This window comes from Podarcis raffonei, chromosome 3 (assembly GCF_027172205.1).
Source record: "Podarcis raffonei isolate rPodRaf1 chromosome 3, rPodRaf1.pri, whole genome shotgun sequence".
Lineage (NCBI taxonomy): Eukaryota > Metazoa > Chordata > Lepidosauria > Squamata > Lacertidae > Podarcis > Podarcis raffonei.
This window is the reverse complement of record NC_070604.1, coordinates 63,316,099-63,388,187: the sequence shown is the minus strand read 5'-3', so window position 1 is coordinate 63,388,187 and position 72,089 is coordinate 63,316,099. Positions and strand designations below refer to the sequence as shown.

Sequence of the window (72,089 nt, the reverse complement as noted above, 5' to 3'; positions counted from 1 at the left end):
CTAATGGGGCCTCACGCTGCCTCTGCACCGCCAGAGCATGATTTCTGTTCTCATCCTGAAGCAAAGTTCTTAACCCGAGGTACTATTTCTGGGTTAGCGGAGTCTGTAACCTGAAGCGTCTGTAACCCGAGGTACCACTGTATTCTCCTTTTGCCCACAACACACACTTGCAACCTAAAATACTCAAATTAGCTGCAGTGGTAGGGTGGAGACCCACCACCAACCAACCAGCACCGGTGTCACTGTTGCTTACCTGTATGATGCTGGGGCATGGTGGGGGCAAGATCAGGACCTCAGTAGATTTACCAGTGGGACTGCATCTGGTCGCTCTGGTGGTTGCACTGATGTCACTGTGCAGCCCTGACCTCATTGCTGCCTCATCCAGTCAGCAAAAACATCCCAGTAAGCCTGGGAGAGTGGTGTTGGCCAACCGCAAGCCTTACCATTTTTATGCTATAGGAGTAACGTGGTTACTATACATAACTGTGTGAGTGTTTCATCTGTGAAAAGAGGGGACTCCATGTACACATATCACTTTTCTTTAGGCCAGGAATTCTTGCCTGGTGTAGTCTCCCCATCCACAATTACACATGGCTGAAAGCTCTTTTCTGCCTCCCATACACTTTCTGCATCTTGTATGTAGTAGCCTAGGGTCTGGTCTGGCTTCCAAAACAAGTGTGTGAATAAATGAACCAAAACATAAGAATGTTGAACAGATTATTTGGATTGTGAAGCTGAACGGATAGAAGGATAGAAGAGCTGCAATTCAAACCAACAAATCAACCTTTACTTTCTGGAAAGGAAGTTATTGGGGTAGCCTGGGGTGGAAGGATAGCTAATGGGCTCCCTGGAACACATATGCACACTATTTGGTTTTTAAAAGACCTCTCCAAATCCAAAATGGGAACAGTAATTTACCAGGAATTAAAAATCAAAATAAGTTTATACAATTAATATGCCACTACATGAATTCTGCCTGAGTTTGATTTAATATATTAATATATATTAAATGTCCAATAATCTGTTCCCTTCTCCCATCACTAGGTTTTTGATGCACACAAAGCAATTTCTGCTCAACATTAGAGATCCATCCTGTTCTGCCTTGCAGAAGAAAAGTCTTGAAAGGCATGGACAGGATAAGCAAATGGAGCTAGGAAGGCAGGCGTATCAAGGGGACCCAGCTCTGCTGGTTTCACACATCTAAAAATGCATGACTCAATTACACAAGAGTTAGCTAATGAGGAATGAGGAAGATGTTACAGATTGAAACAAATGGCAACTAAATGAATCGGTGCTGCTTTTCAGACTGTTGCCTTTCAACAAAACCCTGGCAAGACATTTTCTTAACAGGGTATGAATCACCCCGACTCAAAAAACAGCGAGACCAGGGCCACCTACATTCAGAGTTTGTACAGTATGACCTTAAGGCCCAACATCTACCAGAAGTTGAGTAGAAAAAGGACAAGCTTGGAAGAATAAAAGGGTTTACATCGGTATTAAATAATTCTCTCTTAGATATGCAAATTTCTAATTAGTTACTGTGGAAACTGTAGGGGCCTGGAAGTAAGCCCTGCACAATGAGAGTGAGCGTTTACTTTTTTGATTTACTACAGGGCTGTAGTAGCAGAGGGAGGGGAGAGCAAGAGAGGGGGAAATTAATTCATTGCTTTTAACATGACAACAGAATGAAGTGCAGGGAATGAAGTGACTTTGTTTTGTGTGCGGCTGTTGTTACAGACCCCAGAGGAACTTTATGTGACACAGTCTCACTTGTCATGTCTATCTAGAATTGTAGATTACTAGTTTACAACAGAGTCCAAATGAATATTCTCAGCAAGCTTTGCATTCGTAGGGATTTTTACAAAATTCACAGGGCATGAACTCAAATTCCAATGGATGTTTACCCATTCAAGAACTTTGCATTCAAATTTTTCTTTTTGTGTCCTTATGTGTGAATTTGTGAGTTGCGACTCAACATCCTTCTGGTAAAATTTAAATTTGTGCATCCCAGTTCATGTATTTTACCTTCCCCATTTGCCCTTAATGAATTTACCATGAAGAAAATGGAGAAAAATCATAATTCAATATTCATGAATTTGGAATTACTTAATTTATAGGAAGCAATCTTTGGAGAAGTTCCAAAGCACAGCATTTGGAAGTATTTAAGTTTAAAATATGGAAAGCTATTTAGATTAGGGATGTTAGTTGTGATGAAGTTCCACATTCTAAGTGGCTGATCATATAAAAATTACAAGAAAATGGTCAACATAGTATAAGCATGCAACTGAATTCCTTGCTCTTCTCCCTTCCTCCATAAATACTGTTTCTGATATGTGGCTTTTGTTAGATAGGGTTTTTTGAAGGAAAATACAAATCCCAATCTAAAGTCAATTTGCTCATGGAACAGACTTTGTCTCACTTTAGCTTAAGATGACCAGTTATCTAATGCAAATGCATTAAGCTGGTGGCAAAATATTGAATCAGGAGCTTTAGCTTTCATATTGGCTTACATTCATTTCTCCTAAGTATGTTGATGCTTTCGTGTCAATATTCAGTTATAAAGCCTTTCGATACATCTAACTTTGCAGTTTACATGAGAAAGCCAGCTTTCCCTAGAAATGGAAGGCAGTTTGTTTTCCTATTTTCCAAATAATTCCACTACTTCAAGACCGATGAATACTTGATCTGGCTCCTTACAAGGTGACTCTGTAACAGGTTGTTTATACACATGCCAAGCTTCTCAAACAGTTGCCACATGCTTGCATCTACAGCTCCTTTATACAGAGTAAGACCATTGGTCCATTTAACCAGTGCTGGAATAAACCTTGTGGAGGCCCCTAGACAGTCGAAATCTCGGAGGAGGGCCCTCACAAATTATTTCCTAATACAAGTGTCTTTCCCAGTCCTGCCTGGTGATGCCAGGGAGCGAATCTCAAACCTTTTGCATCAAAACATGTGCTCAGAAGCATCAGAAGCATGGTGGGCTAATGCTTTCTACACTGATGACACCCATTAAGTGAGCCTTGCAGAAACATGTAACTAGTAAAGGACTGGTGCAGATTAAGGCGAAGCAGGAATGTGAGGGAGCACCATTTAGAAATCAAATGTGACCACTGAATCATAATGGTGGTCTACCTGACAATGAATTGACTCAAACTTAGCTGATGCTGCATATTTAGTGTAATGGAGAAGGCTAAAAATTTACACTGAGGAAGGAGAGGAAAGAAAGAGTATTCTTTCTTGAGTTCTCTGTGTGCAGAAATATATTCTATAGCTCCACAGCAGGGCAATGATATACATCAAGTTAAGAGGAACAAATTCCATCTAGTTCATCTCTCACCCAAGCAGCCAATTCCCCACCCACTAGTCCTCCATACATGGGCAAGTACAATTGAGAAGCTCACCAGGGAAAAAAATGCAGTAGAAGCAAACATTTGTTTGTTTGTTTGCCTTATATACCACCCTTCATCATAAGATCTCAGAGAGGTTCTCAAGAACTAAAGTGGAAATTTACTACCAAGAAGAGGTCAACATGTTAAGAAATAGGAGGGTAGATGCTTTTAACCTGAGGATCCTTCTTTTCTCTCCTAGCCAATTTCAGTGTGGATTCTCCAATGGGGCAGCATCCAAAAAGAGAGGCTTTCAAACACTGCATGCACCACCAGGGAAATTAATTTAGAAGGACCTCCCCCAAGCCAGCTACTGTCGCTTTCAGATTGTTGGTTTCAGATCACCCATGACTAGCATTTGTCTCACTAATTCACAGATAACGAATGTTATTAACAATGGCATTTGCTTAGGTTCTAGTTCTAGATGCTGAGGGCACAAATCCGTTCATTGACAAAACTTTTCATTACTTTCTGTTTCGGTGAACTTTAATTGTCCCCTTTTCTGGGCAACTTCTGAGACTTGAAGGTCTGCTTGCAGTGGGTGAATGTTTTATTAGTTACTTCTACAACAGTAATAATAATAATTAGCAGGAACAGTAATGATTCATCTCACCACAAATATTGAGAATACAAATGCAGTGTCCATCTGCCTTGTGAAAATGTATTTATTTGAAATTGCTGCTAAAATGAGCATTTTTATGGCTTTTACCGTTTCATGTGTGATAGCTGGGGTAAGGGATAGGAGACACAGGCTCTTTTCACCATAAAACTCTAGGTGATAAAAAATAATGCAGTGTTTTCTCTGTTTCCCTAAGGAACCTTCATTGAAAGAACAGTAAACATTAAAGACACATTAAGACACTCATACAAAAACAAAAAAGGGACCGACTTGGCTTATAAATGCTAATACTCATTACAGATGGTCTGCATCCATCTTGTGTGAAGGGAGTGAAGAGGAAAGTAATTTGAGCAAACGAATCTGGACTGCTCCTCATGCTTTTGTCATTCACTGGGCTTGTTACCTTTTGAATTCCAGCAGTTGGGCTGCTTGTGTCCTGTTTTAGTGCCCTTCGTAAACCATCTCCCCCTGTTAACCTGGCCTGATGGCCCCAATGGAGTGGCCATGACAATGGATGTTCATTTTACTGCTATAAAAGGGCTTAATGATTAAAAGGCCGCATCATTGCACTCTGCCACAGAACTCATTCTTTTGCTCCCGTGAAGTCCCTTTGATTCAAAATGTTCTTTTGACAGGATCAAGAGTGGTTTTCATTCAGCTGGGCGGCAGAAACATCTGCATTTTCTATCCTCTACCTCCTACTCAGTGCACATAGTTAATGTGTAATTAATGAAACATCCCTTCATGGAGTGGCACACAATTGCCATGGGTCTCCCACCAACCTCGCTTCAGCTCCAATAAAGCAGGTCTGCTTTTATATCCTTGTACCCTCATTCAGCGATAGCAATAAACCGAGCTTCAAGCTTATCTAGCCAGCTTACATCTTAATCTTTTTTTCCATCCTCACTCTTCTTTCTCCTAAAAAAAGGGGGGTCTGGATAAAAAAAACCTATTCAATTTCTTTAGCGTTATTCAAGCACATTGGAAATGGGTAAACCCAATGCACAGTGATATTCAAAGCAGAATAGAGATGACAAGGTTGAAAAAGGTCTAAGGAAAGGTCTATAGTTTGAAGCAGAGATCTCATCTGGCAAGATGAAAAGACATTAGAGTTTTCACGGTATGTAGTTTAACGTATTAAAGAGCACACTAACACTTTGAGCTTCCTAATTGGATGCAGATAAAACCCTAAAGGTAAAGGTAAAGGGACAACTCTGGGGTTGCGGCACTCATCTCGTTTTATTGGCCAAGGGAGCCGGTGTACAGTTTCCGGGTCATGTGGCCAGCATGACTAAGCCGCTTCTGGTGAACCAGAGCAGCACACGGAAACACCGTTTACCTTCCCGCCAGAGCGGTACCTATTTATCTACTTGCAGTTTGACGTGCTTCCGAACTGCTAGGTTGGCAGGAGCAGGGACCAAGCAACGGGAGCTCACCCCATCGCGGGGATTCGAACCGCCAACCTTCTGATCGGCAAGCCCTAGGCTCTGTGGTTTAGACCGCAGCGCCACCCGCGTCCCAGATAAAACCCTACTATCTGTTAATATGGCACAGGGGTAGGGAAACTTTGCCCTCCCCCCAAGATGTTGTTGGACTCCAATTCCCGTCAGCCCCAACCATTTTTTTTGTCATGGATAATGATTGCTATTCTGCCACTTTCCATCCACACCAGTGAATGGCACCTGACTGGCTGTATGGGGGTGTGGTTGTGTCTCTCCTCTCTATACTCCACTACCTGTTTCTGTTCTGGTCCAATCAGAAGAAAGACTATACACGCCATTTTGCCTGGTGCCTTAAGCTCAAAGTGGGCCTCAAATTTAGACACTTCTGGGCGGTTTGTTTTTTTAATAAAAATATTTGAGAAATTTCACCTCTTGCCTTACGCACACTGGTTTAAAATGTGACAAACTCAGAGTAGAGCTGCAAATTTATGCAAATAAGATGTACCAGTGATGAAAAACATGCATTCATAAGCAGTACTAGTTCCAGAATGAGGTCCCATGTTTCAAAACAATATTCCACTTTGCTCTAACAACTTGATAGGATAGTTTCAGAAAACTGTGGTTCCCCTGCAAAAGAACATTGTGCTCTGTGAATTAGTAATCCTATGCATTCTCCATGGAAACCCACATTATCTGGAAAGGCCCATATTCAAAAGCACTGCAAATAGGTTTTGAAATATCAGGTCTTGAAACCAAAAATTTCAATGTTTCAATGTTTCAAACCTGAGTGACCTCAGGCCTGAACCGCTCCCAGGTGGTCAGCAGAGTCCCCAAGGCAAGTTGACATTGACTAGTGTCAATTGACAATTCCCACACATTCACTTTAGTTTGGTCATGTTGTTCAGATGCCTGATTATCGTCTTCCAAAACAACTACTCTATTCCAAACTTAAAAATGGAAAGCGTAATGCTGGTGGTCAACAAGAGGTTTTAAAGACTCTCTCAAGGCAAATCTTTAAAAATGTAGTATAAACACCGACAACTGGGAAACACTGGCCTGCGAGTGCTCCAGTTGGAGAACAGCCTTTACCAAAGGTGTCATGGACTTTGAAGATGCTTGAACTCAGGGCGCAAGGGAGAAACATGCTAAGAGGAAGGCACACTTGGCAAACCCTCACCATGATCAACTCCAGCCTGGAAACCTATGTCCCCACTGTGGAAGGATGTGTGGATCCAGAATTGGCCTCCACAGTGACTCTCTATTAAAACTGTGTTCATGGAAGACAATCTTACTTGGCCATGAGCGATTGCCAAAGAAGTAGAAAATTGTAGGCTAGAATGGGGAATGCCTTGCAAGAGTAGTTGCATGACTTGAAACTGTAGTGTCATAGCCAAGCCTAGTTTAGGAAATGGGATGGCAGGAATATTGCAAAAGTGAAAGAAATCACACTTGCTCTCAGCAAACAGTTTTTCAGTACATTTCAGGCTGTGGACAGTAATACTTAATTACTGGAATGGGCAGGTCTCTACTCTAGGGACAAAGGCTCTGTCTCTGGGGACTGAGCTTAGCAGATGTTTGAGAAAGCTATGTGCAATTTTTCTAAATGGGGGGCAAACATTTTATGATGTGTGTGTTTGTTTTTACAAAACGCTTTGCTACTGTAGGATGCTGCATGAGTCCATCTACATGGGTGAAAAAGAGAGACTAAACTAAAGTCTGATAGGTAGGACAGTAGCACAGAAGAAGAAGAGGAAGAGGAAGAGGAGGAGGAGGAGTTTGGATTTGATATCTACCTGAAGGAGTCTCAAAGCGGCTAGCAGTCTCCTTTCCCTTCCTCCTCACAACAAACACTCTGTGAGGTGAGTGGGGCTGAGAGACTTTAGAGAAGTGTGACTAGCCCAAGGTCACCCAGCAGCTGCATGTGGAGGAGTGGAGATGCGAACCCGTTTCCCCAGATTACGAGTCTACCGCTCTTAACCACTACACCACACTGGCAGGGGTGGGGAAACAAGCCATTCCCGTTGGATCTGTTAGACTTGGTGCTGGGATAGGACATGGGAGATGTTGCTTCAAATCCCCACTCATCCATAAAGCTCATTGGGTTACCTTGGGCCAGTCACTGTCTTTCAGCCTATTCTACCTATAGGATTGTGTGAGAAAATAGGGAGGAGATAAAGGTAAGATATAAATGCAAAAAATGCATGCAATACCTACATAAAAAGAAACTCAGGCATACATGTGTTATTATTTTCCTTTCTAAGCTCACTTTCCATTTCCAGATCATGTGTACTACCTTCAAAGGGATCAAATGAAGAAGAGGAGGAGGAGAATGCAGAGCTCTTGAGGAGCAGAGGGGGATAAATTTTATTTAGTTTTCACTTAAAGGTGAATTTATCAAATGCACACTTTCCGAAAAGAACATGAGACCCAAAACACTGTCATCCTTTGAAAATCACATTTACCTGAAGTTTGTGGTGCAGTTCTCCAACCAATCTGTATTTACAAAAATGAATGTATGACAAGAGAAAGTGCACATAAATGTTAGAAAAAATATCATGAAAAATGTTTTTTATTATTATGCATGTATTTATTGCATTTATATAAGGAGAAACTGCTCACAAAAAATATGTACGTTAGTCAAAACTGCTCAGTGGGAGAAATTTGCACAAAAATATTGAATATTTTAAAGCGGTTTTTTTAAAATAGCAGATCGCTGCAGAAATGTGGAGAATTGAATTTAAGATTGGAAAAATGAGAAACTGAGAGAACAGTGTTGTTTTGGGGGCTAGATTTTGTCTGTGTGTGTGTTTTTCTGTGCCCAAAGGCTAATTGTAATCAGGGTTCCTTCAGACTCACTATTCTACAGGAGGGATTCAAGTGCATACCAGAACTTTAGGTTTGTACAGTTAAAGTGGATTAGAGGGATCTGTCAGCTTAGTGCAATAATTCCGTGTAAAAATAAAAAAATGGACTTTTTTGCAGATTAGAAAGTCATAGGAAGTTGGGTGCATTGAAAAGTGTGGAATGGACAAATGATTAATGGGAAGATGAATAAACACCTCACAAGCAAATCAGGACAAATGTTCATTTTTTTATACAGTGGTACCTCAGGTTACAGACGCTTCAGGTTACAGACGCTTCGGGTTACAGACTCCACTAACCCAGAAATAGTGCCTCGGGTTAAGAACTTTGCTTCAGGATGAGAACAGAAATCTCATCCTGAAACTGCTTCGGCAGCAGCAGGAGGCCCCATTACCTAAAGTGGTACCTCAGGTTAAGAACAGTTTCAGGTTAAGAACGGACCTCCAGAACGAATTAAGTTCTTAACCCGAGGTACCACTGTACCATCCCCCTCCACACAAAAAACATACTCAATAAATACCAGATTAAATCCAACTTCTGCATATGCAAATCAAGATGAATGCTCAAGAAACATGTCATCTGGAGTACCCGCTGCAGCCTCTACACATGTGCAAAGTGTTTTCCCCTTTATTACTGAGAAAGCAGTCATTGCTTGAAAGCCTGGGATTCAGGGAGAAGCTTCTGTTCTGGCTTCAATCCCAGTGCCTCTTTTTTTAAAAAATAAAAATACATAAAATACAAATTAAGCACTGCCTACATCACATGAAGGCTGTGGTGGCTCAATTTCATTTCACTTATTGTGAAGCCTGGTTCAAAATGGAAAGCTCAAACCAGCTTGCCAACATATCCTTAGTGGAGGGAGGAAAAGGAAACTTCAAAGAGAGCTTCGGATTCCCCCACCCACCCCCACACTTAATTCAAAAGTATGAGTGAGTCAGGAAAAGGATATAATGTTTGTCATGGGGATTAGCCCCCTACTGTGTTTGTTACATATGAGCACATTGAAAATTGCTGGAATACAGCAGAAACTGTTCTGCATCTCTGTAGTTGAACCGAATTCCAGGCATCAATAGTGTGTGTGTGTGTGTGTGTGTGTGTGTGTGTGTGTGTGTGTGTGCGCACACACACACACACACAGTCTCATGGTGCAATGAGAGCAAAAGACAACTCAAGCCCAGGGTCTTAGAACAAGCCTTCTCCCCAATCAGATACCCAACAAAACTAAGCCCTATGCAAAGGCCATGGATAGATTATAATGAAAGTTCCATAATCATTTGCCAGGAGGTTTGTGGGTGTCTGGAGAGTGCTCAAAATACTCACAAAGCCACATAGAATCCTGTTTGTTTCTACTCAAAGCAAATGAAACAAATCTAACTTCAAGCACAGTAACAGATGAAGGATCTCATTTACTGGGGAGGAAAAAAATAGTCTCTGTTCTTTAAGGATAGCTCCCCCATAGAATATGACATGAATACTGCAATCTTGCTTAGCTGGTATCTCAGAGCTCAGTAGGGCATCCTCACAAACAAGTAGGTACACTAGGGAGGGGGATAAATCCCATTGAACGCAGAAGGACTTACTTCTGAGTAAGCATGCATAGGACCCAGTTGCACAACTGCTACCCCAAGAGTATTTACCAGAATGTGTTAATTGAGGAGTGAGTCTTGTTCTGTTCCATAGGATTTCTTTGGGGAGTAACATGCATAAGGGTGGATGTGAGACAAATTCTATTTCAGTTAAGCAAAAAACAAAACAAAACAACATTTCTTTGACCCAATCTCATCCCTCATTTACTTAAATTCACAGCTCTGTGCTGAGAAAGCGTGTCACAGTTTGTCCCTTTGTGCATTCTGTGTGTATTGTGGGTGGTACTGTTGTGAGTTCTTGGAGCAAAGTCATTTTATGGCACCCAGGGTGAGAAGCCAACAGTACTATAGAGCTGGCCCTCTCCCAGGTGAGAGGTGAAAGGAAAGTATCTGATAGTTCTTTGAGTGTGGGGCAGGAGCCCATTGGTATTGCAGAGATGAGCAGAGTCTGTTGTCTCTGTGTGCTTGGTAGTTATCACTTATAAAGAACATTTAAGTGTGTGGTATGTGGTATGTGAATATATGTGAGTTCTTGTTAAAGCATTTATTCATTATTTTATTTATATGAAGTGACGAATGGTTGCAGGGGTTGTGTAAATGGAAGTTGATAGTGATGGTGTGTGAGTAGTTGTGTGGATAGTGGTTGTATTTTATGTTGGCTTGGAGTGTGACTAGTGTATTTTACATTGTTTAGGTCATGATACCTTGTGTGTTGGTTTCTGATCTTTGTTATAAGGATGCGCCTATTCTGGATATGGATATTGTATATTTATGTATGCATTTTTCTTAATCCGTCCAAAATGGTGCTAAGTTTATTAAAAAATCTGTGTGTTTTGATTCTGTATTTTTATTTTCCTTACTGTGTGCTGCTTTGGGATCTATGGATAGTAAGCAATTTACAAATGGACTAAATAAAAATCAAGAAAGGATAAAATCCTTTCTGTCAATTCCCCCCTTCAAAAATAAAAAATAAAAGTTTTAATGATCCTAGCAAAAATGGGCAACAACTTCAGAAGCAGAAGGTAAGCTGATTTGGGAAAGACACAAAAAATATTCCAGAAAAGTCTTTCAGTTTTGCAGCATTCATATTAATAACTTTGGACCTTGCTTCTCAATCCTTTCTGCATGGAAATATTCCCCTTAGATGTTGGTAGGAGAGTTCCCAGTTGATTTTGCAGGAGTTACACCACTGTCTCTAAACTTTTCAGGTGTCTATGTTGCTACACTTTACATTATATTCAGTTGTCTGTCTTCCAGCATCAGTGAAGCAAAAATTATCTTTGCATGTTTCCGACTTGGTCCCGAAGAGTCCTGATGGTTCTGTGACTTCCGCAAAGATGCTGATTCTAGAATATAGTGGGTTTTTGTGTCCTCTGGGCAGCACAAGCTTGCTTTTGCAGCACTGGAGACACACTTAAGATCTGTGCTGCTGCATCTAATTAAAGAGACAGGGGGGGGGGATGGCTTCCCCTTAGTTACTGCAGCTTTAAAGACTTAACAAAGTGTGGGGGAGGGGGGAGGAAAAAGAGAAATAAAGCACTGTCCTCCTCATGAAGGTGCTGAAAGGCAAAGCAAGCTCTCAGCTCCTTTTCTCTCTCTTGGTGGCATTTGAAAGTGTAAAGCTTTGAATACCAATTGCTTGAACTGGACATATGTGAATCTCTTCTAATCCTACTAATCCTGTCCCCAAGTGCTTCTTTGTATGTGGAGGCAACACACATAGATCTAAGTTAAAGTGGCCATAATCCTGGAAATGTGGAAAAATGTCCCAGTGTGAGAGCTAGGAGAGGGAATGGCTATCTAACAGAGGGGACCTGTTGGAGGAACTATTGTCTTGGCCAAGGAGTTGGGGGGGAGAGATGTGTGGAAATGGGAGGGGGAGCCAGGGATGACATGAAGGAGCGCTCTCACCTTTTCTGAGCTGCTGGGAGAAAAGCAAACCCACCCAGCGGGAAAGCTCCCTTGCAAACAGCCATTGCACACTTGAGCAAACCCACAGAACTGAGACAAAGTTCCTGGATGCTGGGAAATTCACCCACTGGCTGCTTTCAGCTGTGTGAGCCCAGCAGGCCAGGCGCTAATGTGCTGCTTTCATTATATTTCACACACACGGACACACACAACCCCTCCATTTCTGAATGGCGGCAGAGACGTGGAGTTCTTCCCTAGTGTTCCGCTCTCCCCCCCCAGTCAAATATGCACAGTCAAGTTAGAAGCAGCACTTCACACAGCTTATGCCCCAACTGAGTGATTTTCTAGTGACTGCAAAAAATAAATGTTTTTCCTCCTATTCCCTTTTGCAGACATAGGATCATTCCCCTGATATGACATTTCTATGCCTGCATATATCACATATGATGAGGGCCTTCCCTACCATTGAGCAGAGTGATGGGGTTGCCTCAGGCAGTTGATTTTGGTGTCAAGAACAGGCAACTCATGGTTAGTTATCCAACTGGTTTTTCCAGTTTCGTTTTGTTGTTTGTTTTTCATACCAAGGAGTGCAAGAGGCAGTTGTGGGTGGTTTTGCTTCACCTCAGGTGTTGAAATAACTTGATAGGCCTTGGATGTTATGCACATTGACTTGAGGAAAGTATTTCCAGTCAGTTGTCATGGGTGAGGCCTCCAAATATATTGTATGGCTAATATAAGCTCATGGGGACTGAACTGGTGGTGACAGACCCTCCGACAAACCTAGGGGTCATAGTAGATAGCTCAATGAAGATATCAACAGAGTGTGTGGCAGCTGTGAAAAAGGCAAATTCCATGCTAGGGAATCATTCGGAAAGGAACAGAATTTAAAGCTCCTGATAGGATAATGCCATTATACAAATTTATGGCTTGAGACCTCATTCAGAGTAGTATGTACAGATCTGGTTGCCTCACCTCGAAAAGGATATTGTACAGTTGGAAAAGGTTCAGAAAAGGGCAACCAAAATTATCAAGGAAATGAAGTAATTTCCCTATGAAGAAAGGTTACAGTGTTTGGCACTTTTTAGTTTAGACAGAAAGGCGAGTAAGAGGTGACATGACAGAAGTTTGTAAAACTGTGCATGACACAGAGAAACTGGATAAAGAAAAGCTTTTTCTCCATCTCTCTTAGCGTTAGACCTCATGGACATCCAATGAAGCCGAATGTTGGAATATTCAAGACAGATGAAAGAAAGTTACTTCCTCACATCCCATGTAGGTAAACTATGGAACTTCCTTCCACAGAAGGCAGTGATAGCCAACAACTTGGATGGTTTTAAAAGAGTAGACAAATTCAAGAAAGCCATTGAAGGTTACTGGCCAGGATGGCCATGCTCAGCTCCAGGTTGGAGGCTGCATTCTACTGAATGCCATTTGGAAAACACAGGAGAAGAGAGTGCTCTTTTGCTCAAGTCTTGCTTGCAGGTTTCCCACAGGCATTCCACAGTGAGTGAGATGTTTGTAATGTAGCTCTCTTGCTTTTGGGAGTTAATGTATCTATGTGGGATTTATTGCCTATTGGTTTGGTCGCAAGTTGTTCTGGGTTGCTCTATGACTGACAAATTTAATAAATCAAATAAATATTAACCACAATCTGGTTGCCACTGTGAGAACAGAATGTTGGACTAGGTGGGCCATTGACCTGATCTAGCAGGCTCTTCTGACATTCCTATGTTCTTAATACATGAAGAAGAAGAGAACCCTAAGGAGTCTCAAAGCAGCTAACAATCTCCTTTCCCTTCACCCCCCACAACAAACACTCTGTGTGGTGAGTGGGGCTGAGAGACTTCAAAGAAGTGTGCTTGGCCCAAGGTCACCCAGCAGCTGCATGTGGAGGAGCAGGGACGCGAACCTGGTTCCCCAGATTACGAGTCCACCGCTCTTAACCACTACACCACACTGGCTCTCGAGACACATGAGACACATGGGGACCCCAGACATACCCATGAAATGCAAGACACTAAAACCTGGGCAGCAGTACGTGAGTTTGTCAAGGAACCAGTTGCACGTATTATTGCTCATCCCTACAAGATGTTGACATGTAGTCCAGTGTATTGAAGTCTTGTGCTTGGAATCTTGAAGAGTTGCATCTGGGCCAAAGTCTGGCTTTAGTCCCATTGAAATCCATAGGACTTAAAGTTAGTTATGACTAAGCTATTGAATTGATTGCAATGGGGCTAAAGCATGACTAGCTTAGATTTCGTCCATGCTTTGCTTGCCCTGTGCCTAGAAAGCACGAGTCTGAGCAGTTTTCCATTTGCTCTGCCACTTTCTCCAGGAAAACCTGTTCTTTAACACTGAATCGAAGCAAGAATCAATCCACGGAAAACCCAACTGGCATTTGATTCAGCATTAAAGAGTGGGTTTCTCTGGGGGAATCAATGAGAACAAGCAGTGTGGATGAGCCCTTAGTCTAGATTTAGTGCTAAGTTTGGAAGTTTTAGTCCCATTGGTTTAAAAAAAAAATACAAGGGTGTCATCTAAAACTATTTTTGAACCCCATCTTCAGCTCCATCTTTCTCACAGCTAATTTCAGCTCCATGATTTCAGACACCGCACCCAATTACATCCTGATGAGGTTTACTGTGCACCCAGAGCTTCATTTCAAAAAGCCTTTTGATAATGCCAAGGTTTCCTTGTGTTAATCCAAAAACAAAGTGGACCAAATAACTTTTTTAAAAAACGCATTGCTGTTTAATTAGGCACATGGCGACCCCAGGAAATCTAAAAAGCAGGTAATGATATTGATTCTTTATTATCACTTTAATTGTCTATTTTGATGTGTTAGAACTGAAACTATTTTCCAGCTGCAATGGCTAATGAACTCCAAGATCAAACAAGATCTTGCTAATTATTAAGTTAATGAGGACAAGTTCACAGGCACAGTTAAGTTAGTAATTACCCAGTTCCAAGTATCTAAAAACTGCATACAATCTTGATTTGGTTGCTATAATGGTTTATAGTTTCTATTCCTGATTTCTGAACGTAGTTATAGATGGGCACCCCATATAAAGTATACATAATGCTAATAATGTGGAAACATGGCAGAAGCCAGACTTCAGCAAATTCAGTAGGTTCCTCTTTTAGAAATTATTCAGTTAATATCTGAAATAAACCCAATGTCTATTTCTGTCTGTGCAAGTAATATATTTGTACAGTATTACTTTCCAGAAAAGGAGCTGGATCGCTTGCTTTTATCTGGCAGTAGCTTGGACCCCAGTTCTTTATATACCAGGACTACATTATAAACACTAGAAAGGAGAGTATGTTGGTGTGGCAAGTAGGAAGAGAACTCATGGGTGACCTGTTGCTGCCAGAATCCAAGGAGGAGGCTGGTCATTATCCAAGGCAACACACTGAGAGATAGCATGAGTCAGAATCCATCACACTGGGGTTAAGCAAGCAGCATCTCATGAGCACCATAGGCCCTGATGAAGCTTTACTCTCTAGTGGCATCCTTCTTCAATACTTCATGTCCTTATTGCCCAGCATCCCTCTAACCGCCTATTAAAACTCCAGATACAAGGACAGGTGCTGCTAACTTTTCAAACTCACATTAATGCCTCTGTCTGTTAAACCCATCTGGTCCAAAACCTGTCTGGTGTAGGGCTAGGTTGTTGCTCGTATTGGTAGGCATAGTGTTGCACTTTTAAGTGAAGAAAGACAGACCGGATATGGCAGTGGCATAGCGTGGGTTAGCGCCCGGGGCCATGTGCGAGGGGTGGAAGAGAGGGAAAAGGATGGAGTACGCATGCACATTCAACTGCCTAACGGCGTCCACGTCACCCAGGAGATCACAGCCACAGATATAAGAAAATAAGAGTCATTCCATTGTCTGGAGAGGTCACTTCCTGGTTCACATTTTCAACTGACCCCACCAATGGAAGCGTGCAGCTGTATTGAGGCAGTACCAGGTGTTGAAATTTTGCACCCATAACAATTTCGTGCCCAGGGCAACTGCCCCTATGCCCCCCCACGGTACGCCACTTGGATGTGGGGCGTAATATCCATCCTTGTACATGGTGGGAGGGAAAGGATTGCAGTTTGCCAACCCCAGCTGAAGTGGTTTCTTTCAGCCCCTGAGAATGCTGCTCTACAGCTTGTGCAATGCTGCCCACTCATACATTAAGTGCCCTTTAGCAGATGTGGGACGCGGGTGGCGCTGTGGGTAAAAGCCTCAGCGCCTAGGGCTTGCCGATTGAAAGGTCGGCGGTTCGAATCCCCACGGCGGGGTGCGCTCCCGTTGCTCGGTCCCAGCGCCTGCCAACCTAGCAGTTCGAAAGCACCTCCGGGTGCAAGTAGATAAATAGGGACCGCTTTCTAGCGGGAAGGTAAACGGCGTTTCCATGTGCGGCTCTGGCTCGCCAGAGCAGCGATGTCACGCTGGCCACGTGACCCAGAAGTGTCTCCGGACAGCGCTGGCCCCTGGCCTCTTAAGTGAGATGGGCGCACAACCCCAGAGTCTGTCAAGACTGGCCCGTACGGGCAGGGGTACCTTTACCTTTACCTTACATACTTCTGCCAAGCAAACACCCTTGCTTCATTCAGCATGCTTTAGAGTTGATTGGGTGAGGCTGGAGTTCACTGAAGAGCACGGTGTGGCTATTTCATTTCCTGCCAAGCCCAGAATGTAGCCCTCTGACCCAGCAGCAACAGAGTAACTGAAATATCATGAGAAGCTGGAAAACTCCCACACCAAAGTGTATTAAAGGGAGCACACTTTCACCGACATCAAGATGTAACACCTTATAAACATTCTTTTCCAGTGCAGTTGATACAGAAGCAGCATAGATGTTTTATTAATTGATAGTGGCTTCCTTTGCTACTAATTAGCCACCACTATTATTTATTTAAGTGCTGACTTTGTGGGTTGGTTATTTATAATACAAATAAAAGACACCTGCCTCCAAATTGCTTGAAGATCAAAACTCATTCTAGCAGTGGCTTTCCTGTCGTTTCCCCCTCTCTGCCTTCCCTCCAGAGTCTTGAATTGGATTATTTCGACAGTAATGGTGGCAGAACAGAATACGGCTACTATTATTACTTCTAAGCTTCCCAGTGCTGCTTTTACTGCTCCATCCTTTATAGTGCCTCTGCTTCTTAATAAATATCTAGTTACTCATTTAGTGGGAGACACCATTGCTCTGTTATAATAGAAACACAAGCTTTAAAGCCAAAGCCCACAGCACAAGACGAGAGGTGGGAGATCCATCCAAGGAAAAAGCAGATAAGGGGCTATAGGTCTTTATATATGAGGTGTGGATATGGCATTTGGGATATGCAGAATCCCCTTTGAGATCATTAACGGTCCCTTAGGGGTTGAAAAAAATAAAATCTCTATGTCAAAATTTTATCAGTTCCCAATCAGCATAACCTACCCCTGTTTCACTGCTTTATGAATGTCATTATCCCATTGAATACTTGGCCTGGACATTATTTCTCCCAAGTGCATTATCTTCCATTTGCCTAAATGCATTCAAATTAATAGAGAGCAATTTAAAGTACTGTATGCATGGTCTTAAAGTGCTATACATCTGAATTAAGACCAAGGCCAATAGTAAACCAGGTAAAGGCAGGGACAGGGTGTTAAATAGCTTTCTTGCCATTCTAATGCCAGCTGGCTGCCCCAAAAGGCACAGTCAGCTTACTAACACAGACACACCGCCAGCCTGTACATTTTTGGGATGGCTCACAGGTGCTTCGAGAGGAAGGGCAAGACATAAATTTAACCAATAAATAAGTATTTTAAAAAAATAAAATCCTAGCACACAATCTATACTATTTTGCACATGGGAAATGTGATTCTGCTGTGGTTTGTTATGGCTGTGTAGACTTTGGCAAAAAGAAAATGACAGGTTTTTAATTAGTGGCAAGTGATCAGGGATTCGTTTGGGTCAAGACTCACCAAGGCCAACCCTCCATCTCAGTTCAGAATACCAGAGTATTAACCCTGGAAGATACATGAATCATAGAATTGTAGAGATGGAAGGGACCACAAGGAAACCTCCACTCCATTTGGGTCTTGAACCCAAGACCCTGGCATTAAGAGCTTCCTGATCTACTGACAGTGCTATTAGATCAAGTGGAGAGTTGCAACAAAAGGTGGCAGTGTTCCCCAGCTCCTAAGAGGAGGCAGCTTAAAACAGGAGCCTTGTAACAGCGTTTAGGACCCATGGAGGCATGGGGAAGCAGAGGAGCACCTGCCCCACTGATCAAGTAAAAGAATAGAAATACTTAACTAACTGACCAGTCACATCAGTGAAACTTTCCCACCTATGTTATGTGGTGTTCTCAGGCTCAGGGCTGATTTCTGTTTGGAAGCCTATAACCTGACAGGTTCAAACCTGAGTCCTTTATTGCTATATAGGCTTTGCAGCCCATACCTATGATGTGGCCAGACGTTGCAAGAGGAGTCTCTCGCTGTGCAATGTTTCCTGTGGGCTGGTCTCAGCCTGGGAAGCTCAATAGCCTGATGAGGGGGATGAGATGCCCTTCTTGTTCCAAGGCCTGTTGCACAGCTATTCACCAAAATACAGTGATGGCATGCTTGACATTAAATACATTGCGTGGCATAGTGCATTAAACATATGTAAAAGGATGGGGAGGGGGTGAAGGAGTGCAGAAATCTTCCTAAGCTTCTTATGCAAACTGTTCCAGGTGTCAAGGGAAATCAAATCTTTCCTGGGATCAGAATGTCTGCCGCCACCAGTTCTCCACACACTAAGGATTGTGTGCCAGTCTTTTAAAGTTCACATGGCAAAAACAAACAGTGGAAGCGCATTACCAATGACAGCATGCAGCTACAAGCCCTTCAGAAATAAACTCTCTAATCAATGGATATAAACAAGTTGCATTTCCATCCAATCCAAAAAAGGATCACCTACCCCACTGCTAATTAATACCTCTGTATATTTAACGGCCTGAAAAGGCTCATGGACTCGCTTATTGTAATCCGTTCATTAAAAGTTAAACTTAGTATTCAGGTACTGCCTTGCCTTTAGTACAGCGAATCAAATGCACACCGCTGAATAAGTGATTTTGTTTGTTTATACAAACTAATTTCATGCTATTAGTAGCAAATGCCACTGAGGATTAGCAATTCATGAACAGTAAATAAAACTAATTACACTTTGCAAGCTGACTTCCAACACTGTCAGTCCAACTCGCCAAGCTTTATGATTAGTCGTTGGGGGAAGGCTTTCCTTTTTATTTCTTAAGTTCTTGCATTCGGTCCAGAAAAGAATGGCGTTTGACTCATCTTGTTCTAGGAATCAGTTGAATACATTATTGCTGTGCATCTACTCACATGGCTCACTAAATATACTGGGACTGATACTCCAAAACCATTAAATCCTTGGGAGTTGTACCATTAATTTCAGTGAGAGGCTCATTGCACCACCAGTGATAATTTGTTGGATTAATATTTTGGATAGGAGTGCAAAAATCAATCAAACACGAGAGTCTCAGAATTGTATTAACTATTGGAGTCAACTCCTAATAAAATATTTGAGTGGGCTACCACCCCCCCAAAGTTGATGGGCATTGCCATTCAAATGGTGTTCATGCACCACATCATCTGAACAGTTATGTGGGGCAGGGCTTACTCGGGGGCCCCAATATTTTATTCAAGTTGGCACCCCTGCTATTTCCAACACTAACACAGTCCCACATAAAACTTGTGGAATCAGCCTTGCAAAATGCCTTCTTCCTGAAGAAGTCGCTTTCGGTGACATAATCCAATGTTCAGTTAAGTTGGAAACAGTGGGACATGATGATGTAATCTGGCCAAAATTTACTACCATTGATTTCAGTGATATTTGTTCATGATGTGTTTAGACTTTCTGCTGAAATGGCCTTTAAAGTGTTTCACTCCAATGAAATTAACCCTTGATTTATAACTGCCATGTTGGTTTCATTTTATATGTTGCTTCTAAACATGCACCATGGGGTTCTAAGTATACCAGCCTTCCTCAGCCTTATAATGCCCAGTTGTAACTTCCCTGACCAATGGCCATGTTGACTTGGGCTGATAGGAGTTGTAGTCTAGAACATCTGGAAGCCACCAGTTTGGGGAAGGCATACAAGAAATATGCAGCTGAGTTCTGTGTCACTCGTGAAAGCAGAGGGCAGTGTGACATCATATCAGAGTGTACTTCTTACATAACTGACTGTTATCATTTAGGGAGTGCAGCATATGGTAAGATGATGTCATGTCACATGCTGTGTTTGACTACCTACCAGCAGGAGAGGGAGAATGAGTGCAAGGGCAGCTCATTTCTCCCATAATGTCTACCTGGACTCTGAAAAAGACTGAAGTCTGTGGATCTACCTCACAATACTGACACAGACTTTTTATATGCTCAATGTAAGGATAACATTCTGGGTTTTCAGCTAGAGCCAGACCCCTTGCTACTGCAAAATTGTACCTCCCTATTAAGCACAGAAGGTGAACCATATCAAACATATAAAAAACTAAGAACCAGGAGTCTGATATTAGAGACGTGTTTTCCAGCTGGAACAGAATCCCTTCGTAAAAATCAAGTCAGCAATTGCTGCCTATAGACGTTCACGTGTTTCACTCTCAAAGACTGCCAAAATGGAACTATATAATGAATCTTGCTGGTCCTAACCAGCCATGCTGTTTATGCATCATTAAAATTAAACTTCCACTTCTGCCAACAAATTACATTTCCTATATATTCTCATAATTAGCACTTCAGCAGCTTCTGCTATTCAGAGACACTCTCGCATCCTTGCATTCAAGGCTGTTTGAAAATGTTTCGAGCCAGTTCTGTCCTCGTCAGACATGATTTCTGCTCTTCATCAAACAGGCATTCTCCTTTGATGGAAAATGTGGTTCCAAAGGGGTGAGCGAACCAGCTGTGGTTTGGAAAAGAGCAACTTCTGTTTTCCAAATGCTGCATGGCCCCCTGTCCCTTCAACCCACCCCCACCCCTTGCCAGGGATCTCGCTTTCTTGAATCTGAAGCTCTCTCTCTTGCCAATCAAACTACTGGGGGGTTGATTCAAATGCAATGTTTACTTCCCCTCTAAATTATAATTCTGTTGAAAGGGTAAGAAGTGTGAGAGAGCTTTCCTTTGTGGTTGGAGCTTTCAGATCACTTGGTGGGAAATCTTACCAGTTTCCCAGTTCACTGGGGCTTCATAAACCTTGATTTCCCATTCGAACCAGACATCAGGTGAACATGAGTCATTGATACCTGATCCATTTGTTTATTTACAGTCAGTCTTCTTTAAAGATACTAAGATGGGTAAAAAAATATTTGCTACATCAGCTTTAGGAGACTAGGGTGAGCTGCAATCCTAATCATGTCTACTCAGAAGTAAATCCCATTAAATTAAATGGGCATCAACATGGATTGCAGCCTGAATGGATATCAAGTGTGAGGGATGAGAATACCCTTTCATCCTCTACCATTGGGAGGCTTCCTTTTGGCCCTCCACCTTCATGATTTTGCTGTTTTGCTTGCTGATGGATTTATGGCATTTTATTGTACTCCATTGCATATTTTATTTTAATATGCTGCCTGCCAGTTTGCGGACATTTGGGCTAAAATGTGGTATAGAAATAAATTGTAATAATAAAATAATAATAAAATTAATTGTGTGCAAATGTAGGCTTCATTCCCACTCCTTGTTACTCACTCATAAATGTTCCTGACATAAACAGGACTCTAACAAATAGCACTTGTATATTGTTAATTAACAAGACCTGTCCCATTAGGAAAAAATATTGCCATTTAAGATAATCTTATATAGATTATTCTGGGCTATTTAGGTTCATCCTCAGCCTATGTCCATGAAAGGTCTACTCCAAATCAATGTGACTTTTGTTTAAGAAATGCATTTCCAGCATGAGGAACAGATACAGGGGAAACTCTTCTCATTGTTAAATTGCTTGAACAGATTGTATGTACATGTACTCTGTTGTTGTTCTTTTAATTATAGGAGACTTAATCAACTTTCTGGGATTCTGGATGAATTCTGCACCATATTAACAGTTTATGTTAGCAAGGGACCATAATAATTTATATTAAATAATAGGTGTTCATTCTAATTTTTCTTTTTTTCCACCCATTTTCCATATTACATTTGCAAGGGTACATACAAAATGTATGGGGCACAATCCAGCTGAAGTCCCACATGCAAGTGCCATAATTTTAGTAAGAGAAGCAGGGACATGCTTAAATGAGGCCCGTTGGTTTGCAACAGGAAATAAAAGTGCTGAACTGAATGGCACCCACCTGTAAAACGAATGTGATTGGTCAACATTTTGTGTTTCTTACCAAACCCTTGAAACAGGTATGTAGGCTAGGGAGATGGGGTTCTTGCCCCCACTTGATATCTGACATGTGTCCCTGGAAATTGTAATGCATGAAGTGACCTGCTAAAGGCACCTTCAGTCCTAGCATCTCTCCCCCCCAAAAAAAGTTAGGTTTTTCCACACGAGTTTAAAACATTTTTGCATTTCCTGTGCCTGCAATGCACATGCAACTGGCAGTGATAACATCAATCCAAAACACCCTTCCTTTGATATCTGTTCCATTGCAACCTGCATCAGACTATAAGACATTCATACTGTTTATTTGGCTTGAATCTGCTTGTTCTTATATGGGGCTGACTGCAGTGCACATGTACTTGAGAGGCAGTATGGTATAGTGGTTAGAGTGTTTGACTAGGACTTGGGATCTGGTAGACCAGGGTTCAGATTCCCACTCTAACATGAGCGTTTTTACCTTGTTGCCAGCCCCCCTGTCTTGGGCTAACCTACCTCGCAGGGTTGTATGGAGGAGAAAAGAGGAAAGGTGAGATATCATCATCACCATCACCCTCCCAACGAACAGGCATTAACCACTTAGTAGTCATGCATAGGCCAGTGGGGGCTGGCTATCAAGGAAATATAAATTCTACATTGAGTAGCGCGTGGTATTTGATTTCTCCTCCACATTAACAACATCTCTCACATGGCACAAACAAGGAGAACCTCAAAGTAGTTTCTTTCATGTTGCAGTTGGGAAACGGTCTGCCTTAGTGACACCTGAGGCATTGCGTTTGCTTTATATGAGCATCACAAACCCGACAGAGAGCACCAGGTCCACATCCAGCCGCGCTCCACCAGCGGTTCCTTCTTAAAATCGAAATACAGCGTCTCGACGCTCATCGCGAGTGGGAGGGTGGGGGACGGAGAGACCCGAAAGGTGCAATCCTTTGCACACAGACCTGGAAGTCAATCCTCTTGAACACAGCGGGACTCACTTCCTAGTAAATACGTCAAGGATCGCGGCGTAAAACGTTGCGCACAGGATGTCCCAGGTTGTGCCTCCGTCATCTCCAGGTAGGGCAGGAGGGGACCTCCTGGTCTCCTGAACCCTAGACACCCGTTGCCACTCATTGTAGACAATACTGAGCCGGGTGGGCCGTGGCCTGACTCAGTACTTAGGCAGATCCCGATGTTCCTGTGAAGACATGGGGTCCCACAGAGTCCGCCTGCCTGCCACAAGGGGCGCCTCTCCATAGCACAATGACTGAATGCCGAGCCCTTGTGGGTGTGTCCATTTGCATGCAAGTAAAACCCGCGCAATAGAAGGGGATTTGCTCCGGGGTAAGCAGCTGGGCCGGTGTTTGTGGTGGGGTAATTGGTTTGTTTTTTCTTATTTTTATTATGCATTTTGCGGTGGGGGGGTTTTCCTATTGTATTTTTATGTTGTGAACCGCCCTGAGATCTACGGGTGAAGGGCGGTATACAAATTTAATAACTACTAATAGGTGGAGCAGTTGCGTGATGCATCGCCCTATGATCGCCTTGAGGAAGGTTTTAAGACTCGGGATTGCTGCTGCCTTCTTAGCAAAGGGAGAAAATAAAAGACTGTTCCTTCCCTGCCCCCAGGCTGTCCGGTCTAGGGGGTTCCACCAAGGAAGGGGCCCCGGCGCTTGTGCACGGAAGTCAAGGGGATCACTTCAGGACAGAGACCGAGCCTCTCCAACGGCCAAGCGCTGGTCTGCTTTGGAACCAGATTCTTTAGGATATGGATTTATTGATGGCATTTATAGCCCACCTTTCTTCCTCCCATGAGCTCAATGTAGCATACGTAGTTCTCCTCCTGATTTAACCACCCAGCAACCCTGTGAGTTGCTGGGTGGCAGAGGAACGAGGAAAGGGGCTGCAAGGTTTAAGTGGGGCTCCTCCCAGGTGAGGGCGCAGAGGGGACAGCTGTCTAAGAAGGAAAATGAAGGGGCTCCTTTTAAATGTAGGAAGAACTGCGCGCTATACCCGATGACTAGCATGCTTTAGTCACCAGGGAGCAGTTAAGAAGGAAGAGGTGTCTCCATTACCAAATGTTCTGGTCACTCTTTTTAACTTTTCTGGTAAGCTGGTTGGGTCCTCGCCATTTTGTAGCCCTATGTCGAAATTATGTTACCTTGTGTAAGGAATGATGCAGTGAGTATTTTGGAGTTCCAAAAAATGTGTGTGCGCGCACGCATGCACATTCACACACACACACACACACACGATCAGACATTTTAAAGTAGCTAGATGTTACACGCTCCGTATAGACATGGCAATACAGTAGACAATCCTATAAATCAGGCTTCCTCAACCTCGGCCCTCCAGATGTTTTGAGACTACAATTCCCATCACCCCTGACCACTGGTCCTGCTAGCTAGGGATCATGGGAGTTGTAGGCCAAAAACATCTGGAGGGCCGAGGTTGAGGAAGCCTGCTGTAAAACTTCTGGTTTCCATTAGGCTTGATCCAAGTGCCGGTCCAAAGTGAAATATTTTTTAAAAAGACTAAACTTGGCTCTCCGCCAATGAAGAACAGGGGGGAAGGATCCAGCTTCACCGGGACGCTGCTGCGTTGGTGACAAGGCTTCAGAGCTGGAATGGGGTGTAAAAGTTGCAAAATGTTGCCGAGCGTTTCAGGCCATGTTCTTGGGAACAGCTGCGGCTCAGAGAGCGGGACTTGGTTTCGGAATTACAGCTCAGCCATCGGACGCATTGGGGGGCGGGGAGAATGCCCCATAGCATGCAAAAAGTGTTTTTCCATCCATATGGAACGAATGCCTGATCTCCCTTTCCTCCTCACCCCCAACTGGGCCGTTCCTTTTGAGCGGGGAGAGGGGAGCTCTCCACACGCCGTGCTTTGCTAGACCTTTTCCCTCTAGCAGCTCAACTGATTGAGCACGAGACTCTTAATCTTTTGGTTGTAGGTTCGAGCCCCACGTTGGGCAAAAGATTCCTGCATTGCAGGGGGGTTAGACTAGATGACCCTCGGGGTCCCTTCCAACGGTACGATTCTATGAAGACCTCCATTCGGGGTCTCTCAGTTTCCCATCGAGGGTCAGCAGTCGAGCGATGCAGGAGTGGGGCGGGCTGGGAGAGGCGTTTGCTCCCCCATGAAGCAGTTGCCTCAGGAGAAATCCGTAGGAAAGTCGTGCTGGGGCGGTCCGGGACTGCTCGGTTCGCAGAGGATCCAGCAGAGGGCTCCGACCCGGGAGGCGACTTGAAGGCGATGGGCAGTCGCGCTTACTCGTCACGGGACCGGGGGAAGGCTTCACTCACCTCCTCCAAACATCGTCCTTAAGTCGCCTTGGCAGTGAATATCGTTCATTCCAACGAAGGAGCTCTCTGGATAGCTGCCGGTGTACATCAGGATGGTCAGTCTTCCTTTCTTTCCTTTTAAAATAGTTCCGATTTAGACAAAAATAACAATTACGCTATTATTAATAATACTATTAATATTTTTTTAAAATGCATTCTCCAGATAAAAGCGAGGAGACCTCGCCACCGGCTTCGATCGGTACTTCGGGGGGTTCTCATGCCAGGAATCGCGCCCAGGAAAGGACCGAAGTGCTGTCAGCTCGGAGGCTTTGGGAAAGTGACGTCGCTTCCAGGTCGAGCCTTTGGCTTCGAGCCGCATCTTCGCCGAGATGGGGTAAGACTGGGCTCCGCGTGGGGATGCGGGAATAAAAGTATGGAAAAGCGTTGAGGTTAACTTGTCGCTTTAGCCTCTGCATATCTATTCAGAAGTAAGATCCACTGAGCTTAGTGGCGCTTACTCCCAAGAAAAGGTGCGGAGGACGGCAGCACAGATCTCTTAACATCATCGGAGATGATGCTAAAATGAAGTAGCAAATGCTCTGGGATTAAGGAGCCTCTAAATATTAGTTTTGGAAATGACCAGACTCAGAAATAATATCGATCTTCCGCATTCCCTCCCTTAAGTCCCTGAGATGGAGGAAATTCCCAAACCAAGTGACGGAACTGGAAGCGAGGCTGCCTGGAGCAATGGAAGCTTTTAAAATAGTGAAGCCAAACTAATATTTAAAAGGTAAAGGTACCCCTGCCCGTACAGGCCAGTCTTGACAGACTCTGGGGTTGTGCGCCCATCTCACTCAAGAGGCCGGGGGCCAGCGCTGTCCGGAGACACTTCTGGGTCACGTGGCCAGCGTGACAAGCTGCATCTGGCGAGCCAGAGCCGCACACGGAACGCCGTTTACCTTCCCGCTAGTAAGTTAGGGACGCGGGTGGCGCTGTGGGTAAAAGCCTCAGCGCCTAGGGCTTGCCGATCGAAAGGTCGGCGGTTCGAATCCCCGCGGCGGGGTGCGCTCTCGTTGTTCGGTCCCAGCGCCTGCCAACCTAGCAGTTCGAAAGCACCCCTGGGTGCAAGTAGATAAATAGGGACCGCTTTCCGTGCGTGCTGGCTTCCTGAGTTCACACGATCGAGGAGTGCGCGCGCCTGGATCGAAGAAAACTCACCAATAAAGGCCGAGAAAACTTCTGGGCGTATGTTTGACGGATTTACCCATACGCAAATCAGCTGCCAACAGACTGCAAGCCACCTGCTCTCCGTCGCGGTGTCCAGCACCATCTTCAAGACCCGGAGCAGCTATCGCGTGTCTTAGCTCTGGAGCAAACTTCTCTTGACAGGTCTCCAGAAGCTGAGGCGCCCGTGCGCCTTCCTTTTCCAGTCGCTGGCCCTCTGTCATTCAACCCTTTCCTATGACAAGCGAGATTGTCAACTAGTTGCCCCAACAGTCAAAGGCGCATCCCTTTGGCCTGCCCTCAACCATTTTCCAAGCCTTCCCCCCGCCTAGGTCCTCTGCCTAACAAATTCTCGCACGGTCTCACCACCGAAGCAGTTGCCAAAGTCCCTGGCTTTTCTGGCACGGTGATCCAACTCACATTGAACGAGGAGATATGAGCACGATACCTTTGAAGCACAGTCGAAGCACACTTCCCCCCTCAAAGAATTCTGGGCACTGAAGTTCCTTAAGAGCTGCTGAGAATGGCAACTGTGAGGTTTAAACCACAGTGCCCAGAATTCAATGAAAGGATGAGTTGCAAAGGGACAGTGTGCCCGCACTTAGTCCCGGGAATTCCAAGCCCAAGGCCAAGACTGAACCCCGCCTCTGCCTGCAGGAGGGCACCCACGCAGTGGCCCTGAGTGCCAAGTGGGGGCTGCTGCAGACTCCATGCTAAGGTCCTCATTCCGTGCATATTTCTTGGGGCAGGAGATGCGTCATCAATCTCAGCGGGCTGGATTTTCCAGTAAACGTCACTGTGAGCTCTAGAGTTACCTGGGGGTTAGATCCACAAATATTATTGTTAAGCATTGAAAGTACTCAATTATCTGAGGTTCCGCCCCCCCCCCCAGCAGAAGTCTGCCTCCCGCAATATCTTATTCACCGGGTATTTTTACTTTGATTTCCTTAAAAAAAACTCAACAACTTTGGCTGCCCCCCCCCCCCGCAACAAAAATCCTGGTTACGCTCACAGGTTAGTTATCCTGAACAAAATGGGACTTCCCTTTGAGCGAAGAGTTTTAGAAACGGGTGCCCTCCTCGCTCAACAATAGGCAACGGGGAAATAATCGCCGCAGTTGCCTCTCAATTTGGTTTGGTTGGTCCCAGTAAGTGCGCAGAGGAGAACTGGGGTCATGGTAAAAATTCTAGTTTGGATTCAGGCATTTTGAACTCAGTGGCATTTACTTCCAAGTTAACATATTTAGGGGTCGGGGTGGTCAGTCGTTTTAGGAGAACTACGCTGCTTTACCTTACCGTGCCTGACCAAGGGAAATTTGAAACAAATTTGGGTGCACATTATATTGGGTGTAGTCGTTTCTGTGCTGGCTCCGCTTTGCAGAATGTTGTCCCCCTTGGTGACGTGTGGCAGAGGCGGCTTCTTTTTTGCTTACTTGGGGGTCACTTGTTCACATGCACGCGCACGCGCACACAGACACACACGGAGTTGTTGCGCCGTTTAGGATGCCTTATGCATATTTCCGCAAGACAGAAAGAAACGAACACAGTGTGTGCCAAAGGAATGCGAACGGAACCGAGCCCAGTTTCATCTGTGAGCCATTTCCCGCAGACTCATAAACTGATCTGAAAAAAACAGATTTATTTGAAAGTTAAATCCCAGAGAATCAATAGAATTTGCTTCCCAGTAAATGGCCTAAGCTAAGCGCAATACTCGAAACTATACTCTCCATTGAATCTACGCAGTCTCAATCATATTTTAAGACTGAAAGTTTTCAGAGATATTGGGGAGATTCCAATATATATGTATCCGCGCTCACTTGGGAAGCAAGTTATCCCTGTTTTTTCCCGTCCAACCAAATAAACAAGCTCAATATAACTTCTAGAAATGATAAAAGAATTGGTAAGTCCATGGAGATGTCAGGCAAAACTCCAATATTTTTAACTGAAAAACAACAAAAATATAGTCTGCGAACCGCCGCGTTTATAGTTCATAATAATAATAATAAAATAAATTTATGCATCAGTAAAGCCCTTGTCTACCGTCTCTGGACAGGCCAGAGGTATTATGAGACGTGGGGTCGGGATAAATTATTTCGAAAAGTGAGTTATTCAGGAACATGGCCTACATTTTTATAGAGTAAACCAAAGCATTCACATCGATTGGACAGTACCGAAGCACGCTTGCCTCTGAAACCGACAGTAGGGGTAAACCACAACCCAGTCAAAATAAAAACTGCCCCTTTAAATGCACTGGGAAGAGGCGATGAGCTTCAGGGACAGCAGTCTGATGCGCATTTCAATTAAGACTGCAGTCCTATCTTCACTTACCTGGGAGCAAGCCGCCCTGAACTCACAAGGCATTGCTTATGAGTAAGCACGCATAGGATTAAACTGTAAACGGTATTCGTTTGTTCCCGCGCGGGGATAGCTAACCTGATCGAGCGCCACTGATTCTGCCGGGCAGCGAACCGCGGCCGAGGAGTGGCATCATAAAGCCCACTTTCTCCTGAGTAGCCTCAGAGTGTTCCCCCAAACCTCATGGAAACCCCTCGGAGGCTACTTCGGAGTATGATTTCCCCGCCTCTTCTCTACACGTCGTTTACTCAAAAGTACTAACGGGACTTGCTTCTTAGTAAACATGAAGAGGACGGACAAAACCCGACGTTGCTTAAAGGAGCACGAGCGCCTCCCTAAGCTCTGAGCTGCGGGGATTTGGAAAGCCCAGCTCTCGGCATGTTGGATCGTGTCTCTCTCCCCTCCTCCACTTCCTAACCCACCCACCCCCTATTTATTTGACACATACCAAGAGGGAGGATCAAAATGCCCCCGCCCTTAAGCCCCGACGAGGGTTCCAGCCTCCTCCCGGCCCGTCGAGGAAGAGAGGCCAAAGCGAGCGCAGGCTGTGCGCACTGTCCTCCCCGGCGGGGCGGGGCTGCCGTCTCCGGGACTCCCGCGGGTCCCTCGGCTGAGGGGTCCGCGGGAGGCTCCGGCGCACAATGCCTGCGAAGCGGGGTCCTTGCTAAACGGGGCCGTCCAAGCGCGCCCCGCTGAAGAATGGCGCGTCATCCCGAACAAGCCCCTTCGAGGCAGGAGGGCGCCTTTTGTCTCTCTGGCTCGCCCGCGGCTCTATAAAAAGCCCCTCGGCTGGCGAGGCAGCCTTAGAGCGAGCTCAGGCGCGCAGCCGCACGCACACGAAGCCAGCAGCTCTCCTGGAGAGGGAGGGGAGAGAGAGAGAGAGGCGGGGAAGGGGGATCTCCTTCTCTGTCTCGACCACTTTCATTCTCGTTGGCAGAAGAGCTTGGCGGCCCTCCTGCCTGCCTGCTTGCCATTCCTCCTCCTCCTTCTTCCCCTCGAGCGGGGAAGCCCCTTCTTGCACCTTCCCGGCCCCTGCAGCCAGACCATGAATTCTGACTCCAGCTCTCTCTCCAGCAGAGCCTCCTCGCCAGACATGGAGGAGATGTACCTGCGGGACCATCACCACCACCACCATCACCACCACCATTCAGTCTCGTCGACGCAGAGCGAGGTGGGCCAGCGCGGGCCGGGCGAGGGCCTCTCTCGGGCCGGCTCCAAGGGCTCGTCGAGCGAAAGCAGCAAGTACAAGATCAAGAAGCAGCTGTCGGAGCAGGACCTGCAGCAGCTGCGGCTGAAGATCAACGGGCGCGAGCGCAAGCGGATGCACGACCTCAACCTGGCCATGGACGGGCTCCGCGAGGTGATGCCTTACGCGCACGGGCCGTCGGTGCGCAAGCTCTCCAAGATCGCCACGCTGCTGCTGGCGCGCAACTACATCCTGATGCTCACCAGCTCCCTGGAGGAGATGAAGCGGCTGGTGGGCGAGATCTACGGCGGCCACCACTCGGCCTTCCACTGCGGGACGGTGGCGCACTCCGCCGGGCACCCGGCCCACCCGCCGGGCGCCGTGCACCCTGTGCACCCCATCCTGGGCGGCGCCTTGTCCTCGGGGGGCAACCCGTCGCCGCTCTCGGCTTCCCTGCCGGCCATCGGCGCCATCCGGCCGCCGCACTCGCTGCTCAAGACCCCCCCGGCGCCGCCGGCCCTGCAGCTGGGAGGGGGCTTCCAGCACTGGGCCGGCTTGCCTTGTCCCTGCAGCATCTGCCAGATGCCCCCGCCGCCGCACCTCTCGGCTCTCACCACGACGGCCAGCCTGGCCCGGATCTCCACAGAAGCCAAGGACCTGCTGAAGTGAACTCGCCGCCGCCTCTCAGAGGGGGCCTTGGCCAAGTCTCTCGCCCGTCCGCGGGAGGGTCTAGCGAAGACCACCGCCCGCCCCCTCGGAAAAAAAAACCTCTCGCTGCCCGGGAAGCCACGGGGGGGGGGGCAAGCCGGAAGGACTCGAGAAGGTGAAGCAGCCCAGAGGTCCCGCGGTGTCGTCGCATGCTTGATTCTCCTCCTCCAACTCCTGTTTTCCCTTCTCTCTCTTTCTCTCTTCCTCCCTTCCTCCCTCGTCCCGTCTGATGTTGTCTCCAAACTTCATTTGCTGTAACCAGGGGGACGTGTGTGTGTGTGTTTAGGGGCAAAGGACCTTGCAAGGTAACATTTTTGGTTGGATTCTGGGTGTTTTGTTTTTCCTGTGATTTCTTTTTCTTTTAAAATCCCTATCAATTCAGGAAATAGGGAGAGGGGAGGGAACGAGAATGTAAATAAGTGCTTGAAAACGGATGGGGGCGGGAGAAGAGATGTCTCTCTGTCTCTCTTCATTGTACTTGTTCACAGCCGCAGAAGCGGTCGCTTGCTTGGTTGGATTGCTGTTCGCAACGATTTCGCCGTCTAGGAAAGCGTGGAAGGGTCATTCCTGGAGCTGAGGAGTGTGGGGGCTGATTTGGAAGTAAGCTCCTTTTAAAAACCAGTGGCCAGGATCCTAGTGAAGTTTTTCAATCCTGTGCAAACTTCATCAGGACTTCTGAGTCAAGCAGTGCAAGTCAGTGCAACTACAAGAGTTAGACAAAGTAAGATGACTTACTTTGGATTAAGTCCCTTTCAAACCAGCGGGGCTTCCTCCCGGGAAAAGAGGGGTGTCTCCTTTATTTAAGGGTGGGGGTGCGCGTAGAATCTGCAGTAACTGGAGCTTCTTAGCGGAGGCTGAATGGGGTTTATATCCACTGACGCTTATTTCCAATGTCTTCTGGGCTAGGGGAGTTTAGACGACGAACGGTCCGATCCACAAACCAAGGCATTTTATGCTGGGAACATAAACCCGTTGAAAATAACAGTAACCCAGGGACACTAATTGGCTAAACTCAGCAAACTGGCTTTTGAATCGGACTGAACGTAACTTTTTTTTTAAAAGTTACGCTGGGGCAGGTACAGGAACCCTTTTAATTTTCCAACGGAGCGTCCGTTCCTCTCAAGCGACTGCATGCGTGCTTCGAGCCTACGCTGTTATTATTAGTATCCAGACCATGGTTGTTCGGACGGCACCAAGGCAGTTTTCCTTGTAACAAGGATTTAGGAGTGCAGTCTCGACGTGCTAGCCCAGGATGTTCTTCCCTCTAGACGAGACAGTTTGCTGCTTCCCCGCTTTGCCCTGGAGCCGTCCAACCTCCCCGCACTAGGTTAGAGACAACCCTTCCACGCCGGATCCGCCGCGTCCAAGACAATGCGCGCTTCCCCGGCCTCCCATCCTTCAGTCAGTCCCATCCTGCATGCGGGCTCGGCGTCCCCCTGACTCTCCCTCGGACCTTCCCCGCTCTCTCTCTCTCTCTCTTTCCCGTTCCCCCTTTCTGGGCGCTTGCTTGACACTATTTTGCGAAGGGCCTCACAGACGATGACGTGTCTTTATTTTTTATATATTCTTGAGAACTATCGATATATTTATTATTATGGACCAGTGTTTCTGGATGAAAATTTCAAATTAAAAACGGTGAAATGATAATTCAAAAAAAGATTTGGGTTTCTTCTTTTTGGTTCTACCTCCTTCGAGGTAAACGAGAGCTGGTTTAGAGTGGGACTTGTTTCAAAACCAATGAAAAGCTGCTTTGAAGGGGTAAAGCCTTGCAAGGTGAGGGAGACTTAAATGCGCTGTACCGAATCGAAATCTGAGTAAAACTGTATTCATATATTTTTTGCAAACTATTTGGGAGCATGCCGCAGCAACTTGGTGGGTATTAAATCGGAGAAAGCGGGGATAGAATCCGATTGCGAATGTGCTTTATGCCTAGGACGCACTTACTTAGAAGCAAGTCCCATTGTATTATTATTATTATTATTATTATTATTATTATTATTATTATATTTCTATCTCATCTTTCCTCCAACGAGTTCAGGACAATATACATGGTGAAATCAGTGGGATATTTGCAAATAGGTGTGAGGAGCATCCTCTCTCTCTCTCTCTCTCTCTCTCTCTCTCTCTCTATATATATATATATATATATTTAAACCCTTCAGATAGAACTTTGGATTTAAAAGTACATTTAGGAGAATTTCCCGATTTAACTTCCGGTTTAACAGGTCCAACTTCCCACTCTAGCCTACCCTATTTTGTGCACCAAATGACATGGAACGTAGGTTGGTTTTTCTTTTGAAACAGGACTGAAATCTCCATGAATTCCTAATACGCATAAAATGACTGCAACACTCACAACAATAGCCAGACTTGGTAAAAACAAACGCCAGCAAGCAAAGGGGAAGAATAAATCAGGGCTCTTTGTGCCCAAAAGAAAGTGTGGCGACGAAACCCCGAAGTGAGGGGCTCGTTGATTCAAAGCCATCGTTTGCCAAACTGAAAAGTCGAACTCTATTTCCTCCCGACTCCCACAGCAACCTAATATATATATATTATATATATAAACTAGTTATTTATTCTTAAATGATACCAAGCGAGATGTTTGTTAGTCCTCCAGTCTTAAGGGGCTGTTCTCAGAAGATCAAAGGAGAGAAATGAATCCGTTCGATTCAAGTAACTCTAAATTCAATACGATTCAGTGGGTGCCTTGACATTTTTCATTGCCACACTGATGTTTTTATTTATTTACTTATACATACATACATACATACATACATGCATACATACGAGATGAAGTTTATTCCGCTGGCCACGGAAGGCTGAGAATGAAGACATTGGAAATGGCCTCTGAACTTAATTCACTTGATTGGTTCCCGTCACCAGCCAATGCCCATCTGTCCTGCGCCTGGACCTCCTGCTACTGGACCAAAACTCTCCTTTGATTTGCCTTGCGTCATTCTGCGGAGAACTTCGTCTGGGCTTGTGTTTTGCGATGGGTGGGGGTGTGTGTTTTATTTTTTACTTCGAATTCACGTCTGACTTTGCTGTGGTTAAAAGAAAAACACAACAACGTACAACACTTGAGAGGGACGTGCAATTCAGACACCTCTTCCTCTCTGGGACAGTTTAAAAGTCGTTGGGCGGGGCGGGGGTTATATTCCAGAGTAAGTGGTGCCAGATTGATAGCTAGAAATATATATATACATTAATGCTATAATTCAAAGTAGGAGAACCTTCCGAGGTTTTCAAAGCGAGGCTGCACTTGGTAAAATCGGTCGGTTTGGGTTTTTTTACTAGCTTTAAAGGGAAGGAGGCGTATGTTAGGGGGCTGGTGATCATTTTCCCGTTGATGCATTGCCCTCAACTACAATGAAGGCGAGAGGCATAATTCAGCGAGAGATATGATGTTCCAAATTCATCGCTTTAGAAATAACAATATAAATAACAAGGGAGGAGACGTGAGTGAAAGCGTTGTTTTTGAAAAGAGAGAAATAAATGAGGGGAATGAGTAGGGGAGAAATGAGTAGGACTAAATAATTTGATAACGACTATCATTCGGAGAAATAAAACATTATCTTCACCCATCATTTGCAGCTTTCCAAGGGAAATCCATTTGTTTCTTAAAAGGCAAATGTTTTATACCTACCATAGGTGCCAAGTCCCTGGGGTCCTGGGTGCTTGAGCACCCACAAAATTCCCCATGAAGGGGCCGGGCACCCACAAATTTCGGTGCCAGGGCCATGCACGCTGCATGGCACCCACGACCTCGGGCACCCACGGTCGTGGGACCAAGTTGGCACTCCTGATACCCAATTACCTGGAAGTATGGATTTTATTGTTGATTAGAAGCTGACAACATCTTACGCAGGCAGAGTTAAGAAGTTTTAATTTCCATTGCACCCAATAGGATAGATTTAGGCATTTTTTTAAAAAAACAATTTCCCCGCTGCAATCAGTGAAACGAAAGTACTTAACTTTGGCTGCGGTGTGTTCAAATAATATTCTCCTCCGTCTCATCTCAAGGCTCCCCCTGTCGCAACGTCCACCCACCCCTCTCAAAACGAGGATGTTGTTGAGTCAACTTTGCATAGTATAAAAACATAATGTTCTGGTCTTTTCCTCCTTCACCCTCCATATAAAAAAGCACATTTTCCTTAGCCAAAAAACCTGCAGAACTGGATTAGACTTCCTTAGAATCGCGCCGATTTATAAGTTTTTCAATGGATAAGCTTTCTTGTGAAGGGAGCGGGCTCCCACCCAAGTCTCGAAGGCGGGATGTAAATTAATTAAATAACTAAATAAGGGTAGCAGAAGGCGGAAAAGTGTGAATTAGGACTCTTCTTCCGCTCACTCGCTTGCAATAACTGTTAAATTGAGGTGAAAATACCAAAGCCCACCCCCACCCGCGTCTGTCTCCGACACACACATGAGCGCACACACGAGTCCCAGACCCTTTCTGCCCCTGAATTTGATGCCGTGTGGACTCTCTCCAGTGACCCAAAGGGACTATTGATTTGGTGGTGGTGCAAGAGGGCCCAGCCCAAATGCTCAGGCGTGAGCGCCACCTGCGTGGACGTGTGGATGGTGTGTGCGTGCGTGCTGGAGATGTGTGTGACAATCCTGCAAATCAGGATGGAGTCTGACAGAGAGAAGCCTCCTGCCCGCAGCCAAGCCTGGAGATGAGCGGATCCGGGAGCTGAGGGCCATTGGAAAACTCTTGAGATGGACGAGGGGCTCAGTTCCAGAATGTCCCTCCACGTTGACTTGCACCACACACACAACTTTTTTGAGTTTTGGAAAATGTGACGAAAAATAAAAATATCCTTCTGGTGGTTTGAGTGCCTTTCCTTTCATCTTACTTCCCCCCATCCATCACCATCGCTGTGCCTGCTAATTCCTAAGATTTTAAGGCGAAGGCTCGATTCTGGCTCCTTTGCTTCTTCTTTTTTTTGGAAATCAAATGCAGTAAAGATGGCGAAGTGGGATGCTCGCAGTTGATCAGCCGTGCTTTGTTCGGAACTGAACCGTAAGAAAGTCGTCAAGCTTGCAAAGCCCTACACGCTTTTGTTAGGGAGTTAAGTCCCATTGAGCGCAATGGAACTTATTGCCTTGAGCTCAATGGGACTCACTGCTGAGCATAGGCACGCGTAAAAGTAGATGGGTCAAGGGAAGTTCCCAGACCGATCTCGGCAGTGAAGGCTAACTAGTAGCTAGGTTAACTGTTAAGGATGAGGCTTTTCTTCCAACGAACTCCCTTATCCTCCAGTGGCACTCGCACACTTTTCCTTCTCAACGTACAAAACCTCACGCCTTCTGCTATCACAGAGGAGCAATTGGGCAGCTAAAGAAAAGGCGGAGGGGGAAGAGAGAGAGATTTAAAGGACCGACAGTCCTCCGTTCCTACTCGGATCCCTTTCTGTGACTTGCACGAGCTGTTTAGAAAGGCAGCCTTCCGCACTTTCCAAAGACCAGTTGGCGCTGCCTCACCAGTTAGGGGGTTCAGGTGCCCGAGGGGCGCGCCACCCTCATACCTGATGGCGGATAGAAAACAACTGCGAACAGTTCCAAAGTTCTGCCCAAACTTAGCCTCCGGAAATAAGGAACAGGAAAGGAGATCCCCGAGGGACCTCGCTCCCTTTGCGTTTCTCCTTCACCAGGAGAGCTTGTGAGCAATGCTGCAGCTATTTTTCCTCCCCCAAAACCATTTTGCAGCTACGTCTTCGAGGCAAAACGCCTCCTTTATGAATGTCCAGGTTCGATCGTGCCTACTGCCCAGTTTTATATTTTTATTGCTAAGAGCTGTGGTTAAGGCGGTCACGAATGCTTGCGCGAGTTTCGAACCTGGTTTCCATGGGAGTGCGCTTTCTACCCCGCCCCGCCCCCTAAAAACCCCAAACCCGCGGGGCTCCTCCTCGCCTCTTTTGCATTCGCAGCCTTTCTGGGGAGCAAACGAGCGCCTCCCGCGCGCCTTTTGATCCCTTCCTCCAATCGCAACGCAGATGCAAAACAGGCGGCCGCGCAAATCCGCGCGGTCCGGGACAGAGCGGGCTGCGGAGGAGGCGCCAGCTGGGAAGCCTCCCTCGGCCCTTTGAGGCGCCGCTTGCCTTCGCTCGGAAACAACGCGGCGCGCAGCAGGGCCGGGCGGGGGATCCTCTCCGGGTTCACGCTGCTAAGTCTGAGGGGGTGGCGGGGGAGGGGCGGAGAGATCGCAAGGCCTTTCAGGCTAGTTCCAAAGGATCGAGTAGGCCAGCACTCTGCGATGTTTGCTGGCCACGATGAATTACTTTCCGGCGCCCTTTGGCAATGGACTCCCCGTTTTGGGTTGGGTTCAGTTTTGACATTGCGCACGAATCCCACTTCTCGATTTTTGGGGAGCCGCTGCTAATACCCAACTTTTCCTTTGGAATCTGCTCTCCAACCTTAAAAAGGTCACACTTTCGCCCCTCTCCCCAAATAAAAGGAGCCTCTGCGTTTCTTTCGCTCCTTTTTCTATCCCAAACTGGAACGCAGGGAGCGTGTCCTGACCAATCTTGAGTGATCTGTTATTGATCTGGAAATTCGCCCATAGCGCTAGCCTATCGATTTACAAAACAAGTTCGCCTCCGAAGCAGAGCGTGTGTGTGTTAAGCGAGCCCGTGTACATCTCCGGGCCAGGCTCCCGGCCCGCAGCAATGCCTGGTTGAATCAAAGGAGCAAATGACTTTGGGTTGGAGACCAAAATCCACCGAGCGCAGCACTCTTTGCAAGAGGCCCTTCAAGAGGCAAGGCAGGGACCTGCCACCATCCCCGTTCTTTGCCCTCGAGGGCTCGACTGCAGGACTGGAGGAAAGAGATTGGGAACAAATTCCTCTCAGTCAGCCAGGGCTTAACCCCGAAGCTGTTTTCGAGGTCCCACTCAATCCCTAGGAACTCAGAAAATACTTTTATATTGGAGATCCCTGCGCCACAGCCAAAGAGGGGATCCTCATCTGTTACTTTGCCGCTTTCTTACGGTTCTGCTACATTATCCTCTCCCCTCCCGACCTCCGTGCAATCCTCGTTTCTGCACTGATAGGACTCGGGTCATGCAGCTATAGAATGCAGGAGACAAAGTAGAGAGAAAAAATATATCCTACGCGAGATGACACGAAAATAGACCGTTGTTTGGAATAACTTTTGAGTCTTCGCCACTTTCCTTACAAAAACGCAGAATCTTGTTGAAGACACGCATCTAAAGCCAAAATAAGCAGACGGCCGTGAATCTGGGCATGTAGATGGCAACGTATTTCCATCTAGAGAAGGGGAGGCGGGTATTTGTCCAACCCCGACTCTTCTCCAGCCCCAGCCTGCCTGGCCAACGGACAGGGGTGATGGGAGCTGTAGTCCTTTGGTTCCCCAGTCTTGCAATGGACGCTTTGCTCGGTTGGTTTGAACTTTTACATCGCTTGTTCACCTTTCAAGCAAAAGCCAATATACCGGTAATTGCACTCGTGCTAGTAAGGGATACTGCTGCTTCCTTAGGGAGAGCCCTCCCTTTGTATGAGATACTTTCAGAAGTTGAAGACCCCTATGTGCGCGCGCCCCCCCCCCCAGTACACATTAGCACCAACATTGGAGACGTCGCCCGTGCTTTCCATTCTAAAAATGGGCTGATCTGCTCTACGCGTCTTGCAATTGGCTGTGTAAGAAATGCCGTCGGATACCGATTCTGCTCGGAAATCGATAGCCCCCTCCATACGCAAGCGCGGGCGCATCACTCCTGTTGTGAATCTCTTTCTTCCACGCAGAAACTACCCTCTTGCACTAGGCAGGGTCGTAGTTCGTCCCACCAGATGGCAAAGCGTTCTCAACCCCGAAGCAGCTACAAAATCCATCCGTCTGGCATTGGTGGCTCCTTTGGAAAAGCTGAGACTATCCAGGAGGCAAGAGCCGAGCGCGCTGCGCAGAGGCTGCTCAGAGCCAACCCGGTTAAACTGAAGCGCTAGAAATTCGCGTCTGAACCTGAAATGCTAAACATTTATTGAAGAAAATCCCCAGTCCCGGACTATAAATAAACGTGGACTCAAAACGGGTGTGTGTGTGTAATTCAACAATTTCCCTGAGCCATCAATTGGTGCAAGTCCCTTGAAAGTTTTGGAGCGCTTCAAAGTCACATTCTCTCAACAGCCTGTTTATGCGTGTTTACTGGGAGGTAAATTCCGCTTTGTTCAACGTGGTTTCATCCTCGCAAAAAGCTCCCCCCCCCCCGCTGCAAAAAGTCCTTTGACATGAGAGACTACGAATTTAAAACGCTGCCTAAATGCTCCAGCTTTCGTAGCGTAATCGCAAAATATTCTAAATTTTAAATTAGGAATATGTATATTCATTGCTTTTGGGAGGAGGCAAAAGAAAAGAAAACAAACGAGCCTCTGTTTCCCCTTCTCTACTTGTCATAATTCATGACGATACTTTAAATGTTTTGTTAGCCTGCAAAGTGAGATCCAATCAGATCTCAGCCACGGTGGGCTCTTAATGCCCTCTTTTATCTGTGGGGAGAAGCGAGGGGAGAGAAATGGGTTCGTCAAGACGATCTAAACCCAACTCTGCCTCCGAGATCACAGCAGCTTAAGACGCGCTGGCCCCTCATTTTGCCATAGGTCAACCACTTCTTCTTTTGGTTAACCTATACTGAGCTGTTTTTTCTTGGAACTTAATTTACTTGAGGATTTTCTATTGTATATAAATGGTTAAAATTCTGTCATTTGTTTTTAATTGTCTTGTTTGCATTGCCGTAAGCCGCCCTGGGACCTTACGGGTGGATAAGGAATCTTATCTATAAGCAAACGAATATCTTTTCTGTATTATCGGGCATAGATGAGGCTAGTGATTATCTTGCGTGGTCACTTATTTGGGTGTTGCTGAATTGTTGTTGTTTTGCAAACTTTTTCAATAGGTAGATGCGTTTAAAAAAACTTTTCTTTTCTTTTTGAAAGAGAAAATGCGGTTGGTTCTGTTAAAGATCTAGGTTTGCATGGAAAACAAGGAGCGTGAAGAGCAGGCTAGCTCCTGAATATAGGTTGGGTGGTTTGTTTGTTTTTTAAAGATGTTCTTTCCATGGTGCTGACCTTGCTTCGGACTGCTGCCCCTCCTAACTAAGGGGCTCCGAATCGTGTGCGCGCACCGAATTGGGAAGTGCCTCGTTTCTCCCTTGCCCTACATTGCGTAAATTGCATCTGCACACAACACACACCTTGCATATTTGACCTCTTGCTTAAATGAGGGCTTTTTGGCATCCTTATAGAGCTCGGGCGGGGAAAATAGTGTAATCAACATCTCCTGAAATCCCAAATAATCCAGCCAGAATTAAGTACTTTTAAGAACCATTCACTTCAGTAGGAAAGATATAAGCATGTGCTTACTTCTTCTCTTAATACGTTGCCCAGAAGAAGCCAATCACAGAAGCCATGGGTTTTCTCACTTGTAAACAAGTTCCATTCAGAACATTTAAATAAATGGGGGAATAGAATTAGTAGTCACTTCTAGGTTATCTGTTTATTGAGCATGAATCCTGATTCATTCCCACAAAGTTTGCAGAGAGGTTAGACAATGCCAGCTATTTATTTATTGTTTGTGGGGAGGTTATATGGTGTTGCGTCAATCAAATGCTACCCTACAATTTCCAGTGCATTTCCCCATCACAAATAGTCTGAGTTTGGTTGGGAATAAACCACAGAGCCTAGGGCTTGCTGATCAGAAGGTCTGCGGTTGGAATCCCCGTGACGGGGTGAGCTCCTGTTGCTTGGTCCCTGCTCCTGCCAACCTAGCAGTTCGAAAGCATGTCAAAGTGCAAGTAGATAAATAGGAACCACTCTGGCGGGAAGGTGAACAGCGTTTCCATGCGCTGCTCTGGTTTCGCCAGAAGCGGCTTAGTCATGCTGGCCACATGACCCGGAAGCTGGATGCCGGCTCCCTTGGCCAATAAAGCAAGATGAGCGCTGCAACCCCAGAGTTATCTGCGACTGGACTTAATGGTCAGGGGTACCTCTACCTTTACCTTTTTAGGTTTGTTGTGCAAGAGCTCCAAATCAGCTTCAATTGCCAGCATGTAACTGAACCCTCCCCACAAAATAGCAGAAATCTAGAAATGCCCAGTTAATTTAAGTCAAACCTGCCTTTTAACATTAGGTAGGCACCATCATTTGTACAGTTGAAGGTGCTTGCGAACCCATTTTTATTTCAGGAAGCATATCTGGACACTTAAATGTTGTTGTTGTTTATCTGTTTTCAAATGATAATTATTTTGCTGTGCACCTCTTAGAGATGCTTTGTGATGAGCTGGACCAATTGCCAGGAGCTATTTTACTAAGACTGAAGTCTGAGCTGGCCTTCATTTGACCTGTGGATCTGGACTTTAAAGAGCCAAGCTGCAATATAATTGCCATGATATAAATATTGCTGGAATGTGCCACTTCAGACTGCACATGGTGGGTTGGGGGGTAGGGGGTAGTATTTTCGAATGCTTCTCAGGGAGAAGATTTCTTGATCATCTAGAGTTAGCATGATAGGGATGAAGATATGTCTTCATAACATGCTAATTCTGTATCTATAGTGAATTCTTCCTTTTGGGGAGCGTTCAAATCTGTGACATTCCCCACACCTGCAGTTTGAAGTGGTCCAGCCCAGCAAGTGGACCTAAATCCTGCAGCTCCCACTTTCATCACTGTCCAAAAATATATCAGTTTAAACCAACAAACTGTACTGGGAGTGATGTGCAACCCTAGGTAGGTCTACTTCCAAGGAGGTCCTATTGAGTCAACTAAGAGCTTCCTCCCAGGATTCCAGCCTTAGCTACTTTTTGATGTTTGTGTAACTAATTGCCTTATAGTTTACCTTCCTTTCGTTATTCCTTTTTAGCATTACCATTCCGCTTATGCCTGCGCTGCAATCTTACATCAGTTTCAAGCATTTCTGTGGTTCGGTACCCCAAATGGGCATTTCATTGCATCAATAAATACATGCTAACACTGTGCGGCTTCCAAATAATTGTCCATCTCATTTGAACAAGGGCAAATGTATTCTAAATTGTCTCCCAGAAAGAGGGACACTGCAATGTGAGGAAGTAAGCCGCTGTGTCTTGTTTTCTTGCTCGAAGGTTGGCTCAAATGGATCACCACCAATCAGCACATAAATCTTTAGTCGTCTTCCACTGAACTAGTCTTTCCAAAGCAGTTGAAAAATGTCCCTGTGTCCTCAAAGGACACACCTGTTATATGAAACAGTTTTTAACCAGCTTGTTAAGCCAGCTTTGACACATCAAAGAGCCTGGACAATGGACACAAACTTTAACAATAGTTTTGCCTCCAGCAAAAGCCTCCATCAAAGCCAGGCTTGTGCCAGTGGTATTATGGCCTCCAATTGAAAATAAATTTTACTTGAATAAGTACCTCAGCCTGATCAGAGGCTCTGCCGCCACGGAAACAAAAGCAGTTGGGGATAAGTTATTGACTCCACTGACAGCCTGAATGGACTTCATTATGCCAGCCCACTCTTGGTAAATGTGTCAGGTTTTAAACTGAATTAGGTGGCAGGTGCAGGAACCATTTTCCTGCCCCCCTTGAGACAGCAGAGAGCCAATCATCACCTGATTCTGCAGACAAATGTTTAGATTTGGTGTGTTTTTTCCAGGCTGTGTGGCCATAAGTGAAAGCATATTTAAATCATAAGGCTTCCCCGTTTCCCCCATCCCATTTTGCCTGTCATGGGCCTGTAATGTTCCCACAGGCAAATCGCACAGGCCCTCTGGCGTAATGGGATGTGTGTGCTCCTCCTCCTCCTCGGAGCACAGAGGACAATGATGTTGCTGATTTGTCCCTATTGTGCATCACTTGAGGTTGCCGATTTCCAGCTTCAAGCGCCCACTTCGGTTCAAGGCAATGGGAGACCCCAGGGGAACAAAATCCACCCCCTTCATTTTTGTTCTTCTTTTGAGCCATATGAACACAGGCACTTTCTAAAGAAAGATATTTAGGATGATGGACTTGCACAGAATCCCAAGGAGATTAAAGGAGAAATTCTGTACATCTTCCAGCAATCTCAGGTGGCATAGTTTCATATTAAGAGTTTCCCCTAATATTTTTTTCTTTTTCACATACATGATAACACCTACAAATTATGATAGCCAGTGTGGTGCAATAGTTAGAGTGTCAGACTATGATCTGGGAGACCAGGGCTCAAATCCCCAATCATCCATGGAGCTCTCAGCTGAACCTACCTCACAGGGTTGTTTTGAGGATAAAACGGGGAGGGGAGAATCATGTACATCACCTTTAGCTCCCAGGAGAAAAAGGTGGCATATGAATGTACTAAATAACAAGCTTGCATCCTGATACATGAGAATACACACTGGACACAACTAGGCTTTCACATTTAAGTCCTAATGGTTTCAAAAGCAGAAACAAACACATGCTGAATACTGTTCCTATGAAATCCATTAAATTTCCAGGTTCCTCTCTTGCGTGGACAATACTCATAATGGGAAGGGAGCACAGGCAGCTTGTTCCAAACTCATCTCCTCCAGAACTGTTCCTTGAATGTGTTCATTCACAGGTATTCTACAGTAGACAATTATGCATTATTTGGGCATGTTTTAAACAGTGTGTGCCTGCTTTCTACTCCTGAAAAAACATGAGCATTTGTAACCCTTTCATCAAAGGTTCCTGTGGAAGCCCCATGCTCTCCCCTGTGATATAACATGCTTCAAACAACAGTTCTCAAAGGGGCTGGTCATTTTATCATGTAATCTATGCACAATGTAGATAACGTAGGCTGAACATCAGAATCGCCACTTTAGAACTGAACTAACTTTTTAGCCAGGGTGGGTTTTCACACTAATGATGCAGCCATGAAGACACTTTTTTGCCATGTAGCAGGGCCATAGACAAGGGGTTCACTGTGGAGCCTCAAACCAATGTTTTTAAACAAATAAATTTGACTGACTGGCTGAAGCTGGAAGTCAGGCAAGCTGTCACACAGGGTGGGATGCATTAACCATAGTCATATACTGGGCTTGGAAGGTCCTTTCCATATCTATACATGGCTACAATAAGGTTTGCATTTGTTTTATGTTATTTAGCCTTTTGTCTGCATATTTTACCTTCTAACACTCTTCTTAATAGCCTGCCAGGACCTACAAAAATAATGCAAGATCAGCTGAACTTCAGACACTTTGCATGCCAACTCTCATTACTTAATCATAAGACTCAGGACTATTAAGACTCTTTAAAAAAGAGAGAGCTATTAAGACTCTTAAAAAGAGAGAGAAAGCTAGTTTTCTGGCCAGAGAGAGAGGAGACCTGGCATATGTCATTGGCTGCGTGCCGTATTTAAGTTAATGAGCAAGAAAGTTACCCCTTCTGCCTGGCACAAGAGATGCTCTTTATGGAATCTAAAACTTGCAAATTCACATACAAAGTAGTAGTTATATATAAGTTTTTTTACTCTTGATAATAACTCTAGTGGTAACATATATAATTCATCCTCATACCCTTTGCCCTAAATAGCAGCAGCAGTCAAGATGACTTCAAGACTCAGTGTTTGACTTATGCTGGAAAGTTTGTGCATCATCTATCCACAGCAAAGCATTTTTAATGCTGGTTGAATTCAGTGAGAGAATTGCACATGTGCTTAAAGTCTTCCATCAATATCAACAGGACTTTAAATGATGTGCCATATTTAAACATTAAAACATTCCTGATATATTATTGAATTTGGGCTATCACCTGATTAAATGTAGTGGTACCTCGGGTTACATACGCTTCAGATTACATACGCTTCAGGTTACAGACTCCACTAACCCAGAAATATTACCTCGGGTTAAGAACTTTGCTTCAGGATGAGAACAGAAATCGTGCTCTGGCGGCGTGGCAGCAGTGGGAGGCCCCATTAGCTAGAGTGGTGCTTCAGGTTAAGAACAGTTTCAGGTTAAGAATGGACCTCCGGAACGAATTAAGTACTTAACCCAAGGTACCACTGTAAATGTTAATCAATTAATGACTTAACTATCAATCATTTTTTTTACCACATTAGGTGATGAAATTGGCCTAAATGTGCATATTAATAAAATATTACTTCTTTAAAAAGCATAATTTACTTGGTTTTAGATAATTTAAACACATTGTAATAGAAGGCACCTTCTTAGAAGAAGCCTTTGTTGGATGTATGAGATGGAAGAGGGAAAATGGTGTCTGCAGTTTTTGTAAATGTTTGCATTAAAACAATTGACAACTATCTGTTGGCAGGAAGCTGCAGTATCTTTTTGGTTGTACAAAAGATTCTGAATTCACTAATCTAAATGAGTAATCTACTAAGGCTGCAGTCCTATCCTGTGCACACTTACCTGGGAGTAAGCTTCATTAAACATGGTGGAACTTATATCCTCATCGAGATGCCTAAGATTATGTTATGAAAGTCACAGTTCTATCAATAACATCTATTACTTTTCAGTACTGGAATACCATTGACTTCCATAGGACTCATGTCTCAATAGACATGGTTAGAAGTGTCACAGAAAAATCAAATTAATTGCACACAAATTGACTGTCAAATTCCAAATGGCTATCTCAAGGGGGTGCATTTAGAAAACCTAAGATTTCAAACATTTCCCTACCTTAATGATCAATTACCTGCATTGAATAAGCTACAAGAGAAGTCTTGTGCACTCACAAATACTGTTTCTTTACAAATTATGAAGCACACAGTTTTTAGAACATGGATAGATTTTTCTTTACAAGAATGGCATTTCTCAAGGTGTCGTGTGAAAGCTACTACTTTGTTATGTACTTTGTTGACCCTGTATCTGGGTGAGCGTTCATTTTACCATGACAAAATAGGAGTGGCTTAACTTCCAGCACATCATTATAACCTGCATTTATGGTCACTTGGATGAATATCATTATGTGGGAAAAGGCATTGCAGAAAATAAAACAATGGTGCCTGCTTTAACTGTGATTTTATTGATAATTGTTGGACACACACACACACAGGCACCAACACTAATACAGTGGTACCTCGGGTTACATACGCTTCAGGTTACAGACGCTTCAGCTTACAGACTCTGCTAACCCAGAAATAGTACCTCAGCTTAAGAACTTTGCTTCAGGATGAGAACAGAAATAGTACTCTGGTGGCATGGCAGCAGCAGGAGGCTCCATTAGCTAAAGTGATACCTCAGGTTAAGAACAGTTTCAGGTTAAGAACGGACCTCCAGAACGAATTAAATTCTTAACCCGAGGTACCACTGTACGTGCAGTTCATCTAGGATTTCTGAATTCAGTTCCTCCCTCTTCGAGCTGTGAATGAGTCAGAATATGTCACCTACAGAATCAGACCAAAGGCGCCCAGTTATGTCCACACCACCACCACCACACACACTCTCCTCATAAAATAACATCAGTTTGTTCTTTAGGGCTATCTGAAGACCACTGTGTGTCTGTCAACACAGAAAAATCATTTCTCACAGTGGTATCACTTGCTGGATATGTTCCTCCCCCACCTCCCTTCAACTTGAGCAGATGGTGTTTCATAGTTGGTCACAAATGGCTGTCAGTGAGTTTGTCTGCCTGCCAGTAACCTGTAGTTTGGGGACTCCCTTGGAGAGTGTACCAGCACCGAGTCTGCTGATAGCAGCATCCAAGAAAATGATCCATCCTTTCTTGTCAGGCACAAAATTAGCCATCTCACTTTCAAACTGTTGGCGAGGGGGATATGAAAGAAATAAGGACACTGCCAAACTAGCTGATGGTTTTTGAGCTCTCATTGTCTGACTTTAACACAGTTTGCATTAAAAGCAGCCATTAGGGTGGCAAGGTTGCAATGAGTGTAAAGGCATCTATTTTTTTCCCTCTTCTATTTTTTCTATAAAAAAGATCAACCTTGCTTTTGGAACTAGCATTTTTGCCCTACATTTATTTCAGTATTTTTGCCAATTGAGACTACCTCTTTTATATTGGGTTAATTCCCCCCACCCCCAGACCTATTTAGTCTACACCGCCTGCAATAACCTTTAGTGACATTGTTCTGCAAAAGGGGGAAGAAATCTAGAGCCAGCAAATGTCCCTTTGCTCCCATCATTTTCACTTTGGCTTCAGATCCACAACTAGAAGGCAACCAGCCAATCCTGCTTTCCTCTGTGATTGGCTGTTTACCAGCAGCTTTGAGTAGAAGGAAGGGAGAAGAAGAAGATAATGTAGAGCAACCATCTAATCATGAAAAAAGGCAAAAAATGAAACCCCCTCCAAACAAAGCCTTTATCTGGGGGAAACCTTCACTGAATAGAGCTGGATTTATCTCTATGCATAGTGTTATGCTCTAATTTTGGGTAATTTTAAAACATACCCAAATGGAATTTAAAATTTGCATCATAAAATAATTGTTACCTATATTTTATTTTCTGCTGGAAAAAAAGAAACATGGAGTTTAATTTTGTTGCACTGTATTGATTACATATCGTTTTCACATCAATGGAATATATCTGCACATTAATAAGTAGAAACCTCTTTCGACAGTAGTTTTAATAGTAGTAGCTTCTGAGCCCTGCTTATTAGCAAAATGATTTGGAATGCAAATATGTGAACTGCCTTAAACGGGCAAGCATTTGAGAATCTCAGCAAAGATTTAAAATCATAAAATATGCAGCAAAGTAAAGTGTGGAAATATAGGCTGTTAGACCTTTAAAATATGCCATTGTGAGTTCCAAAACTTCCCTTTTCCCTTATTATAGAAAAGAACACATGTTTGGTAAGTAAAACTTACAAAGGTCAGGTTCATGTCCTTGTCCATACATCAGTCAGAAAACACAGGCAATAAAACTTGCCTTAATTACAGTGGTGAAAGTTCCTATTGGTACAGGAACACATGAAAGGCTTGGTAGAGCCATGTGGTCTGAGCTGCAGCAACCTGTTTAAAACCTCTTCACATGCTGAACTTCTAAGATAGACTGAGGGAAGAACAATAGGCCTGTTGCTGTTGTTGTTTAATTGTTTAGTCGTGTCCGACTCTGTGACCCCATGGACCAGAGCACGCCAGGCACTCCTGTCTCCCACTGCCTCCCGCAGTTTGGTCAAACTCATGCTGGTAGCTTCAAGAACACTGTCCAACCATCTCGTCCTCTGTCGTCCCTTTCTCCTAGTGCCCTCAGTCTTTCCCAACATCAGGGTCTTTTCCAGGGAGTCTTCTCTTCTCATGAGGTGGCCAAAGTATTGGAGCCTCAGCCTAGTTCATCCCAAAGTGAGGTAAACCTGGCAGGACAGCTTTCTCTGTAGTCTTAACCCCTTCACGCATTGATTACACTAAAGCATGTTGATTGTACGAGGCTGTTTATCCCACAGTTTGATCAGTGGAATAACTCATGATTTGTTAAACAAACAATGGTATAGTGTTATGTGTAAATGAGGCCACTGAAAACTCTGGCCAAAATTATCTTAAAAGTTCTGCAGCTCAAAACTGTAGTTCCCAGGTTTCTTCCACACTAGCCTGGAATCACCATGGGTCATTCATTTATTTACCAGCGTGGTGGTTAACATTTATTGTGCTTTCTTCTCAGCATTTCTTCCATCTTCGGTCCAACTTTTAAACAGGTGGATGGGAAAATCTCCACAGCCCTTAGCATTCCTTTCCCATCTTTTAAAAGAAGAATGCTTTTGATATGGGCAGTGACATGTCAGGCAGGTGACCCTATCACAGCTTAGCACACATTCTCTGTTATCTTTATTTTATAAACTCATTAAACTATTTAGAGTCAATATTTTTATTAGCAGTAAAATGCTTTTCTGGTTATCATTTTTTTAAAAGCAAAACAATGCTTAAATGAAAAAGTATTATAGCACTATAACAGGATAACACTATTTTTTAGTTAAGAAGAAAGAAAAGCTCTCGGGTTATCAACATTTAAAGCAATCCTCCCTTCCCCTAATTAAACACTTCCAATCTATACTTTGAATCCCAAACAAACACTATAAACACTTCACTTTTTGACAAAGTGTGGGTGGAACATAGCAGGCTGAACATGCAGAAAAAGTGCAAGATGCCTGATAGTGTGGAAAGTCTATTTCTATTCCAATTGCAGTTTGCAGAGAAAGAACAAGGACTTTGTAGTGCTAGGAACCACCCTTCTAGAAGGTGCCCCAGTCCTACTCAGTTACTTCCCTTTCATATTGTTTCATTCATCTCCAAGTGGTGAGAAGCTCTAAGGGTGCAGTGTTTATTCATATTTGGTTTCCTGTGGAAGGTGGCCGCTGGAAGGTAATTGCATTTTGTAATATTTGTGTTTATTTACAAATATTGAGTGTAAGTGGGGGTACAGCTTAAGCTCTGCAAAGCAGTGTTTCTCAAACTTGAATCCCCAGCTGTTGTTGGACTATAACTCCCATCATCCCTAGCTAGAAGTACCAGTGGTCAAGGTTGATGGGAGTCATGGTCCAACAGCAGCTGGGGACCCAAGTTTGAGAAACACTGCCTAAGGCGACAGCCAACACCCCAAGATGCTCTTAGCATTCACCGTTCCAAACTTAGTTCTCACTGTATCTGTGCCTTCCTCAGTCTCTGGCTCAAACAAATTATTTCCCTCCCTCATATACCTTTTCCCTTGCTCTTGGCTATCCGGGAGTTAGATCCAGATCTATAGGGATTTAAAGGTCACATAAGGTGCTTTAACTGGATCTATAATAAAACAGAAGCATGTTTTCTTGGGCCCATGGCTAGGAAACACACATTCCTGGTAACCATAGCCCCTTGCTTGGTCTTTATATCTTTAAAAAAATGTGTTTTTTTCATCGCCTAAAACAAGGGTGCCTAAAGTAATGGTACTGCAACCCATGATCAACCATAACTGCGAGAAGAGGGAATACTAAGTAAAGGTAAAGGGACCCCTGACCATTAGGTCCAGTCGTGACCGACTCTGGGGTTGCGGCGCTCATCTCACTTTACTGGCCGAGGGAGCCGGCATACAGCTTCCGGGTCATGTGGTCAGCATGACTAAGCCGCTTCTCGCAAACCAGAGCAGCGCATGGAAACGCCGTTTACCTTCCCGCCAGAGCAGTACCTATTTATCTACTTGCACTTTGACATGCTTTCGAACTGCTAGGTTGGCAGGAGCTGGGACCGAGCAACGGGAGCTCACCCCGTCGCGGGGAGTTGAACCACCAACCTTCTGATCAGCAAGTCCTAGGTTCTGTGGTTTAGCCCACAGCGCCACCCGCACCCCTAAATACTAAATGACTCCAATTACAGACTTATCTCAACTAGTTGTGTGTTTTCATTTAACCCCTCTGAGGAAAGCATTAAAAGGATGGCTAGGAATTACACCGGGGATAGAGCTACTTTGTTATGGTTTAGGGAAAATATGTCAGTGCTCAGTTCCAATCAGGCAGTTTAATTTTGGTTCATCACGCAAGATTCCTCTTCTCTGAAGATTTCAGGAGAGGTGGGGGATATAGTTAGAAAATGTGATCTGTGGGAGTTCATTGCAGCTTGATACAAGAGATGATATCAGAGATTAGTTAACCGTATGGGCTGAGTCCCAGGGGAGGTATGTGAAATGAATCAGATTAAACAAAATTGATAATGTGAATACTTAATCAAACAGACAAAGGTAGTCTGCACAGCTAATTAGGGGCAAATAGAGCGTCCCTCTTGTACCTCATTTAACTGACAAATTGTGCAGACAGTTTTAATGGGAGTCTGTTTAGCAAAGAGAAGGCTGTACAGTTGACAGCTTGGCAAAATGTGGTTTCTGTAACACCACATGATGCTTATGGAAATTAGCCTAGTGCAGCTGAGCTCCGAGTAGGTAAGGTCTGACCACACTATAGCAAAATGGACCTTTTCGTCAATTTTTTAAAAAGGGTATATTTTCCCTCACTATTTCAGAGCATTATTCCTAAGGAGGACTCACCATCCCATTATACGAATAGCAAACTCATTATCTATGTGGGGAGAAGACCAGCACCATCTATGCAGAAGCAGAAAGGATCAGTAGCCTCAGGTTTTCAGAAGTATGAAAAATCTTTAGGGAATAAATCCTGGAGGCGGTGGAGGGGAAGGAAGGGAGACAACCCAGTGAAGACTGGGCAGGCTCAGTGGCCATGGAATGTGGGCTGACTTCTGGAGCAGAGAGGAGAGAAGACCAGAGGGAGTGGAAAGGAATACCTTCAAAAGGGAGCACTTGGCAACATTTTGATGCAGGCCCCATTTGCTTATTAATAGACATTCAAAGTAGACAGTGGAGAACAGATATCCATCCATACAGGGCAGGTGTAGTGAAGCTTTGGTTCGTCACATATTGCAGAACTACACCTCCCATCATCCCTTGCCATTGGCCATGCTTGCTGGGGCTGATGGGAGTTGCAGTTCAGCAACATCTGGAAGGCCAAAGCTTCCATGAAGCTAAACATCATTATTTAAAAGCTTTTTCATCACAGCCAGCTGCAAAACACAGATCTTTTTCCTCACCACTGGTTACATTCAAAACAGATAAAACAGTCTCTATGTATATTTTCAGCACCCATAACACAGTTAAGTGAGTGACCTTCGCTCTTCACTTCGGGACATCAATTGGCCATCTAATACAGAATGATCTTTGCCTCTCTCACATAGTAACAGTATAAAGCAGCACTAAAGTAGAGAAAGGGCATTAGCTCAGTGCCAGCCTTGCAGTGACTCATATTCTGTTGGATATATCCGGAAACACTTTAATTTCCAAAACAACTGTTTTTGGTCTATTGGAAAGAGAGAGAAAAACAACAATGTGTCTTGCTGCACATAACGTGCGATGGCATAAGCTTTCTGATGAAGTAACTAACCTATTTGCAGTAATGAATGTGTCAGCCTTTCAGGTGCCACAAGACTCTTCGCTGCTTGATTACCAAGGAACCTCTTGCGACTGCTTGGCAAAGATTGGGGGTGGCCTGTAACTGTGCAATACTTTGCACTGTTAGTGGGTGACCTTCTTTGAGCTCCATTAGGAACAGGCTCACCTAAAATGGGCTTTGAGTGCGACTTGATTAGGATTGGGCTCAGATTAGCTTCTTTCCAATCTCCAGATCTTGTCATGCTTCTAGTGATCTCATTAGAAAAGCAATGAGCTCTGGAGGCCTCACAGACACCTCCAACCTTTTTGTGTCTCCTTCTCTCCTATGGCCTTGCTCTCCTGCCAGGTAAGTTTCAGCAGGAAAGGGTGGGAGGTGCTACAGCAATAAGGAGAGCCTATTTCGGCATGTTCAGCTGCATATACACTGTTATCATTAAAGCATATTTGGAACACTTTTCCCTCCTCAAAGAATTACAGGCACTTTAGTTTACCCATCACTGAGATGCAATTCCCAGCAACCCTAAACAAAAGCACTGTGCCTAGAATTCTTGTGGGGTGGGGTGGGGAATGTGCTTTATTTGTAAGAATATATGAAGAGCCTTGTTGCGTCCGGCTACTTGCAAGGGACCCTGCAAGCAGGGCTTGAGTGCAATAGCACTCTTTTCCTGTGCTTTCTAGCAAGTGGAAATCAGAAGCAACTGGAATTCTAGCAGGACATTGCAATGAAAATATTCTAAAATCCTGGAATCATAAGGAGGCATGCCAGGAGTATTGATATTGTTGTCACTAAGCTGCATGCAGATAAGTTAAACAAGATGTGTAACAGCATGAAAAGGGAATAAGAGTTGTATGAAACTGCCCATCTTAATGATTTAACCCTTTTTGTACCTCTCAAATAACTGGCCATTCATTCTTTTGGTTGGATGTCATCCAGCTACCAGAAAGAACAGAAGGGAAGGGAAAGAACAATTGGCAAGCAGGATTTCTTTTGTAAAACAGGGCAGCCTTGCTTTAGGTTTTTTTTTCCTTTTCCAGCATGAGTCAGCATATTCAGCCTGGTTGTCCTTCCAGACGCTTGCTTGAATAGTTTTTTTAACCGGAGCATTTAATAAGTTGCCCTTAATTGAAATGGGAGGGAGTCCTGCTACTGTTTCGACAGAGCTGTTTGAGTTAATTGATAAAGCTTCCCTTTTATTACCAAGGGTTTGCCTTCTGTTTGAAGCTGTACAGGCTATTGCCCCGAAAGGCTCTGAGATTTCCTTGTGGAAATCTAGCAAATATTGGAAATTGCACTGGCAAATTAGCAAGGCTCCCAAAGCAGAAGTGACAGCTCAAGTGGACTGGCGGGGGGGGGGGCGGGGGCGGCGGCTCCGCAATCCCACACCAATTGGCCAGACTGATCATATGGACTAATCACAACAGATCTGGCGAAATAATGGACACCAGATGTTATCGCTTTGTACACGGTCCCTCTCGAGGGATTTGCGACAAAAGGAAAGCAAGAGCATGATTCTGTCATATATATTAATAAAACAGGGTTACCGGGCATTCTGGTGGAGAGTGCCTATCCCATGTTCTCAATTTGTTTCAATGTAGTTTCTCTGCCAGGGCACGGTGGAAAGCAAGGCGGTGTGTAAATAAACAAGCGATATGTCAAAATGCAAGCAAAGTGTGTTCATTTTTATAGGCACGCCAGCGCTGGAATATGTGAAAATGTAGCAAGTGAAAGAGGATTACTAACTTACTTTGTTAAAGTCTTCTGGGAGGGAGTTAGGGCTGCTAATCACATCTTGGAGTAGCACCACATTACGGCAGAATAGCAGTACATTTTGACCAATCACTGGGAGCTACCAAATGGAACACAGCCCACAAAACTGCAGTAGAAAAACCAAGGTGGTGTATGAAGCCCTGATGGCTTGTTCTATATGGCTGACGGTTTGTATATTTTGTTTGTTGAGTCTCATGTTGTGCAGGTCTGACTAAGCAATTTGGTGTCTTCTTCCCCCACCTCCCTCCCATATGCTCAGAGCCCTTTACTTGTTAGTATGGAGTGAGAGCTACTGCACAGGTTTTTTCCCTGAGGGAAGATTCTCTGAAGCAATTTTGTATGGTCTTCTTATCTGTGTTAACTGCTGCAAATCTACACGCATGCACACAACACCCCTAAACTGTGGGTTTAAGCAGCCTGCCACAGAAGGGGAGAATCAATGCCATTTCTTTTTCCATTGTTACAGATATATGCCACTGCTAGATACTGACGCCAATAGGATAAATATTTGGCCCAAAATTGGTTTTGAATGGAGAAGGAGGAATAGTAATGTACTGAAGTCCTGACTTGCATGTATAACCTCTCACAGACCCATCCCTCACAAACAGCATCCATAGTCCGTATCCATTCCTGCCACTCCTTTGGTGCAAAGATGCATCTCTGCTGGCAAGCATGTAATGAAACATCTTCCTCTCTTGTTGGGGGACACTCTGGAACATGTTTTGGGGTGCCTGGTGGGAGGAGAGAGAAAATGGAACTTCCAGAGGGTTTCTGCTGGTGCAGCATTGGATAGAATATATCATATCTCACAGCAGCTCCAGGCTGGCTTGAAGTCCCTGCACAAACTAGTTTCTGTTAGCCACAGTCCAATATCTCAATGCCGTGATAACGATGGCGTACCTTAGAGGGCCATCATGCAGATTAGCCAGGAAATGTATGTAGTGCTCTTCAACACTCAAACCATACTTTTAAAATGCTAAGTATTATTATTATTACATTCAAACAAATGCAGTTCATGATTGTTAAGCAAAATATTGGAGGAGAGAGCAAGGTGAATCTTCTGGCCCCTGTTAGGCCACCATTTACTATGGCATTTTGAAATGGCTAAAACCCACCCTAAAGGACAGGTAAGAAATGGAAACAACAGCAGCAACACTGAGAGTTGGAGAACCAGCACAGGGTGACTTCTACATGATGCCTGTGGCTGCAATGTGAAGCGTGGGTAACCTAATTTACAGTATTGTGAAGACTGGCTTGGAAAATATCCACACCAGCACTGCCTGTCTTCTCAACAGAGCAGTCCTGGTATAGAAACTGGCCACATAGTGACTCCACAATGGTGTGATGGCTGGGACAATACATGATAGCCATGGGGGGGGGGTAGATCATTACATAGAAACCATTTCCAGTCATCTCCATGTGTTTCTGGTAATAGCTGCTCCAGCTCAGGGGGAACCAAAATGTTGCTTTCCCAAAGTGGTTGGACTCTAAGGCCCACCAGCCCCAGCCCGCATGGAGAATGGCCAAAGATAATGACAGTGATAGTCCATCTGGGTCTTGAGGGCACCATGTTGGCTACTCCTGCTCTAGCTCATAGTAAAGACATAACAGAAGTTAGAAGGTGCATCTTCTCCTGTAAGCTTCCCATAGGAATAGATGTTCCAAAATCCTCCATCAAACCAAGAGAAGCTGTGTGTACGTGAATATAATGACATAATTTTTACAAAATAAAATGTGTTGCCTAATTTAACCAAATAGCATTTTTTTACGTAGCCAACATTTTAATTCTTAGAGGCAATTTGCTGCCAAGTTTGTTTTTAAAGACAGTGTTACTTCTTTATATATCGAGAAGATCTTTATTCCATTTCTTTCAAACTACTTTGAAATTCTATTCTCCTTGATATATCTTCATATAGTGTCTCTAGAAAAAAATGGTATTATAAGGAGTGTATGAGTAATCACTTATTCAGTCATTCTCATCTTAAATCAGTTTGCCTCCTGTAACACAAATACAGTAGGAAAACTTCTGAAAGAATTTTTTTGCCTTGTCTGTGAGAACATGCAAAGAAGTTACCAGTAAGTGGCTGTTTGTCAGCTCTTGACAGTGACAGAATTCCCTCCTCCTTGAAAGCACTTCCTGAAGAGCTGTCTTTTAGCCTTTGGCCAAGCCATTATCAATTCTATGGCACTGCTCCATCTGTCTTTATCCCAGCAATTCTAAAGTCAGAAAAGAAAATTATTTTCACATTAGCAACTCATTAAAGGGCCCCAAATTTGTAGGCCCAATCACTGCTGGAGCCAAAGGCATTGTTTTTTACACTTCTAAATGCCTGTTTGTGGGCTTTGTTGGAATCGGCAGCTCTGGCCTGAGGGGACCTTCTGTCATGCGCACGGTTAAGTGGGGAAGGTGGAGCTGTGTCACAGCTATCCATCACTATCCATCACTGTCACCACCACCAACAGAGAGATGGCTGACAGATAGCTAGTCAGTCAATCCATCAGTGAGTCCTGGCCTTAGATCAGGGAGGGAGAGGATGTGTGTGGATGTGTGGAGTAGACATGACTCTTTTACTCAAGGAGTAAGTATGATAGCTGGTCGGGAGCTCTTTGCATTCTGAGGATCCATACTTTTGAGGAACACCTTTCATGTCCTTCTTTGGCCTTCATGCCAATATTCACACAGAAAGCTTGTTTCATCCCCAAAGTCTCTTGTAACTAACAAGTTTCAAAGCTAGCCCATTTATTTCACAGTAATTCAATCCATTTCCTAATCTTTAAGGTTGGTGCTGCAAGACTCTGTTGCTTTTGCTGCAGCAGATTTAGAGTCCAATCTAGCCATGCATACTCAGATGCAAGTCCTACTGAATTGAATGAGGCTTACTCCCAGGCAAGTGGGGTTGGCACTTAGATTTTCTCACTGGTGTTTCCGATGTTGGTCTGAATGAAGATAAAGCAGATCGGTTTAGACAACAAACAACAACAAAGTACAATTAGGGTTGCATCCTAACATAGCTACATAAGAGCATAGGAAGACCCCCTACTAGCTGAGGCCAAAGGCTCATCAAGTCCAGCATCTTGTTCTCACAATGCCTATTGGAAGCTTGCAAGCAGGACATGAGCATAAGAGCACACTCCTTGCTTGTGCTCTCTAGCAGCTGATATTCAGATGCATGTCATCTTTGATACCTGTGGTAATATACAGTTATTCTTTAGTCTGTTAAGAAAGAAACAAAATAGTTTTTTAAAAAATATATGTTTGGCAGGTGAGCATGTAGAGATTTTGCATCATGCTGGTGCATGTGAAGGAGGGAATGGATGTTCAAAACTATTTTAGTGGGAATGCTGTTGAACACTCTCCCTCACCAATGGTCCTCCCTCAGTTGTTGACTAGTTGCAGAGACTACCTCACTGGTCTAGCTTTTGACCTGAAAGCTCTCTGGTTTTAGCTCATGGAGACTCAGGGGAATTTGGGAGGAACCCTCCTCTTGTTATACATCAGTAGTGGATCACACTCACATTCTCAGCACTCACAATTTTGCTTCAGCTGCCTAAAGACTGTTAAGTTTGAGACCCACAAATTGCAAAACCTTGGCCAAATTATGCGAAGCAGCCCTTAGCAGATGGGTGGCTAACCAATGGCCCTTCCAGATATTTGTTGGACTACAACTCCCATTAGCCCCAGCCAGCATGGCAGATGGTCCTGGATGATGGGATTTGTAGTCCAACAGCATCTGGGTGCCCACAGGTTAGCTACCCCTGCATTAGGAATACATTTTCTACCCTGTTAATGGAAAAAAGATATGCTATAGCTGGCTATCAGGCTAATTTATTTATTTACTATGGGTGGTAATCAATTGAGTTTTATGCAGAGCGGGCCTATTGAAATAAATGAACTTAACTTATGTTGATTAATCTCAATGGACCTACTCTGAGCCAAACTTATATATCCCAGCCATCTTCCCATGTAGGACACCCTACATCAGCCTACATGCAAACTTTTTCAGCAGGGGGCGGTGGTGGTGAACTATATTGGGGGGGGGGGGATGAACAAATTCCTATGTCCCACAAATAACCCAGAGATGCATTTGAAATAAAAACACACATTCTATTAATGTAAAAACATTCTGATTCCCAGACAGTCCGCGGGCCGGATTTAGAAGGCGTTTGGGCTGGATCTGACCCCCAGGCTTTAGTTTGCCTACCCATGACCTACATGGTCCTTTCACTTCTTATCCTCACAGCAACCATGTGAAATAGGCTGAGTGCTAGTGATTAGTTCAATGTTACCCAGTGGGCTTCATGAATGAGTCCAGATATGAAGAGCCTGAGTCTGCCAAGTCCTAGTTCTGAACTACAATTACTAAACCAAACTGGCTGTCACTGTAAACCAGGGGTGGGGAACCTCAGGACCAGGGGCCAGTTGTGGCCCTTCAAATATATCTATCTAGTGCTTGAATCTCTATCAGGACCACACCCCTCTATCAGGACCAGACCCCTCTCCCCAGGCCACATTTCCCACTGGCCCTGATTCACACTCAATTTGATTTTGCCTGGCTGAAATGTGCATTTGAATTCGGATAATGACTCTTGCTTGCCTGGATGGAGCTTAGAGAAGTGTGTGTGAATGTCTGCAGGAACTAACCTACTGCAGAAAGGCAAATTTTACATTTGTTGCTCCACCTACTTTGGCTTTTGGCCTTGCCTACCATTGTCATGTGGCCCTGGACGGTTGCCCGCAAGGATATGCAGCCCTCAGGCAGCAAAAGGCTCCCCAACTTCGCTGTAAACAGTACTGTAAAATTTCTAGAAGAGAGGAAGGAAAATGCACCACATTGTATGGAGGTAACCAAGGATTGTTGTGGTTTACGTGTTCAGGCATTATCAGAAACTTTTGTTCATTACAAAACTCAAAAAGCTGTGGGTACAAGACTACCCATCATCCAGACCAGTTCCTCTTACCTGGATAGGTCAGGCTATTCTGGATAGGGTTGTGTCCACTCTGAAAAAAGTAGAATCACACTGTGGAAGTACTATGAGATCTGAGCAGAGCTTTGAAGGCTCAAGTGGAGATGCTGGAATCTGATGGCTCTAATATTGCGAGAGACCATCCATTTCTCCCCTCACATCATGTCAAAATCAGCCCTAAGCACAAATCTACTTGAAAGCCCAGAATATGCCTTTTACTTTTCAGGCCTATTATTTAAGTGCTGGGATCCTAGCAACACTCTCTCATGCCCTAATCTGTTTTGGGGTGTTTCGCTCTGGGAAGAAAGTAAAGAATTTCCATAGCTGAGGAGAAGGGGAGGGGTGGAAAATCTTAAGAGTTTGACTCAGAACACAAAAGAGCTTCTCGCAGGAAATGTGTGTGTACAATTGACCTTCCTCCTTGAGGCCTTTTTTGCATTCAGAAAATACATCTGACTGTGCTTATGGTCCATGGAGATCCACAAGGTGCTTGCAGCTGGTACAGATACCTCATTAGAAATTCATTTTTTCCTGTCATAATAACAAAGTGCAGAGCAGCGGTGGTAACATAGTTTCGTATGGGAAAATGCACAAAAGGGGACAGCTGAAAGAAGCTGTGCTTTTCTCCTGAATTTTTTTTTTAGTCTGATAGAATCATCTTCAAAAGAAGCAGCTTTGTTCCACCCCCTCCCCCTACTCCTCAGAGGCTGAATTTACTGAATTGCATTATATACACCTATTGCAGCGAGCCTGCTTCTTTGGAAGAAAGTCATCTGACTGTAGAATTGCTCTCTCATGGTTTCTTTCCTGCCCCAGAAATTGTACACAGCATCCAATGGGTGAAAATGGGTAGATCTGCTAGGTCCAATACATTTCAGACTCTCTAGAAGCATCTTACACATCACATCATTATTATGAAATCAGTGTGGCCAACCATTTTTGTTGTTGGAAGCTTAGAAATTGACATGGGGGGGGCACAAATAGAGATTAGCGTTTAGAATAACAACAACTATGCAAACAAATTTTGTTTCGAGTTTCTCCATTGTTGGTAACAGAAAGAACACCGCTCCTAACCCTGGATCATTCTCCTCCCTTGGGGATTGTGGGTTTTGTTTAGTCCTTTGAAGAGAGACACAACACTTCATCCTTTAAAATGCACATCCATAAAATTACTGTACTGAGTCTGAAACCCATGGTCCATCATGCAAAGCCAGCAAACTGAAATAGTAACAATAGCAATTATTATTTGTAGTAGTAGTAGTATACCACCCTTCATCCAAAGATCACAGGGCGGTTCACAACATATCAAGACAAAATGAGAACACAAAATACAATAAGAAATAAGAAGCAAATAAAAATAAACACACCAGCACGAGAAGGCCTCTTAAGGAAGGCCTCTCTTATGGATTGAAATGCCTTAAATAAATTAGAGCACAGGTAGGCAGCAATGGACTACATGATTCTGGACCACTGGTATCCAAGTTTGGTTTTTCTGGACTTCAGCTGCAGTTTACAAAGCCTAAGACCATAATTTGGGAGTTTTTTCAAACAGGTTTCCTGCCGTCCAGGTTGATCTGACAGGAGGGGCAGCACAATAAAGGATGCGACTGATCTTAAATCAAAGTAGAAGTGTAAAGCAGAGGGAAGCTTTGATTACAATAGTAATTGCTTATGCACCCGAGGGATGTTTAAATGCCAGGGATCCCATATATTAAGTAGTGCATAATGCATTAATCTTCTCAATGAAAGAGCGGGGGGAATGACTGAAAAGTCTATAGGACACGTGAAATGACAATGTATGCATCAGAGCCATGCTGTCAATTAATGTAAAAGGTTGTGTATCAAAATTACTCTAAATCCAGTCTCATAATTTGACAAAAGTTGTAAGTCAGCATCTACTACGATTGTGGTATTCAGTGCCCTTCCCAAACATCCCATACATGAAAATTAAAAGTGCAATATCTTACCCACTCACCTGGGAGTAAGCCCCACTGAACCCAACAGAACTTAGATCTGAGTAGATAAACCTTGGATTAGAAAACATCTCAAAGAGCTACAATTCGCAACACAAACTACAGCTTCTAGGATTCTTTGGAGGAAAGTATGACTCTTAAAGTGGCATACAGGTGCTTTAAATGTATGGTGTGTATGTGATGTTACTGGGAAGCCATGTTGACTTCAGTGGGATTGACTTCCGCATACGTATCTTACTTTAATTATTAAAATAATCAATACACCTGCTTTCTTTTTCAAAAAAATAAATACCAAAATGGTTTGCATTTAGGAGTGAACCCTTAAGATTGTTTGTATTTTTTGCTTAGTGACTGCATTAATTATATTTTCTATATGCTACTAAAATTGATTGTTCTCTGAGGGATGATTTCCTGCTGATTGCAGAAGTAGGGCTGATTTGGTTGTCAGCTTTAGAAGGAGCAGTATTTATCTACACAGTAATCAGAAAACCAACAGGTAAAGGTTTCTGAGATGTAGTAATTGGAAAACATCACCTGTTGACTCCCCCCCCCCGCCCATTGTGTAGCTGTTAAAAGGAACTGGAGTTTTGGGAGCAAAGAGTCAACCCTACATGTCGTGGAAGATGCGCTTGCAGAAATGAGGAAGCAGCACCATAATATGGCAATGTTAGTAATTTAACAGGAAAGCTTCAAAATCCCCCACTCTCCAAGTCCCACAGAATCCCATATTACTAGTAACGGCCTTGGATCTTAGCAACAGCTTCACTCTCTTATCTACATACTGTGTGTCTTCAGAACAATTTACACCAGACCCTACCTCATCACCTTATCTCCCCAGTCACTCGAGACTCCCTCTGTTCTCCTCCTGGAATGAAGGCGTTCCTCAATATTTATTTCCCCACTTCCTCAGATCATTGTTGTGCAATAGCCCAAGAGCTGCAGAATGTAGCATCCTCAAAGAACCAAACTGTCATTATGGGGAAACCAATGCAATTATTCTTTGGAGATTTGCCAGGATTCATGCACCCAGAAGATGTGAACTTGCTTGCGTATTTCATCCATTTCTGTTCCCACTTCCCCCCAAAACAGCACAGTCTGTCAACAGATTTTTATCAGAATTTAAAGAGATTGGGAGTTCTGCTTTACCATCTAGTTTGTAACTCAGGTGAGGACCTAAAATTGCCAACTGATAAGCCAACCATGATAAGCCTGAAACAAAGTATGCTGAAATGTCATAGTAAATCATTGCAATAGAAGAGAAAGCATTTCCTTACCAAAGTGTGAAGTCATTCATGGATCTTTGCTGTCAGCAGGTATCCAGGGGCTCTGTAATATTTCAAAATGATACAAACAAGATGAAAAGAGTTCCAAGAAGAAGAACAAAACCACAGAAGTTTCAGGCTCAAATGATGCTATACCAGGGGTCAGCAAACTTTTCCAGCATTTTTATTTCACTTTAAATAAAAGGGCACATTCTACTCATGTAAAAACACGCTGATTCCTGGACCATCCGTGGGCCAGATTTAGAAGGTGGTTAGGCCTTAGTTTGCCTACCCATGTGCTATACTATACTCAAATGCTCAAGTATCCTGCTATGGGCTTCCCAGAGGCTATATTAGTCAAAAAACAGTCTTTGGAATGCGTTATAAACATGCAACACCAGACGGCGCTGGAGAGCAAAAGAATATTATTTCCACTTTTTCCTCTTTCGTTATAACAGTTTAATTTTTGGCTTACTTATACCATTTTTTCCTGTGTGTAGATCCATCCCTGGTTGGCCACTGCAAGAACAGGTTGCTGGACTAGAAGGGCCTTTTGTCTGATCCTGCAGACAAGTTTGCCTTTGTAGTGTAGGCCAGGTTTTCAAGATGTTAGCTGAAAAATGATTCAGTGTATGTACGGAATTCTGCTTCTTATGGAAAAGTCAGTGGTGTCAGCAGTGGGAAAATACTGCAGTGAGCAAAGTGCATTTTCACCGGGCATTGTGCTTTGTCTTGTATGTTAGATTTCTGAAAGAGAAATAAGAGCAGCCTGTTTCACATTAACACTCCCATTCTAAATATGTTCATGGTGAAATAAGTCACACTGAGTTTGAATTATTATTATTTTTTTAAAAAAGCAAAATTACTTAGAGGCTGCCTTACTGGGCATAGGCCACTTGAAGGAGTGAACTTTCAAGAAAGTGTGCTTAGGATGGCAGCCTTATTTTAATTTCCAGGTTGTGATTTGAGAGAATGGGAACATCGCAGATTTAATAAATAACAATATATGTGAGAAGTGTGTGACTTTTATTGAGTAACCTCAGGGATCCAGCAATGGGAAGGAGACTCCTTGTCATGGGGGAGTATTTAATCCTCTGGGGTATGGTTACCAGATTTTTTTTTCAATGAATCCGGGCACACTTTTTTTTTTTGGAGTAGCAACAGGGAGTCAGTAGTGGGGATGGTGAGGCAAAAGACCCTGGGCCCAAGCACACATGCATATTGTATAAAGGTGCAAAGCCTTTCTTTCGCACCCTGTGAAACACAAATGCGCTGAGTTTTTTAAAAACTGGGCAACGGCACGCTGCGCGCCCATGACTCCCAGGCTTCCCCTGATCTCCTGCTCCCTTCCCCCTTTGTTTTGACTGATCGGGGGAGGCTTGGGAGTCATGGGCAGGCAGCCATTGCCCAGTTTTTAAAAAAATCTGTGCATTTATGTTTCACAGGGTGCGAAAGAAGGGCTTTGCACCTTGCCTGGCAGAGAAACTGTGCGCCTTGCGCCGCTCCTGGGCAACAGCCACCTGCCCGCTACTGTCTCCCCCAATTTGTAAAAACAAAGGGGGAAGGGGGCAGGAGATCTGTACCGCTGGACATCCCCGGTTCCCCCTTGGCAGTGGCGGCAGCAGCGAGCAGCTCCTGAAGCCACCCAGAGCCAACTGTGCTACCAGGCTGGCTCCAGGCTGCTGAGGCTGCCACTGCCACGTTTCCCGGGTACAGATTTGCAAATCTGGGGACATTCCAGGGACAGATGTGCAAATCCGGGGACATCTGGTATCCCTATTCTGGGGCAAATAAATTGGACTGCATAGCACCAAGAGACCCTAATATGGAAGTATCATTACTTTTATTCATACTTTCTCTATCTGGACCCCCGTGCCATTTCAGACAGTGTGTGAACCTCTAGCTCATTGTGCCAGAAAAGTACAAACAAGAGGAGGAAAAATATTTTTTTTAATTTGAGAACATAGTACGTGGGCATTTGTACTCTGTTCCATCTGTCTGCTTGCAATCAGGACACCAGATTTCATCCTTTGATACTGACTGGGCAGTTTCAGGAATACTTTAGCAGTAACACTTGTTGCCATCTGATCTCTATTGTTTTCTAACTTATATTCTTTCTAATTCCCCCTCCCTCTCCCATTGTAAATGTTTTTTTGGATCGAAGAACAGACCTTCATATTCATTAAATGTGTGAAATGATGGAAGCAAAGTGTGAAATGGTAATAGTCTGTTTGTGGTTGATTAATAGAAATTTCCTCTAACAATTCCCAGATCCTTCTGGGGGTCATTGGAATGGAGCAGCTGTAAAGTCAGCAGGAGTAATTTAGATACTGCCCGATGGGGGCCGTGCCAGCTTCAGAAAATAAGTGGGAAGTGTCCTGTGCACTTTTTCAAGATGGTAGGTGATGAGCAGACATTGCAGTGTCAAGTTAACATCATGATTAGTTTCCAAAAGCCTTCTGTTGTTAAGGAAAACTATGGTTAAAAATTAATAATTGGATCACTCCCTCTAGAAGTTGTTTGCTTTATTGCCAAATAGTGTTTGCCAATGTCAGTGTAAAAAAGAAAGATAAAAACCCTTATGTAGGAAGAAGCATCACTGTCAAGTTATTTTTCTTCTGAATTCAACTGTGCAATATTATGGGGGGGGGTTGTGTGTATTTGGCACATTGTCTTTAAGACAGAAAGGTAGTGGGGCTGTTGTTGTTTTCAGACATATTTTCAGACTCCTCAACTTAAAACACTGCTGCCAGCAGCAACAACAACAATGACTTAATACTACTTTTATGGCTGGCACCTTCCAAATGATGCCACAGCAACATCAAAGTAGATCTCCAAAAGGGATAAGAGTACAATAAAGGTGACTAAGTGGTAAAAAGGCTGGGACAAACTTCGAAAGTATTTCACTGACTTTGGCAACAATGACACATGTGTGACAAAACCCCTCCCTCTATTGTTGGGCACTGGGTACCCCACCACCCAATTTCAGGGTGATGGAACAATTATCCAAGAACATCAGCACATCATATTTTCATACCATAAACAGCTCACGGCGCCAAGGATGGCTTTCCTGCAGAAAGCACATAGCGTAAATTTGAAGGGTGTGAAATTGACATGATTAATAATTATAGTTATTAGCACATGGGCCAGCTGCTCATGTATGGTTTATTCCTTGATTTATGGTGCTGTAAATGCCCATATCTCCATCTGATGCAGAACTGAGAGGGCATACAACCATGGACAGAATGTATCTTACCCATTGCCAGAAGTTTTGCTTTAAAACAAACAAACAAAGTAAACCAAGAACTCACCCTGGCTCAGTCTGGGTGGAAGTGGCCCCTTTTGTTTCCATGCCTGCTTTAAACCTGTCTGCTCCGTGCCCCCAAAGCCTTTGAAGTTTGGGTTGCAGCTAACAAGGGGCTATAGTTTTCCCACCCTCCTCACTTCTTCATTCTGTTGCCAGGCTGCAAACAATCACTATACATATTACAGATGAAACCACAAGGAGTAACAATAGAAGAAGCAAAAACTAATCACTGAAGTGCCAGAAGTGAAATCTTTTGTATTCACAGGCAAGTTGATCCCTCTCCCCCTACTGCTTCTGTAACATACACGGTACATTTACATGGTTGGTTACGAAGGACAGCAATTTATGGCCCAATCCTCAATGTGTTTACTTGGAAGAAAATCCCAATGACCTACAGAGCAACTCTGGGCCTTTTTGACCCCAGGACATAGCAAAGTTCCCCTAAGGGCAACGTCATAAAGGTGAATGCTTGGAACTGGTGCCCTTTTGTATAAAATCTAGTATTTTTTCGACAGGGTTTGACCCAAATCAAATGCACTTTCCAAAATTTACAGATTTAATCATACATTACACTTGATGCATAGTTGATGCCAGTTTGTGCTGGAAATGAATCCTGATACAAAATACAGGTGGTTCCTTCCTATCAGTTTTCTTTCTCATTAAAAAAAAAAAAAACCCTTTACCTGGTTGAAGCTTATGTGATTTTGTAACCAGATCTCTTCCGCATACTCTCCCCCCAATGAACGAAGTCCAAAATAGTGTTCAGAGTGTTGGAAGTAAAGCAGTGATGCTTGCAATAAGCTATATGAACCAGTGCAGGGTAGTAGATAGAGAGGCAACCTCTTCTTCCTCCTTACTGATCTCTTCTCTTCCAGTAGCTACTTGTTGTGAAGATAAAATGGGAAGGAGGAGAACTATGGAGGTCACCTTGAGCTCCTTGGGGGAAAGGTGGGACATAAATGTATAAACAAACAAACAAACAAACAAACAAACAAATAAATACAGTTCCCACACAATTGAGAACCATGCACAACTAAGGTTCTAAATCACACAGGTAGAGAAAGTCATTCGATGCAGACATTCAGCCCCCTACATGGAAGACAGAAGGGAAGGAAACTAGGAAATGAAGAGGGTGGGACCACTGGGCTCATTGCCATTCTCCCCCTCATTATGTGAAGGGCACTACATCTGAGGAGGGCTAGACATCATGGAGAACATACAAGTTATTTTTAAACAATCTTCAAACAACAAAGAAAGGGGGCTAGAGGGACCAATCCTGAATTAGCATACTGGGTCCTGGTTGCCCAGATCCTTCTAAGATTTATACTTTGTTTACTTACTTGCTAAATTTATATCCTGCTTAATACATCCATGTATAGGGGGGGAAACCTAAGCTGATAATGTAAGTTGTAGTCAGGGGGAAAATAATTATAAAAACATAAGAATACAGCAACAAGTAAGACTTTTAAAAAGGTAAATAAAATACAGATTGGTTTCGGGGCTTGGGGGCTGGGTTCATTTTAAATGGATTTCTTTTTCGGGGAGAGAACTAAAAGGGATCACTTTTCAGATAAAACTGTTCCCTTTAATTACATCATCTGTTACTGTCAGTTACAACAGAGCTATCCCTCTACCCTCTTGCTAGGCTGGTGGCTGCTGTTACATTCCCCATCGCCCATCCTGGCATTTTCCTTATATGGTAAGCTGAGAGACATTTAGTTTTGCTTTCAGCAGATGCTTGTCTGCAGCTTTTCTTTGGCATATGAATCACCAAGGTGCCACAAAGCACTTGAGGGGTTTCCCCGTTTGACTCTGGCCACCTCATACAGATCTTCCTTTACCTCTGACAAGCCCAAATCCCTTCGAGTCACCCCAGTTTGACTTGGGATTCAGACGAATCCAATGCACACACCTAGTTTTAATTGTAGGAGCTTATCATAACACAGTATGTGATATACATATGTATGTTGCAGCTGACTGCAAATGTTCACATTGACCAGGTTCATTTCACATGCAATAGAATTTGGTTTTAAAACAGTGATTCTTAAACTTCGTTTCAGAAGGCAAGTGTTATGGGTTGTTCATTCACTGTGAAGCACCACACTTTCTTATGGTAACCAGATGGAAGAAACTTCTTCTAAGGTGCATCAATTTACCTGTGGCTGTGAGTCCACAAAATTATATGCAGAGAGAGAACTGTCTGCATGTGTTCACAAATGAGTGGGGTGTTTTTTTTGGGGGGGGTGTTCTTTGACGTTTCCACCACAGCTACTTACAGTGCTAAAGTGGCGAATTTACATTCCTTTCTGCTTAAATGATAACATTTATACTGAAAAGTAGATTCCAACCTCAGAATATATATTGGCAATGATAACAACAACAACAGCCTTGTGACATTTTGCTTGTTTTTAATTATATTGTTTTCCTTGTGGTCTTATAGATCACCTAAAACTGTACACACAAGCAATCTAAAGTATATTGTAGCCTGAACTGAGCAACTGGGAGAGATTATTGTAACATCCTTGTTATAAGAATATTTTTATTCAAGTATGGTGAAGTGTGTGTGTGCGCGCGTGCACACACCTATATGCACATAGGATCTTATTTCAATGCAGGGTTGTTTTTGGCAAACTGGCTAAAATTGTCATTGTTTTCCCCGATTCCTTTTCTCTGTTTTATGCTATCTTTCATTCTTCTTTGTTTCTAGCCCTAAAATTGATTAAAGATTACACACACACACACACACACACACAGAGAGAGAGAGAGAGAGAGAGAGAGAGAGAGATGAAAATAGAAAATGAAACATGTTCTCTGCCCCCACCTCATGTCTTGTATATGTAGGGCGCAGAATACTTTGGTAGCTGTTCTCATAACGAGCTTTCCTCTAATGATGAGGTAAAATCTATCAGGGAAGTTGCCAGGATATAGTAGGCAGATGGGATCATACTTAAGTATTTGAAAGGAATTATAATAAATTAATAGGTTTAGAGAAAATGGGTAGACCCACCACAATCCTCCATTGTGTTGGACACATGGCATGATACTTTGAAGTTTCTGTTGATCTTCAGTTGACAGATTATAGTTCAATATTTAGCTCTTTTATTAGCCAGATTAGTAAAATCAATGCTTGGGATAACTATTGAACTAGTCAGAAAGTATTTTATCCAGATAGTTATGCAGCTTTCTTGATGACCACCCAGGTAGAAATAGGCATTTGCTAAAATCTAAACTAAACATTTACATAATGTTTCTAAAGCAGCGAGTGGGAGGAGGGTTTCAGTGAGATGTGGATGAATAAATTCATTATTAATGTTATGCTAATAACTTTAATCACCACCAATATTTACATTTGGACAAGGGATTTAAAGTAAAGACTTTTCTGCACTTATTAAAATGCTTGAACTTCCTTTAAAAGGGGCGGGGAGAATGAGGGAGAAATTACAAGTATTTAAATTAAATTGATTCTAGGTATGAAGCATTTTGGAACAAATCTTTTCTTGAGGGCATGTTTTTAGCAATTGTCATCAAATGCACAGAACAAGTCCCTGCTAAAAATGTGCACCTGAGGAAGGAATTGTTCCAAAATGTATCAAGCCTGGAATAAAGTTTATTTCAAGCACTTGGAATATTGCCCTTTTTTCTCTCTGTCATAGTCTTCCCTGGTTTTGTGGGCAATTTACTACTCTGAACCATCACCACCAAGCATTCTTGCATTCTCACACACTTCTGCTTATACAGTGGTACCTCGGGTTACATACGCTTCAGGTTACATATGCTTCAGGTTACATATGCTTCAGGTTACAGACTCCGCTAACCCAGAAATATTACCTTGGGTTAAGAACTTTGCTTCAGGATGAGAACAGAAATCGCGGTGCAGCGGTGCGGCAGCAGCGGGAGGCCCCATTAGCTAAAGTGGTGCTTCAGGTTAAGAGCAGTTTCAGGTTAAGAGCGGACCTCCGGAATGAATTAAGTACGTAACCAGAAGTACCACTGTACGCACATCCTCTCTGAATGCTGGTACTTTTCATTTCCTCCTTCTTTTGACTCCTCTCATGGTATATTACACTGAGTTGCAATACATGATTTCTGTCAGTAGGTGACACTATTTGCACAGAAGACACATATATTTTAATAGCAGCACCTAAGGGCCAAACTACATGTAATGTTAAACATGATTTTAATTACGGTATGCATTATGGAGACCTTTATGTATGAGATGGGAGGAGTGGATTTCTTCCTCACGTTCTGCCTATGTTTTCAATACAACTCGAACGTAGGCTCTACCATCAAAGGGATTGGCTACCAGGAGACTCAAGAAGTCAGGTCTTGTCTCTTGTGTTGCAATCTAGGGATAGATGGGTGATTCTGCTGGTATACTGCCTAGCCTTGCAGTCCAACCATCTCCTTACTTGATATGTCAGAGGCGATCTTGGACCTGGTTTATAGGAACCCCTTTTAGGTCAGCTCAGGATTTCATGGCTATCATGACAACAGTGGGACTTTCCCAATATCAACTTCCCTGTATATGTCCTGGACAAACCATTTCCTGGTGTGGCTTATGCTTGCAGCACCTGTTCCAAGGGCGGGGAATTTGTTAAGATGGTTTACTCCTGGAGGCTGGTGGAATTAGAGAGATCCCTAAACTCTCAGGAAGTTTCCAAGTGGTCCTGTTGAATCCCTATTCATGCTATAGAATTTGGAGATTGCTTGGGCAGTTGACACAATAACTCCCCAAACAGCATAAGGATTTCAGCCTTACAGCCCATTTGCTTCCAAGTAAATATGACTAGGAATATAACCCTTACATCCACTTACTTGCAAGTAAGTTCTGCTGAAGCCTTGCTTTTTGTGAGGACTGAGGTATATGGGCTCATTCCCGCTTTTGTTGCTGTCGTGGCCATGAATTAAGGATCTAGGGATCTATGCCTATATTTTTAAGGCTACCTGGACAATTCCCACATATATTGAGCTTGCAGCATACCTTCTGACATCTCCACATTAGATATGACTAATGTGTCTGAGAACTAGATTTTACAGAATGTTATGATCATCTGCGGTCAACAACACCATAATGTTGTGTCTATCACAGCAAAAACAGTGTATTAATGGAGCCATTAATCACCATCAAAACTGTATTAAGAGTGAAGATAGCCAAAAAGAGCTTAACTGACAGCAAGTGGCCATAAACCTGTCCAAAAACTAATTTGATTACCATCATACCAGCATCTGTGCCTCTTATGAGGGTTCATTTTTTTGATGAAATTAAGTAGACAAGCCATTCATGCGTATAATAGACATCTAAATCATGGTAAACATGTTGCTGGCAACAGAAGTAGTTAAAGAAAGTGTGAGATTGCTTTGCGTGATGTGTTTCATACACAAAGTGAAGGCATTTCTTTTTCACAACAGTTGGTTTTAAAAAAACACCTGCCATCATATACACCCTGAGATAAGCCGAATATTGCAAGGGAAAACATTTGGATCCATAGTCAATGCTGCAAACTTGGCATTGCGGGGGAGGGGGAAGGCAGCTGCTGGAGATTTCCAAGAAAAAATATGTTATCTCAGTCTAAATACTTCCTCTTCTGGATACTTGCTCTTTATCAATCCAAAGTATTCTCTACAAAGAAACAGTTTTATTTGTAGGCAGTAGGATTCATTTTGTTTTGCTGTATAACAAGGGTGGCTAATTCCCTGACCCATGGGCCTGATTCAGCACTCCCCACCCAGCATTTTTTCAACCCTCTCAAGAACCCAGTAACATGGCTCTGGGGTGGATGGAGATGTTTAAAGCTCTTGACACAGCCCAGCACTTGGATGCAAATCTCTCCTTCCCTGTCATCAGATCAATCCTTTGATGAGAGAGTGGCTGTGTGTGTGTGTGTGTGTGTGTGTGTGTGTGTGTGCATGTATGTATGTACAGTATGTGTGAATGTGGGGTGACTATACCTACCAGTGGCCTGCAGACCCCAGGAATTGGCCAATGGTGAATGCGGCCCTTAAGCCTGAAAATGTTAGCCCACCCCCCACTGTAATGTATGGGGCTGTAAGAGGTTGCAGATTCCCTTTCCCACCATTGCTTATACAGATGGGGCTCTAGGTTGCAAATCGTACAGGAAAGGATTTTCTGACAATACGTGGTCCTCCAACTCTTCTCATAAACCTAGGAATGCACAATCATTTAGGAAGAAATATATCCAATCCAGCGTTTTACAACTGGAGGCTGGGTGGAGAAACCAAGGTCCCCAAAGGCAGTTGTAGAGCTCTGACAGCAGACACCAATGGGGAAATATTCTTTCGACAGATTGTCTCAACAAATAATAGCGTCAGCTGACATCAGATTCAGAACTGATCAAAAAACAAAACAAAAAAGCACTCCACATAACACAGAATTCTGTAATGGAAGAAGTGGTGATGGCCACTAATTTAGAAGGCTTTAAAAGAAGGCTAGGCAACTTTATGAAGGCTGCCTGTCAGTGGCTATTAGTTATCTTGGCTATATGAAATACCAGCTAAATACCAGCAGCTATGGAACAATAATGGGATATTGCTTGTGGCCTTCCCAGAGGAATCTGATTGGTCCCTGTTAAAAGAAGGAAATTGCTCCAGATTAACCTTAGTCTGATCCAGCAGGTCTCTTCTTTTGTTATTATGACTTGTACAAAATTAGCTTTTGTACCCTAGGTGCTCTGCACTTTAATGCCTTTCCTGGATTTTGTTTTTAAATGATGGGACCTTCTTTGCTTCATCCACTCAATGGCTGGTTTGTTCTACCCATTGGTCAGTAATCCTGAATTTGCAAGAACCCTGAACAAACAGGCAAATGCCAGGCAGCTCCTGGCAATTGGGCAATGGGGAGAAGTTGCTCTACCCTGCTTACTCTCATGACCTAGATACAGTGGGCATCGTTGCCCTCTCCTGTTACTAGCCTTTCTCAACCTTGGGTCCCCAGAAGTTGCTGGACTATATCACATCATCTCTAACCACTGGTCCTGCTAGTTAGGGATGATGGGAGTTGTAGTCCAACAACATCCAGGGACCCAAGGTTGAGAAAGGCTGTGTTAAGACTGTATTTATGGACCTGCTAAGATCC

At 44.0% G+C, this 72,089-nt stretch overlaps 1 protein-coding gene and 1 long non-coding RNA gene across 2 annotated transcripts; one reads left to right on the top strand and one right to left on the bottom strand.

Moving 5' to 3' along the window:
- Positions 1-28,041: 28,041 nt before the first annotated feature.
- LOC128410579 (uncharacterized) lies at positions 28,042-29,120 on the bottom strand. The gene is made up of 2 exons (XR_008329548.1): positions 28,980-29,120; positions 28,042-28,274 (listed from the first exon to the last, which is right to left on the bottom strand). It is a non-coding gene; the product is annotated as an uncharacterized LOC128410579 (long non-coding RNA).
- Positions 29,121-29,513: 393 nt separating this feature from the next.
- Positions 29,514-32,571, top strand: OLIG3 (oligodendrocyte transcription factor 3). The gene has a single exon (XM_053382028.1). It carries the CDS (start codon positions 30,052-30,054, stop codon positions 30,859-30,861), a length of 810 nt encoding a protein of 269 aa, XP_053238003.1. The 5' UTR covers positions 29,514-30,051; the 3' UTR covers positions 30,862-32,571.
- The last annotated feature ends 39,518 nt before the right edge of the window (positions 32,572-72,089 follow it).

Excerpts from the sequence above, each read along its gene's own strand:
- OLIG3 (XM_053382028.1), top strand. The coding sequence starts at position 30,052 with ATGAATTCTGACTCCAGCTCTCTCTCCAGCAGAGCCTCCTCGCCAGAC.